The sequence below is a fragment of the Gorilla gorilla genome, chromosome 14, assembly GCF_029281585.2.
Source record: "Gorilla gorilla gorilla isolate KB3781 chromosome 14, NHGRI_mGorGor1-v2.1_pri, whole genome shotgun sequence".
Lineage (NCBI taxonomy): Eukaryota > Metazoa > Chordata > Mammalia > Primates > Hominidae > Gorilla > Gorilla gorilla.
Genome location: NC_073238.2, coordinates 22,517,891 through 22,589,979, shown reverse-complemented (window position 1 = coordinate 22,589,979; position 72,089 = coordinate 22,517,891). Strand labels below are relative to the sequence as shown.

General features: G+C 38.2%; 1 protein-coding gene across 9 annotated transcripts; it reads left to right on the top strand.

Annotated features, from left to right (window-relative positions):
- The first annotated feature begins 22,350 nt into the window (after positions 1-22,350).
- LOC129526409 (protein FRG1-like) lies at positions 22,351-68,155 on the top strand. 9 transcript variants are annotated; one of them, XM_063697080.1, is made up of 9 exons: positions 22,351-22,591; positions 23,444-23,597; positions 24,481-24,609; positions 24,739-24,808; positions 33,710-33,835; positions 34,620-34,677; positions 36,462-36,576; positions 38,825-38,929; positions 59,790-60,773. In XM_063697080.1, exons 5-9 carry the CDS (start codon positions 33,766-33,768, stop codon positions 59,934-59,936), a joined length of 495 nt encoding a protein of 164 aa, XP_063553150.1. In that variant the 5' UTR covers positions 22,351-22,591; positions 23,444-23,597; positions 24,481-24,609; positions 24,739-24,808; positions 33,710-33,765; the 3' UTR covers positions 59,937-60,773. The 9 variants fall into 9 exon arrangements, 8 of the variants coding, with proteins under 8 accessions (XP_063553150.1, XP_063553151.1, XP_063553148.1 ...); XR_010130439.1 differs by lacking the exons at positions 24,481-24,609; positions 59,790-60,773 and adding exons at positions 60,981-61,120; positions 65,593-68,155 and having other exon boundaries at positions 22,352-22,591; XM_063697081.1 differs by lacking the exon at positions 24,481-24,609 and having other exon boundaries at positions 23,444-23,543.
- Positions 68,156-72,089: the final 3,934 nt, after the last annotated feature.

Below are 72,089 nucleotides of genomic sequence, written 5' to 3'. Positions count from 1 at the left end.
AAGGTAAAGAAAAAAGAAATTATTCTGAACACACAAAACTATTTTATCAAGTATCATGGTAAATTATCATTACATACTAGGTCACTTAATAAATTTCCAGAGATGATTGGAAAGAGTTTCCACAATAGATTTTGTTTCACCCCAGGAAGAAGTTTCACAAAAAGTTAGTTACTTATCTCCATTGTTACCAGTACCAAACTAATCCTATCATTCTGAGTCAAATTACAAATAACGTCCACACTTTTCTCCAGTGAGATCACAGGAGATGCCTAAGTGGAGTGTGTTTTAATGTGAGGGGATAATTGGTTTATATTTTTCCCTGAAAGTAACAAATTCTAGACAACTTAAGCTAAATAGGAATTCGATGAAAGGATATTGAATAGTTCAAAAAATCATTGAAGATGCTGGAGAAGCAAGGTAAGAACTGAGGGAAACTCAGCACAGCCAAGTTCATTTGATGGAAGCAGATCTTGGGATGCCACCACTAGGATGTTGCCATTTGACACTTGTCACCATGTAGCTGGGCTCTGCTGAACCTAGGCACTTGCTACCCCATTCCTGGACCTGCATCTCATCTCTGCTCAGTTTCTCAGAATCATCTCTGATTATTTCAGGTCTTTTGCATCATTTCATCGGGTTCCAAGTTCTAATAAAGAGACATCAGTTGGCTGGGCCTAGATATGTGCCCACATGTGAGTGGCCAAGAAACTGGAAAAAGGATCATGCACTCCTTTCAGCTTTTGTAATGGAAGGTGGGGCCTGTCCTCATATTTCGCTTGGGGTTCAAAAAACTAGGAAGGGTGTTTTGTTGAAATGAAACCCAAAACTATAGCTATCCATTTATAGCACCTTATTTGTACAGGAAGAAACCATGAGACAAAATGTATAAAAGTGCATGGGAGGTCTAAACATATGAGGGGGTTTCTGAGGAGAGAAAGATCATACTTGATTGGTGCTGTGGTTTCACTGTGCCTCCTCCGAGATTCAGCGTTGACAATGTGATAGTGTTGAGGTGGAGCCTACAGGAAGTGATGAGGCCATCAGGACTCCTACCTCAGGAATGGGTTTAGGAGCCCTCATGAAAGGGCTCCATGGAGGGAGTTCATCCCTCTTGCCCTCCCGCCTTCCACCATGTGAGGACACAGTGTTCCCTGTCTCTGGAAGATGCAGCATCAAAACACCATTTTGAACGGAGAGAACAGCCCTTACCAGACATCAGACCTGCCAATGCCTTGATCTTTGACTTCCTAGTCTCCAGAACTGTGACAGATAAACGTCTGGTTTTCATAAATTGCCTAGTCTGTGTTATTTTGTTGTAAAAGCAGCATAAATTGACTAAGACAATTGGGGATTAGAAAAAGTTTTTTGAAGTGGCATTTGAGAAGGGCTTGATAGATAAGATCTCTACAAATAGAAATAGAGAGATGGTTTGAAATCACCCAGGTGAAAGGAGTAACACAGCCATGTTCAGTCTGAATGCAAAATGGAGATGGTAAAAAGTACATAGGATTCCACCACCAGTGGGAGGACAGAATTGCAATGTGGCAGCAATCTGTAAATATAATATTTATCACTCATTCACATTTATTTAGAGTCTAATGTGTTCTAGGCTCAGAAATTAAGCAAAGAAAATCTAGCTATGCATAAGTCCAAGACTTTGCCTTTGTGACAGTCAAAATAATGACCCCATAAAGATGTTCTAGTCCCTGGAATCTGTGACCATATTACTTTACATGGGGCAAAAGGGACTTTGGAGATGTAATTAACTCTTGAGTTAAGGGGATTATCCTTGATTATCTTGGGGGCCAATCTAATTGCATGTGTCTATAAAATCAGAGAATCTTTCCTAGCTACAGTCAGAAGGTGATATGGCTACAGAACAATGGCCACAGACATCCCACATTACTGGCTTTGAAGATGGAGGGATGGTCCCATGATCCAAGGAATAGGGACAGCATCTAAAAGTTGGAAAAGGAAATGGATTCTCTCCAGAGCCTCCAGAAAGCAATACAGCCCTGACAACACCTTGACTTAAGCCCAGTAAGACCACAGTCAGAGGTTTGCCCTACAGAACTATAGGGTCGTAAGTCTTTGATTTAAGCCACAAAGTTGTGGTAATTTGTTATGGCAGCAATACAAAATTAATATTAAGAACTTTATTATTTGGAACATAGGTAGACCAGAAATCCAAATTATAATATAATTCGATTAAAACCTATGGAGATTTGGGCTAGGTGTTTTAGAAAAGAATTGAGTATTAACAAGACTAACAGAAGAAATGTTCTAAAATTTACACACTAAGTACATCACATTTTTCTAATGATCACGTTGATAGAGCAACTTAGAATCCATGGTTTTAACAAACCAACAGGCTTATATACATATATATAAAATATTATATATATATATATATATATATATATATATATATATAATATATGGAATAGCCCTATGGGCACGGGCAGCCCTGGGTCAAAGGGCAGCACTGTACTAGCAGCCCACACCCCACCTCACCCGCCTACCCTGAGCTGACTTGTCTACTAAATGATAAATAAACCTGTCAACCTGTCTGGTTTAACTTAGAAGGGCCTGGGTGCAACAAGCCTGAGGGCTGTGACTGGGGGAAGAGAGATCACAGACGGAGCTCCTCCTCCTTCTGCCACTGCCCACCAACTGAAAACCACCAACTGAAGTTTGCTTAGATTCTCAGCCTACACCTTGTTCCCAACAAAACTCATGCAATACTTTGGCCCCCACTACAATCTCTGGAATAAAATATTCTATGGATCTGCTTTTTGAGCTGCAACTTATCTTACTAAATTCCAAGAAGCTTATGTAAGAGAAAACCACCAGATAATACAAAATTTTCAATGTGATCATCATTGCTACTTTTAACTAGAAATTATCCAGTAAATGTATTGTGAACTGCTTTGTGACTATGGTGATTTGTTTAGTCTTTCTGATCCTTGGTTTGATTATCTCAAATATATGAGTATCACCAATTTTATAAAGTTGCTCTAAAAATTAAATGAAAGAAAAATAATCCTCCTACTCCATATATTGAACACTTACAAAATTATAGGCATTGTGTCCAGATTTTTATATACTTACCTGATAGAAGTCTCCTAACAACCCTCTCTTTTAAATTACAAGCATTTTGCCATGGTTTTTACACATGTATGTTATGGAAGCCTCGTAACAATCACATCTTTTATAGATCAGCAAACTGGGGCTCAGACGAGTTAAAAACACATTCACCATCAAATCATAATGAGGGATGGAACTGGGATTCAAATCCGGTTCTCTCTGATGCCAAAAATGGTGCAATTTAATGAGGACCAAGTTACACCCAGAACATGGAGGGATTAAAATATGTGGATTCCCTTTTCTGCCCCCTCATGTGGGAATTTCAATAGCTTTCACTGCCTCAGAGCAATCCTAAACTCCCTCCCAGGTTACCTTGCAATGGCCCCCTTATTCGTGGGGATGATTAGAAATCTGCATTTTTGGACCACAAGCATCTATAAAGAGTTGTGTTGATCAAGAAATAAAATTTTCTAGGCCATAGGTTACTGTGAATTATCTAGCTTCTCTGCAAAAAATAAAGGGGCTATTCCATGTAAAAAAACACAGGACCCACTGAATCTGTGCAGAAAGACTTAGAACTATACTGCAGGAGCATCTTACTGACAGCTGCGCCTGAAGACCAGCCGAAACACACAAAGCAGGAGCACCTCCAATGACCAGGTGTGGTGGCTCTTGCCTGTCATCCCAGCAGTGTGGGAGGCTAAGGTGGGTGAATCACTTGAGGCCCGGGGTTTGAGACCAGCTTGGGCAACACAGTGAGCCTTGTCCCTACAAAAAAAAATCATTTTTTATTATTCGAATCAAGAAGAGTACCTCTAACCCCTTGCCGTTGCTTTAGGGTAGATAGCTCTGGTCTAGAACTCAAGATATGAAACTGAGTCCCAGTGTAGCTACTTAAGTTTAAATACAAGAGCTGTCAGACATTTCCTCTAAAGCAACGAAATCTGTAGCATCCATTTTGTACTTTGAAAACTTAGTTTTTGGCCAGCCTCTAGGAAGAAGAAGAGGGCCCATAACTGGGCATATGGGTAGGGAGGAGAAAAGAAACCACCTGGATGCAACAGAGAAAGACCAAGGGATGGAGACGCCAGGCAGAGCCAGTCCTCGTGCTTGGGGCCTGAGCCTAGGAAAGGAACTAGGTGAAGAAGGGAGGAGCCCCAGGCTGTGGATGTCTCTGGGGGAACCTTGGTTCAGCAACGGCCAGAGGAGCTCCTGAGGCCAAGCGGTATCTGTCGCCTCCCTACCTTTGGGGGTCTTCTGGTCGCCAATGTGCTGCAAGTCATGGCTCTGGAATCAAATTGGGCTCAAATTGTGCGAGATCCAACGCAGTGGAGCCTGGCGCTACTCCCACCTCCTCCTCATGGATCTCAGAGCTGCAGGATGGCTCTGCCCACCGCACCCTAAGCTGGCCCTGCTTGGGGCTGGCATTGGGGGACAGGATGTTCTGGGCGTCTCTGCTCCTTTCTGCTGGTGCCTGTGCCTTTGCTGGCCAGCGACTCATAGATATCAGAGCCACAGGACGGCCCCGCAGAATCACTGCGCTGGCCCTGCCGGGGGCTGGCTTTGGTGCACATGCGACCGGTCATCGTGGTCCCCATGGGGCACCTCTGCTCTTCTCGAGGCAGCTTGGGCCTTCGCTTGCCCCTACGTCTGCAGAGCTGAGCACCTGCTGCCTCTCCCCAGGAAAGGCAACCAAATGCCACCAACTTAAGGCACCCACTGAAGGCCACCAACTGAAGGCCGGTTGCCCAGCCAACCTGATCGTGTCCTGCTTAGGAAGAACCAATCAGGCCTTGAGTTCCCTCCACGCGCTGCCCTTCCATTTGTGACGTGTGAGTCCAGGCACTGGCTCACAAAGCGGCGCCCCCCAGCGACCCCGCCCCACCTTTCATTTATTGGTAGCTGGAAGCAAATTTCAGGTTTCCTAACTGTGAATTATGAATATGAATTATGATGCAATTACTATATCCTAATGTACATCATGCACTATCTGACAGCCAAAGTCCCCTCTTCCCCCACGGCCTCTGAGTTTTTTGGAAACTAGAAAGAAGATACATTTCTGCAGGTGCTTTCAGAAAAAAACATTGCCACGATCTAAGGTTACTCTGTGATGTCAAGTCATATTTCATATGCCATACATATTCATATTTATATTCATAATTCAAAATGCACATATTCAATCAAATTAACAGGACTAAAAAGGAAATTTTCTAAAATTTATACACTAAGTACATTATATTTTTCTAATGATCACTTTGATAGAGCAAACTTAGAATCTATGGTTTCAACAAACGAAGAGGCTTATGCAAGAGAAAACCACCACCTAGGGATAGCATTGGGAGATATATCTAATGCTAGATGACGAGTTAGTGGGTGCAGCGCACCAGAATGGCACATGTATACATGTGTAACTAACCTGCACAATGTGCACATGTACCCTAAAACTTAAAGTATAATAAAAAAAAAAAAAGATTTTCAATGTGAACATCATTGCTACTTTTCACTAGCAATTATCCAGTCAATATATTGTGAACTGCTTTGTGACTATGGTGATTTATTTAAACCTACTGATCCTTTGATTATCTCAAAAATATGAATAATACCAATTTTATAAACTTGTTGTAAAAATTAAATGAGAGAAAAATAATCCTCCTTCTCTATATATTGAAAACCTACAAAATTAGTAACATTGTGTCCAGATTTTACACACTTACCTTATTGAAGCCTTATCACAACCCCGTCTTTTAAATTACAGGGATTATTCCCAGATTTTTAAACACTTACCTTATGCAAGTCTCATAACAATCCCATCTTTTATAGATGAGCAAACTGAGTCTCAGACGAGTTAAAAACACATTCACCATCAAATCATAATGAGTGATGGAACTGGGATTCAAATCCAGTTCTCTCTGACACCAAAGGTGGTGCAATATAATGAAGATCAAGTTACATCCAGCACATGGAGGGATCAAAACATGTGGATTCCCTTTCTCTAGCCTCTTACATGTGAATCTCAATGGCTTTCACTGCCTCAGAACAATCCTAAACTCCCTCCCAGGTTGCCTTGCAGAGGATCCCTTCATTTTGGGGACGATAAGGAATCCGCATTTTTGGACCACAGGCATCTATAAAGAGTTGTGGTGATCAAGAAACAAAATTGTCTAGGCCATAAGTTACTGTGAATTGTCTAGCTTCTCTGCAAAAAATAAATGTGCTATTCTCTTTATTTTTTACTATTCCACTATTGACAATAGCCTAGAATCAACCTAAGTGTCCAAGAAGACTTGGTTTAACCCTGAGGATTACTAATGTTTTCACTGTGGTCATTGTGGTAGATTATATTATCATTCTCCCATTATCTGGTCTTCCTACTGCAGTGACCCTATCTCCTAGAAGATTATACATTTCTGTCCTATTGAAGAAAGGGTCAGATTTAGATATGTGACCTGTTTGGCCACTGAAATGCAGGTAGAAGTGGCATGTGTAACTTGTAAGCAGAAAATTTCCTTTTTCAAGGATCTGGGAGCCATCCCTTTCAAATGTAATCCTCCAGAAAGATAATACCTTATTTCCCAGTCTCCATGAGAGAGTAAGAGCCTAATCTTGCTCCAAGTTGTAAAAATTACCTTATATCATAAAGATAAAAGAAAGTTTAATTTTCCTTTGAGAAAAGACAGTTAGCAAAGACAGGTAGCCTATGATCGCCCCCTTACCCTCACTTTCAAAAACTCCACGGCCCTTTGTATCAGAGGAGCTGAGTTCAGACTAGGTCTGGCCTCTCTCCCGTATTGCAATAGCTTGAATAATATCTTCCTTACTTATTTAACTTTTTCCAGTGCAATTTTTTTCTTTGACTCTTTCCTCCCTCTCTAAAACTTACATTGAAATTTTAGTAGGATTCAAGGCAGCCAATCTCGACCCTTGAATATGTAAAAGAACCCTTTAAGATTAAAAAATCCATGTTATCTTCCATAAATTATTTCTCCAGACTATTGCCTTATTAAAAGTTTCTAGTTCTTATTTTTGCATTGAAAAGGAGAATGATGATTTTTAAATAAGTTCCTACTCACTTTTAATTTCTACTATCACAGTTTTATTGCTTTTCATGACAATAGATTCCTCTGGTTCAACAAGAAGGCCAGAACAAGGAAGTACAGAAACATCTCAATATATCTCAAGAAGTTATTTAACATGGACAGTGTCATTTAATATCTTTAACATCCCTATCAAATGGATGCTATTATTATCCCCATTTTACAAGATATTAAAACTTACATACTGTAAATAACCAGCTGAAAGTCATATAGCATGGAAAATACAATAAGCATACAAAGAAGCAATGGCATTAGAAGTGGAAGAGGGTGAAGGATTAAAAGTCTAAACTTAGTTTGGTTAAGAAAAAAGAAAACTAGGAGGTGGCAAACTCTTGTTGGAAAGGGGAAGGATTTGGGCAGAGCAAGGTAGTGGAGTAGATCTCTTCAGTAATCATACCACTACAGACACATCTATATGAACAACTATCCACATATGAAATTACCTTTACAAGAGCTAAGGAACCCTGAATACGTGAGTGAGTCTATGAAGCCCCTTTGGACTGCAAAGAGGAGTAAAACCATGCTTGGACAGTAAGGGAAACAGTACTCTTTGACTGTGATACTCCTCCCCCAGGCCATAATGGTATTATATGCAGAAAGTCCTCCTGAACTCACAGTTCTTACACTGAATAAAGTGAGCAGAAGTTGAATATTTTTTCCACCATACTGAGTGCCTTCACAGTAGACTCACTCCTGCATCAGCCCACAAGCAGCACCATGAGTGTCAACAGAGCTGAACCACCAGAAGCATGCTAGGGACATAAAGAAGAGATTGGGTTAGCAATACTTACTATATGAAACTTAGCAGTGGCTAGCCATTCCTACCAGAGGAAACATTATACCAGGCAGGTTTTTTATGGGCACCACACTGTGGGAAACATGATACACAGACTGTCCAGATTTGATGGCCTGACTTGTTCTCCCCCTACAGACAGCAGTCTTTCTGTGGATCACCCATGGGCCCATCCAGTTACATTGCATCAATGGTGAAGCCCCATTGCAAGACTTATATCTAACCTTTGCTTTGGGCACCTCCTAATGCTAAAATGGAATATAATGGAAATCCACACAGAATTTCTAAACAAGCCCACTGAGAAACAGTCAAAAACAAACCCAGACTGAGAAGATTGAAATAAATATTTAACTCATTAATGTGTAGACAGAGATGTACATCTACAAAAAATAAGAATAGCCTAGGAAATACTGCCTCATCAAATGGAGAAAACAAGGTGTCAGCAACTGAACCTGAAGACATGCAAATGAATGATGTGGCAGACAAAAAAATTCAAATAGCTGTTTTTTTTTTTAAATCTGTGCACTTCAACAAAGCACAGAGAAACAATATGGAAATTTATGAGAAATTCAACAAAGAATTTAAAATAATGGGAAAAAATCAAATGGAAATCCTGGAGGTGGAAAGTTCAGTAAACAAACTGAAAAATGCACTAGAGGGCATCAAGGGCAGAACTGATCAAGTAGAAGAAAAAAAGCAGTGAGCTCAAAGACAGGCTCTTTGAAAATACACTGTCAGAGTAGAAAAGAGAAAAAAATGAGAAGAAACAAAGAAAACTTACGAGATCCATGGGACACCATCAAGAAAAAAAATCTACAGTGTTAAAGTGGACCTAAGAATGAAAAAGAGTTAGAAGCTTATTCAGAGAAATAACAGACAACTTTTTAAACTTGGAGAAGGATTAAGATGTTTAGGATGGCCAAAGATCACTAATTTGATTTAATCTGAATAAGACAACCACAAGACATATTATAATTAAACTTTCAAACGTCAAAAACAAAGAGTAGGTCCTGAAAGCACTAAGAAAAAGGAAGCATATAACACATAAGAGAATTCCAATGTGCCTGGCAGCAGACTTCTCAGCAGAAACAATATGGACCAGGAGAGAGTAGGATAATAGAATCAAGTGCTGAAGAAAAAAACTGTCAACAATGAATACAGTATCCAGCACAGCTCTCATTTAGAAATGAAGGAGAGGTTAAAACATTCTAAGACAAACAAAAGATGAAGAAATTCATTGTAACCATACCTGCCTTAAAAGAAATGTTAAAGAACAATCTTCAAACTGAAGGAAAAGGGCACTAATATGTAATACAAAAAATTGGAAGGTATAAATCCACAGGTAAAAATAAATATTCAGACAAATTCAGGATGCTCTAGTATAGTAATAATTGAATATAAACTACTTACATGTTTTTAGTAAGAAGGTTAAAATACAAAACAAAAATAATAACAACTACAATAATTTGTTAAGGGATAAGTGATATAAAAGATGTAAATTAAGACATCAAAAATGCAAAATGTGGGGGAGTGATTGAGTTAAAGAGCAGAGTGATTGCTTTTCTCCATTTCTTATTATCAAAATTAAGTTGTTATCCATTCACAATTACCTATTGAAACTATAAAATATTCTTTGCATGCTTCATAGTAACCAAAAGGCAAACATTTTTATTAGATACACTAAAAATAAAAGAACAAGAAACAAAAACACACAGAGAAAATCACTTGACTACAAAGGAAGACAACAAAGGGACAAAAAGGTACAAAAATTCTAAAAGAAAACAAGAAAACAGTATATGGCAGTACAAGTCCTTATCTATCAATAATTACCTTGAATGTAAATAGATTAAATTATCCAGTAAGAAGACAGAGAATGGGTAAATGGATTAAAAACACGACCTAACTATGTTCTTTCTACAAGAGACTCCCATCACCTGTAAATACACACATATATCGAAAGTGATCAGATGGAAAAATATATTTTATGACAATGGAAATCAGAAGAATGCAGAAGTAGTTATATTTATATCAAATAAAATAGACTTCAAGTAGAAAAACTGTAAATACAGACAAACAAGGCCATTATATAATAATAAAGGGGTCAGTACAACAAGAGAATACAATAATTGTAAATATATAATGCACTCAACATTGGAGAACCTAAATATGTAAAGCAAACATTAATAGATCTAAAAGGAGAGACAAAAGCTGTACAATAATAGTATGAAACCTCAACATCCCATTTTCAGCAATGAACAGATCATTGAGAGAGAATCTCAACAAAGAAACATTTAAATTGCACTCTAGATCAAAAGAATTTAACAGTTATTTACATAACATTTCATCCAACAATTGGATAATTCATTATCTTTTCACCTGCATATGGAATATTGTCCATGATAGATATGTTAGACCACAAAACAAGTCTTAGCTAATCAAAAAATCAAATCATATCACGTGTTTTTTTGACCATATGGAATAAATCTAGAAATAAACAACAGGAGGAACTTCAGAAATTGTGCAAATACATACAAATAAAACAACATATCCTTAAACAACCAATGGGTCAATGAAAAAAAATTAATTTTAAAAATGTCTTAAGACGAATAAAAATGAAATCAGAACATATGAAAACTTATGAAATACAGCAAAACGGTCCTTAGAGGGAAGTTTACAGCAATACATTTCTACATCAATAAAGAAGAAAGATGATGAATAAACCATCTAACTATGTATTTCAAGGAACTATAAATTCAAGAACTAAGACCCAAATTAGCAAAAGAATATAAAGATCAGAGCACAAATATACAAAATGAAGACAAAAAATACAAACGACTAATTAAATGAAGGAATCTTTTTTGAAAAGGTAAAATTGACAAATGTTTTGTCAGACTAAGAAAAAAAGAGAAAATTCACATAAAATCAGAGATGAAAAAGGATATACTATGATAGACTCTAGAGAAATATAAGGAATCATGAGTAAGTACTACAAACAATTATATGCCAATAAATTGAAAAACTTAGAAGAAAAACGTATGCTCTGGACACATATAACCTATCAAAATCGAAGAAAGAAGAAATAGAAAATGTGAACACACCAATGACAAATAATGAGACTGAAGGAGAGATTTAGGCTCTCAGTCAAGGAAAATCCACTTCACACAGTAGCTCACAACTGTAATCTCACAGTTTAGGAGCCCAAGGCAGGAAAATCACTAGAGGCCAGGAGTTCAAGATTAGCCTGGGCAACACAATGACACTCCATCTCTAAAAATAAAAATAAAAATTCCCCAGGTATAGTGGTGTGTACTTGTACTCAGGAGACTGAGGCAGGAGGATCACTTAAGACCAGGAGTTTGAGGCTGCAGTCAGCTATGACTGCACGACTGTATGCCAGCCTCAGTGATAGAGTGAGACCCTGTCTCTAAAAAAATAGAGGAAGAAAGAAAAGTTCACGACTTGGTGGTTTTCGCTGACAAATTCTACAAAACATTTAAAAAACTTATACAAATTTTTTACAAACTATTTCAAAAAAATGAAAAGGAGGGAACTCTTCCAAACTCATTCTATGAAGGCAGCATTTCCTGTTTCCAAAATGAGACAAGAACAGCAAATAAAAGAAAACTCCAGGCCAATATCATTGATAAACATAGATGCAAACATTCAAAACCAGCAGTTCTAGCAATGATAATTCAAAAGCACATTTAAAAGATTATTCACCATAATCAAGTGGTATTTACCTGGAGAGGTAAGGATAGTCTAATACATGTAAATCAATAAAATGTGATACATCACATTAAACAATGAAGGATAAAAAACATATAATCATTTCAATAGATGCAGAAAAAGCATTTGACAAAATTAGACATCATTTTATGATCAAACCTTTTAAAAAATTAGTTATAAAAGAACATAATAAAATAAAGATCATATGTGATAACCCACAGGCAACATTACACTGAATGGCGAAACATGAAAGTTTTGTCTCTAGGATCTGGAACAAGACAAGGATGTTCACTTTAATCACTTTTTTCAACTTAGTACTAGAAGTCCTAGTCAGAACAATTAGGTAAGAGAAAGAAATAAAAGGCATCCAAATTGGAAAAAAAAAGTCAAATTGTCCCTCTTTGCAGATGACATGATCATATATGTAAAAAACCCTAAATACACCACTGAGAATCAGAAATAATAAATGAATACAATAAGGTTTCAGGATACAAAAGCAACATAAAAAATCAGTAACATCTCTATACACCAATAGCAGACTATCTGAAAAAGGGATCAAGAAAGTAATCCCATTTAAAATAGCTATTAAAGAAACAAAATACCTACAAGTAAGTTAAGCCATGGAAAGATGAAAATTATTAAACATTGATAAAAGCAATTTAAAAAATTAAAATAAAGATATCCCATGTTCATGGACTAGAAGAATTAATATTGTTGAAATGACCATACTACTCGAATCAATCTATAAATCCAATATAATCTCTATCAAATTTCCAATTTCATTCTTCACGGATATTAAAAAAAATCTTAAAATCCATGTGAAACTACAAAACACCCCAAATAGCCAAATAAATCTTAAGCAAAAAGAGCAATGCTAGAGGTATTACACTATCTAATTTCAAAATATATTACAAAGCTATCCTAACTAAAACAGCATGGTATTGGCATAAAAACAGGCATGTAGACCAGTGGAACAAAAATAGAGAGCCCAGGCATAAATCCACACATTTACATGCAACTTATTTTTGACAAAGGTGCAAACATTCAATGGGGAAAAGACAGTCTTTTCAACAAATGATGCTGGGAAAAGTTCATATCCACATACAAAAGAATGAAAGTAGACCCTTATCTCTCATAATATACAAAAATCAACTCAAAATAAATTAAATGTTTAAATGTAAGACCCCAAACTATGAAACTAGTAGAAGAAAACATAAATGAAATGTTATATGTCATTGGTCTGGGCAAGGACTTTTTAGAAACACATCAAAAGACATGCACAACAAAAGCAAAAATAAACAAATGGGATTACTCCAAATAAAAACTTCTGCACTGCATAGGAAACAGTCACAAGAGTGAAGAGACAACCTACAAAATGGGAGAAAATATCTGCAAACTATTCACTTGATAAGGGGTTGATATCCCAAATTTATAGAAAACTCAAACAACTCAATAGCAAAAACACAAATAATTGGATTAGAAAATAGTCAAGAGAGTTGAATAGACATTTCTCCAAATAAGACAAAAAAATCAACAACAGGTATATGAAAAAATACTCACCATCACTAATAATCAGAGAAACGCAAGTCAAATCCACAGTGAGATATCATCTCACCCTGCTTAGAATGCTTTTTATGAAAAAGTCAAAAAATAACAAATGCTGGCAAGGGTGTGAAGAAAGAAGAATGTTCATACACTGTTGGTGGAAATGTAAATTAGAACAATTTCTATGGAAAACAATATAACTTCCAAAAACATTAAAAATAGGCTTATCACATAATCCAGCAATCCCACTACTGGGTATATATTCAAAGAATATTAAATCAGTATGTCAAAGAGATTTCTGGACTCTCATGTTTATTACAGCACTATTCACAATAGCCAAGAATCAACTAAGTGTCCAACAATGAATGAATGGATAAAGAAAATGTGGCATATATGCTGTATTTGGCCATTCTTGCATTGCTATAAAGAAATACCTGAGACTGGATAATTTAAAAGAAAAGAGACATAATTGGCTCCTGGTTCCATGGGCTGTACAGGGAGCATAGTGCCAACATCTGCTTGACTAGTCAGGAAGCTTGAGAACTCATTCACTATCATGAGGATAGCACCAAGTCATGAGGGATCCACCTCCATGACCTAAACACCCCCTACCAGGCCCCATCTCTAACAGTCGGGATTACAATATAACATGAGATATGGGTCAGGACAAATATCCAAACTATATCATATGCACATTTGGCCATAAAAAAGGATAAAATCGTGTCACTTGTGACAACATGAATGATCATAGAGGACATTGTGGTAAGTGAAATAAGCTAACCACGGTAAGACAAATATCACATGATCTCATTCATATGTGAAATCTAAAAACACTGATCTAATAGAGAGTAGAAGAGTGGTTACCAGACTGGGAAAGATAGGGAGGAGAGGTTTTAACAATGTGTTATGTATCAAAATACCACATTGTACCCCATCAACATGTGAAATTATCATGTATCCACTTAATAAAAGAAAAAAGAAAATGGAAGAGTCAAGATACTGGGGCACTGGAAGAGACAGAAGAGAAGGTGAATTGGCAATAAGGAAGAGAGAGTCTGAAAGAGCATGTCACAGAGTGGAACATTAAAGTTTATACCATTAGAAATCAATTTTTAAGTTATTGAAAAGTTAAGTTGATAGCCATGAAAGTGAGTAGCTCAATTGAAGTGAAAGTAAAAGTCAATGAAAGATTAAATTAGAAAATATATTGCTTGGCATTCAGTAGTTACTTCAGAAATATTAATAAATCTTAAGAAAATTAAGAACACCAAAGCATTCATAGTGGACCATTATCATAATACAAATCTATGAGGTAATATTTTATTCTTTCCAGTGAAGGGAGTAATTCAACAGTCTTGATTATAGGTTAGAAAATGATTTCTCCAGGTGCGACCCACTGACCACATTCATTGTATTTGAATTGCTTGAGCAATTTGTTTCAGGAGAAAATGGAAAGATTTTAAGATGGACCAACGAAATTACCACTGAGTGTCTTTGATGGAAATCTCAGCCTTGTCTAGAATAACCTAGGTTATCTGTTTCTGTAGGGTCTCTGTGTCTTTTGTTTTCCTTGCTATTTGCAATTCCGTTAGTTGTAGATTACTGATAGTAATGCAAATATTCTTGACTATAGACAGGGAAATGATTGATTTTGGTGGAAGTATAATTAATTTTCCTTTTTCCACCTTCCATCAAGAAGTCAGTTTTGAACCTATCAAGCAGATTTATTTCAGTGTTCCTTAGTGCCTAGATATGTGTGGCTCTTTTAATTTTCCATAAAGCTCAGTATAACATCTTACTGGCTCCCTAATTAAATAAATGAGTTAAACAAAAATCTTAGACAAGTGTTCATTTTATATTTGTAAGTTATAATTTACCCTATTTTAAGCAATTTTCCTTTATCATTCCTAAAAATACAGATTCCTATCCCCCATGCTAGACCTATTGAATCAAAATCTCAGGCCTAAGGCACAACAATTTGCATTGTTAGTAGGCTTTACAAATGATTTTTAGGCATACTAAATTGTATTAACCATTACCATTCTAATTCTTTAAACTTGAATTATTGTATTTATAATTCCATCTTCATCAAAGTAAACTTTTGGTTAGCAAAAAGGGTAGAAACCCCCTTATTCAATCAGACTGGGAACAGTAATAAACAGATTAATCACAAATTTAAGTTAGATGGAGGAATCATAAGAAGTATTAGATGTAAGTCCTTAAAACTTAACTTTAATTTAAAAGACATGTGTAAATAAATTTGCCAGAATTTTGATGACAAGGTCAAAGCTTTGCACGGATTCAGAGTGGAGTTTCTTGTGGAAACTACGCCAATGATACGTTGTCATTGATTTCTTGTTCACTTTCTGTGAAGACAACTGGGGTAAAGCAATCTGAAATCCTAGATTACACAATTTTTCCCATTTGTTTCTAGTTGTCTTGCCAACAACAGTTAAGCTGAGAGCAGCTGTTTGAATTTCTCATTTTTCCAACACATTTAGTTTATTTCTCAAAGAAACAACAATACTACTGTTGTTATACTCATTTTCTCAGTTTACATAATATTTATTTATTTATTTATTTATTTATTTATTTATTTATTTATTTTGAGACGGAGTCTCGCTCTGTCACCCAGGCTGGAGTGCAGTGGTGCGATCTCTGCTCACTACAAGCTCCACCTCCCGGGTTCATGCCATTCTCCCGCTTCAGCCTCCCCAGTAGCTGGGAGTACAGGCACCCGCCACCACACACAGCTAATTTTTTGTATTTTCAGTAGAGACAGGGGTTTCACCGAGTTAGCCAGGATGGTCTCGATCTCCTGACCTAGTGATCCACCCGTCTCTGCGTCTCAACATAATATCTAATTAAATCACATAACTACAAGAACAAGAACAAATGGTGTAAACATATTTAGGAATGAACACAGCTTCCCCTTAGAAACTATACAGTTTCTGTGATGGAAGGAGAAATGTACAGGCATTAAAAGTAGCTCAAAGGCTTTCAGTTTGCAGTGGACACCAGTCAATAAGTTGTACAGGGGTACCAGAAAGTGCTGATGGCAAATCAGTTAAGTGGAAGTCAGTTAAGGCAGCATCCACTGTATCTTAATTTGTGAAGTGAATGTTCTAAAACTGGGTTCACTTTTGCTATAAAGGACCAGATGATAAATATTTTAGGCTTTGCAAACCATACAGTCTCTATAGCAACCATTCATCTCTACCATTGTAGCAGGAAAGCACCATAGATCCATGGATGTGCTCCAACAAAACTTTATTAAAACAGGCAGCTGGTCTGAGGGCAATGTATATATCTTGCTGTTTTCATACAATTTTCTAAGTTAGTAGTTCCCTGCCTTTTTAACAATCAAGGATTACTTTTAATCCTCTCCTCTGATTTTATGTTTCAAAAGCCTTAAGAAAAACCCACAAAATATATGTATTTTGTAATTTTGGGGGGGTTCTTATTTTACTAATAAGTAATCAATGATATATAAAGGATACCCACTAGGTGAGTATGAAATAATCAACATTATTAACTCTAATGACTTAGTTCTGGATGGAAATAAGAAGTATTCGACTATATATATATAACTTAAAACCTGTATAGCTTTTTCTGGTGTAAATATATAACTTTTTGAGATTTTTCAAGTATTAAGTACAACTTTTGGGAATCCTCACACCTGGCACCCTATGATGACATTCAAGAATTCCTTAGGATTCTGGGAATCTTAGAATGAAAGTCACTGCTCTGTAGGAATGAATGAATGAATGAATAAGAAAGGGAAGGAAGAAGAAAGAGCATGTTTACTAAATGTAAATTAATCATCAAGGAACGTTTATTTTATTAATAAATTTGGCAACTTTGGGTTGCCAAATCTAACAAGATACCAACATGGCATTCATGGTGATCACACCTCTAGTCAAATTTTATTTTAGTTCATTGACTATAGATTAATATCCTGAAATACTCAAAAATTCTGTCCTAATTCTGTGAATAATTCACTTATTAATCACCCTATACACTACTTAATGAACGGAATGGTGCTTGGAATAAAGATAATTACAGGGCTAAAAGCGTTTTCTCTAGAGGCAGGCTATAGGATTTTGTTGTCTGACTGGAATAAAACAAAATTAATCAATATTTTCTGCAACTGGTGGCTTTTGACTTAGTTGTCTATTAATATCTATCAATCACTATAACCTCAGTCCTATTTCCTCCATTCTTCTTTTTGCTATCATAAAAACTTGTCCACCTTTTTCCTGTTAGATCTATATGTTTCTCCTCTTTTCTTTTCATCCAAACAACTGGACATCAACTTAGTACAGATAGTGCAATTGATCTGAACCCTACAGAACTCAGTTCCCATTTACATAACTTACATAACTGTCAAGCTGAAATCACTCTCAAATTTTTTTAATTCAAAATTTTAATTTCATTTAATCATATTTATTTAGTCATTAGTTAATTTATTTTGAAGATAATTTTAACTTGTATTTTACATTCAGGGGTACATGTGCCAGTTTGTTACATGGGTATATCTCATAAGGCTGAGTGTTGGGGTATGAATGATTCCATCATCCAGATGCTGATTTGGTATGTTTTGACTCTGTGTCCCCACCCAAATCTCATGTTGAATTGTAATTCCCAATGCAGGGGGAATGACCTGGTAGGAGGTGATTAGCTCATGAGGGCAGATTTTCCCCTTGCTGTTCTTAGATGGTAAGTGAGTTCTCATGAGATCTGATGGTTTAAACATATGGCACATCCCCCCTGGCTCACTTGGTCTCCTGCCGCCATGGTAGAACGTGCCTTGCTTCCCCCTTCACCTTCTGCCATGATTATAAGTTTCCTGAAGCCTCCCAGCCATGCTTCCTGTACAGCCTGTGGAACTGTGAGTCAGTTAAACCTCTTTTCTTTATAAATCACCCAGTCTCGGGTAGTTCTATACAACAGTGTGAGAACAGATTAATACATGAGCATAGTACCCAATAGTTAGTTCATCAAACCATGCCTTCCTCCTTCTCCCCTCTAGTAGTCCCGATGTTTATTCTTTCCATTTTTATGTCCATAAGTGCCGAATGTTTAGCTCCCACTTATAAGTGAGATCATGTGGTATTTCGATTTGTATTCCTGCATTAATTTACTTAGGATAATGGCCTTCAGCTACATCCATGTTGCTTCAAAGGACATGATTTTGTTATTTTTACGGCTGCATAGTATTCCACGGTGTGTGAAATGGGTTTGGAAGGTGGCCCCTATAAATCTCACGGTGAAATGTAATCCTCAGTGTTGGAGGTGGGGCCTTGTAGGAGGTGTTTGCGTCATGGGGGTGGATCTCTCATGGCCTGATAACGTCCTTGTGATAGCGAATTCTTTCGAGATCTGGTTGTGTAAGGGTGTGTGGTACTTAACCCCACTCTCATTCTCTCTTGCTCCTGCTCTGGCCATGTGATGTGCCTACTCCCTCTTTGCCTTCCATCATGAGTAAAAGCTCCCTGGAGACTCCACAAGCGCCATGCAGATGCCGTCACCATGCTTCCTGTACAGCCTGCAGAGCTGTGAGCCAATTAAATCTCTTTTCCTTATAAATTACCCAGTCTCAGGTATTTCTTCATAGCAATGCAAGAATGGCCTAATAATATTGCGTGGATGTACCACATTTTATTGATCCAATCCACTGTTGATGGACACCTAGGCTGACTCCATGTCTTTGCTATTGTGAATAGTGCTGCGATGAACGTGCAAGTGCATATGTCTTTTTGGTAGAATAACTGACTTTCTTTGGGTCATATACCAGTAATGGAATTGTTGGCTTGAAAGGTAATTCTATTTTAAATTCTTTGAGAAATTTCCAAACTGCTTTCAACAGTGGCTGAACTAATTTACATTCACACCAATTATGTATTAATGTTCCCTTTTCTCCACAGCGTCCCAAGATCTGTTGTTTTTTGATTTTTTAATAGTAGCTATTCTGACTAGTGTAGGATAGTATCTCGTTTTGGTTTTGATTTGCATTTCTCTCATGATTAGTGATGTTAAGCCTAATCTTTGCCACCAGAAAACTGGGAAAATACAGTGTTGCTTGTCAAAATAAATTGTTTTACTTTGCTTTAAAAATAATCAACTGAGTAGTATATTTCTTCCAGCAAAATTAAGAAGTAAACATTTAGAAATGTACAGTACCTTGCTGTTAAGTCTTCACACAAGTATACCAATCGAACATAAAGGCCATCTTAAACTTTCATTTGAAATGAAAGACAATTTTTAAGAGGTTAAGGGCTAGTAATTTGTTAAAGTCCTGAAGTTAAATTAGCTCAAGTAAATACAAAGACTTTCCTTTAATTAAAGCCTTTTAAATGAACACTTTAAAGCATAGTTGGTTTCTCCCTCAAATCTTGTCCAAAGCCACTGTTAACAACTCAGTATATCAAAGAAGGTTTCGGACATGATTATGAAGCTCCCTCAACTTACAATGTGCTATTTGCAACCTTAGATGGCTATCATTCTGGCTTTTCTACCTTTTAGCAACAATAAGCACACCCTTCCCATTTCTCCCCAACCCTGACTTACCCCTCTTTGCATTTAATATATAATTTTTTGCAGAGTGTTCTTACACATCTTTAACTGTAACTACGACAAAAGCACACCATATAGTACACGTGCCACACGTATAAATGTTGTATCTAGTCATACAATTTTCCTTTTAAAGAAGGAATATTTTATTTTCAAAAAGCAAAGACTCTAGGAATCTTCTCTAGCTGCCAGTCATAAAAACATAAATTCTTGGTTAGATTCCAAAATTTGCCTGACCATAAGAACCACTTGTGGTACTTGTCAAACACATGTATTCTGAGTCCCATCCGTGATCTTCTGAATCAGAATCAGCAGGTGAGAGGCCTGGGAATACACATTTTAAACAAACGTCCACAGTGATTACGATTAGTCAAGCTTGAAAAAAATTTCACTAGGATCTTTATGACTGAATAACCTCACAAACATAGGAAAGTTACTGGAGAAAAATACGAGCAGAATTTCAGAATTCTGCCTTTGCTGAAAGTGTTTGTTCCCTCCTCCTCTACTCATCAAGACCTGACTGTTTATGTAACTCCCCCAAACCATCAACACCTGGGAGGAGTTGAAAATGATTTTAATGAAGAAGAAGAGCTGATGTTTAATTTCAAAACTGACTGTGACAATAGAAGGGAGAGACATGAATTTATCTTGATTCTAACACAAAGCATTGTATTTGAGTCTACATACGAAATTGGTTTCATTTTTATTTTTGGTAAGTTTTTGCCAAACTCTATGCATATATAGAGGCTGGGCAAGAAAGAAAGAAATCCAGAAATATGGCATATGCCATCCCTTATTTATTTCCCCATGCGACCAGCCAACATCTTCTTCACCTAGTCCCTGCTTCAAGCTGACTTTCTGTCTACTTCTCTATCGGAAATAGAGCTTCCCTAAAGACTGCCTCAATGTCAGTTACCCACCGGCCTTTTTTCCATCTTGTGCTCCTAAACTTCTATGATATTAAATGATATTACCCTTTCTAGAAATTCTCCTTAGCTTTGATTTTATAATTTTACTCTAACTCTGTTTCACACCTTCTTTTATAGCCTTTCTTTTCTCTATCCCTTTACTGCAGACATGTTGTACGGCTTTGTTCTTGACCTTCTGATCTCTCCATATTCATTCCCTCAGAGCATGTATCCATTTTCTTGGTGTCGGCCTTCCTAACTATCTTATTACCATCATATAACGATGTTGGTGATGAGCATAGCTAACATATCCTAGGCATTTTCCATGTAGGTTATCATAAGCACCCTATATAATTCGTACCATTTAATTCTTCAACCCTAAATGATACTATTACCAACCACATTGTATGAGATGAGGAAACAGATTTTCATCAAAACCGCGGAAAGCAAACATGAGGAGCCCCTGTGTGTCTCCTTTGTTAATGCCTCTGGACATCATGGCATGTGGATTGCCCTGGAATGGGGATTAGGAAGTGCAGCACTGTGAAAACACCAGAAAATACGTTATGATAGCGGGTAAGGCCACTCATCTCTGCACATTGAGATGGTTTTGTTTCTGAGTCAGGTTTGAGATGAGCCAATCCTGACTCCATGGTACCACCAGGGATCACGAATTTAATAAAATCTTCGTGGATGCTTGGAACTCAACTGGTCTCTGTTTTCTACTTTAGGGAAAGAGTCACAGCTTGAGTGGAGTGGGGTAGTTTTGGTGTCACATACGCGATCAATAATACCCACCGTTTTGGTGTCACATACGCGATGAATAATACCCACCGCTGCAGAGGAATCACCGTGGACTACTCCTCGTTTCATCCCATGCTCTTGCGATGGATCCCTCTCACCTGTTTACTGATTTCATTCAAATTCTTCAGCGAAAACAGGACCCCGACTTGCCTTCTCTATCCTGGTTCCCATCACTCTGCTTTACAGGCCTGGCCTGCTCACGGCTCCTCACACCAGCGCTGCACGGCTCCCTCCACACCTCCGCCCTGTTTCCTCCATCAGACAGGACTAGCTTCCTCCATCTCTATCGGGCAAAAGCCTGCCCAGCGTTCAAGACCCTCCACAGATGCCGCCTCCACGATTAGCCTTCTTTCTGACCCCTGAGCCTGTAACACGCGCCACCATAATTCTCCACGTCAGCCCACATTCCCACAGCACTCACGACGTCCGCGGCCCTCAACATGGTGCTTCATTCTATTTTACGGTATTTCCTGCTTGTTTCCTACACACAGAGTCGCACGAGGCACAGCCCCGAGTGACCGGCGCAAGAGTGGCCCGCGCTTCCAGCCGCGCCGCCGCAGGCCAACGAGGGCAGCCTAAGCCGCTTCCCGCCCCCGCGGGGACCGTCGCCATCCCGCAGCTCTAGAGGGAGGCCGTTTCACAGCGCGCCCGGCAGCCCCGCCACCGCCAGCACCGGCGCCTCGGGCGGGCTTTACTCCCCTCGGGGAGGTGCGAATCCTCAGGGGCTCCTCGAGAGGGAGCCAGGGAGCAGCTGCGTGCGGCACCTTTCGGCCCTCTGCGGCCGCCGTAGCTCCCCAGCAGAAACTCGGAAGTGGAAATCTCAGCCATTCAGCGTTTGGGTCAAGACGAAGGCGGGTTCTGGACAGACGTACGCTGTCAGGGATTGTTTACTTTGCCTCCACTTCTGTTCCTCCCCGCCCTGGTGCTGCTCCGGGTCACATACTCGTCCTGAGCCAGCTTCAGCCTCTCCGCGCAGAAGTCTCCCGGAGCCGACTTCTGCGAGTCGAGTACTCTTATGTGAAGTCTACCAAGCTCGTGTTCAAGGGAACCAAGGCGAAGAGGTGGGTCCTGCAGCTGTGGCGGGAGCCTCCTCAGTTCTTTTCGGACGCACTCCACCCCCGCGAAGCCGGTGGAAGTCGTGGCGCGGAGAGCTGGCATTGTGGCATCCCAGGCTTCGCCCTGGCCCCTGTCCGGGCTGGATGGAGGCTGGACCGCGGTTCCTGGCGCCTGTGCAGAGAGGGGCAGCCTCCCGCGCGGACGACCCTGGAAACAGGATAGACGGGCGGGTGACCCGTGGCCCCGTATCCACGAGTTTGGGTCCCCTGAGGCATCTCTCCAGGCCTCTGCCTGGTGGGTCTGCGTTAGCCTGATCTTGTAGTTCATGATGATAACTTCCTTTATTAGGGATTATTCTTTTCTCCATCGTCTCTTCCTGGAAAAGTTATTGATTAATTTTTTCTAAGCTAATATGTAGAGTGAAACCAGGATGAATCACACAGTGGTTGAGGTGTATATGGGCTTTGATAGTGATATGGGCTGGAACCTGCACTCTGTCATTTACTAATTTTGTAATTTGTGGTAAATTGGTTAATATGTCTGAACTTCCATTTGCTCATTAAGAGATCAAATATCTTTGAACCTCCGTTTACACATTTATACTTTCAGATCATTTCTTATACCTTTAGAAGACTGTGAGGATTAAATGAGAGAACATATATGCAGTAAATAAATTGAACCAAATGTGAGGAGGAGGTCATAGTGGTAATTTATTAGCTCTTTAGGAGAAAAATACCTGTGCACTCATATCCCCGCTTCTTTTTTAACTGGCAGATTTGCCCGAGGTTGACTGTACATACAAATATTGAGCATTTCCTCCTGGTCTCCGTGATAAACAGAGGTTTTGATATTTTTAGGCGAGATGGAAAGAAAGTATCAAGGAGTGAGCTGAAGCCACTGCCCTTGAGAACCCTCTCGAGGAGTCTGGACTCATGAAGATGCCAGAATAAGTGGCAGGTATATCCTGAATGAATGTGAGATTTTTACTCTGTGAATTTCCTATGAGAAGTGGTGAGTTATCTTCTGAAAACTTTATGATGATAATGCAGACAAGAGTGTCTTAAGATTATCGTAATAATCATAATTAATGCTTGTATAGCACTTTCAGTGTGCCAAGAAATAGTTGTAGGCACTTTGCACATTAACTTTTTTCAAATCGCTCATGGTTTTTTATTTTTTTATTACGATGTAATTCATAATTATAAAATTCACCCTTTTGTACAGTGGTTTTTAGTATATGTTCAAGAGGTTCACCACTGTCTAGTTTCTCAGTGTTTTCGTCATCTCAGAAGGAAATCTCTTCCTACCCATTAAAGCAGTCACATCCCATCCTCCCCCTCTCCTAGTCCTTGGCAACCACTAGTCTGCTATCTATGTGAAATTGCCTATTCTGAATATTTCCTAAGAAATCATGCAACATGTGGCCTTTTGTGTCTGGCTTCTTTCACTTATAACATTCTTGAGGTCCATCATTGTTGTAGCACTTTTTCCTTTTTATGGCTGCGTAGTAGTCCATTGTATGGATGTAACATTTTGTTCATCCATTCATCAGTTGATGAACATTTAGGTTGTTTCCCCTTTTTGACTATTGTGACTAATGCTAGTGTGAATATTCTTATGTAAGTATTTTTGTGGGTGTATGTTTTCATTTCCCTTGGGTATACATACTTAGGAGTAAAATTGCTGGGTCATATGGTAACTCTTTAACTTTTTGAGGAACGCCAAACTGTTTCCTGTAGATGCTGCACCATTTTACATTTCCACCAGCAATGTGTGAAGATACATATTACCTCTTAATCCTCACAATAGCCTTAAGAGTTAAGTTATTATCCTAACTTTTTAAGTGGGGAAACTGACTCACAGAGAGATTCAGTACCTTTTCCAAAAATTGCAGAGCTAAGAAGTGACAGAATCAGGATTTAAAATCTGGAAGTGTGGCTCTACAATCTGCTTTGAACTTTAACATAATATGTACAAAGCCTGAAGCAAATTCTCAGCACTGTATTTAAGAGAGCATAGCAATGTAAGTCTTCCTAAATCAATAATTTATAAATGAAACAGCTTAAAAGACTTCCAAGTTTCAATCTTATGATATTTATTTATCACACAAATCAATATACCTAAACTCATCTATATAAATTATGTCCTGTAGTAAGAAGAAAAAGAGCAAAGATAAGAAGAGAAAAAGAGAAGAAGATGAAGAAACCCAGCTTGATATGTTGGTGAGTCAGTTTTCAGTGCTTTATTCTGAAAAAAGTTAACATTTCTTGAGATCTCATTGAAAATATTTTCCTAGTTAGAAATTTATGATGTATTCATATTTGTCTTAAAGTGCTTAAATATTACCTACAGTTGTAAATTCCATTTATTCTTTAGCACAGTAGATGCTACTGATGCCTTTACTTCATTATCAGAACACAGCACAGGAGAGAAGAATTAGAACTCTCTGACTTAGTAGGCATCATTAGACTGCTTAATAGCCGGAGATTCTGATACATAATTTTAAAGGCTTAATGTAAATGTTATTCAATCAAATATATTTTACAAGTTATTTTCTTTGAACATGTATACATTTTAGTTGTAGAAGTCAGTTGTCTCTTAAACGAAGTATCTTCACAGGAAAAATCATTATTTTGTGAACTCTGAAACGAATGAAAATTTTAAGTACAATATCAGGGTAGCCTGTAAATGATACTGGAAATAAATTGACCCAAACACACTTAACCAGCCTGTTTTCTGTTTGGCTGTTTCCATACTTTTTTTTTCTCTTTTAAAACTTGGTAAGTTGCATTTTGAAACTTCATAAATTATGGTAGCTTAAAAAATATGTAAAATATGGAATGGTATAAAGCTAATATTCTGGAAGAATCATTGTTTTTGAAATGGCAAATCAACAATTCTAAAATTAGGATAAATATCTAGGGTAGATATGTAGATGTGGAATTGCTGTGTCAAAGGATAGGTGAATGTTTAACTATATAAGAAACTGCCAAAAATTTTCTAAAGTGGTTGTGATATTTTACCCTCCCACCAAGAATGAATTAGTTCTCCAGTTACATCCTTGCCAAGAGTTGATGGTGTTATCAGTCTTTTCTCCCAGTCTGAGTTTTTCCCAGTCTGAGTTTCTTAATGGTGGTTTTCGGATGGACACCTTTTTTTTTTTTTTTTTTTTTGAGATGGAGTCTCGCTCTGTCGCCCAGGCTGGAGGGCAGTGGTGCGATCTCGGTTCACTGCAAGCTCCACCTCCCAGGTTCATGCCATTCTCCTGCCTCAGCCTCCCAAGTGGCTGGGACTACAGGCACCTGCCACAACGCCCAGCTAATTTTTTGTGTTTTTAGTAGTGACAGGGTTTCACCATGTTAGCCAGGATGGTCAGAAGCTTTTAATGTTTATAAATCTTAGTTTATTTTTTTCTTTTACGGTTACTGCCTTATCTCTTTGATCTAAGAGATCTTTGCTTACCCCAAAGTCAGGAAAATATTCTACATTGTCTTTTAGAGGCATCATAGTTTTAGTTTTCACATTAAATCTGTCATTAATCTCAAATTAATTTTTGGCATGGTGTGAGTTTGGTTTCAAGATTTACTTTTTTTTTTTTAATATCTTGATAGCCATTTGTGCCAGCACCACTGGTGTTTCCTTTTTCCATTAATCCAGTTTCGTATATTCATAAAAAATCAATTAACTTTTTATGTATTGGTCTATTTCTGGACTCTGTTCTATCGATTGTCTGTTTTTCTTTTGGTATATTTCTCTTGATTGCTATAATTTCATGAAGTCTTGAGATAAGGTAGTGTGTGTCCACCAACTTTGTACTTACTAACTATTAGTTTATTAATTTCTACAGTGAAGCCTGTTGGATTTTCTCGGAGAATAGTATTGAGTCCGGATAATTTAGGGGAGAATCAACATCTTAATATTGGGCCTCAATATTTCATAATTTTCAATGTAGCAGTCTTGCATGCCTGTTTAAAAATTTATTCTTAAGTATTTTATAATTTTACACTACTGTCAGTAGAACTTTTGAATTTGATTTTCCAGTTGTTTGCTGTCAGTATATAGATATACAATTGATTTTTGTATAGTGACTTTGTAGTCTGATAAGTCTGTTTCACTTCTTACTTCTAATGATTTGTTTATACAGAAAACTAAGAAATTTGCAATTATATTTCCTGTGACTATCGTTTTACTTCTTTCTTCCTAATCCTTATGTCTTGTCTTGCTTTTTATTGGTTTATTATACTGTTCAGGACTTCCATAGTGTTGAACAGAAGTCACGAGAATGGGCATAATTGCATTGTTTCCAAGCTTAGGCAGAAAACTTTTAGTAGTCTACCATATGGTATGATGTATGTAGGATCTGCAGAGAAAACCTTTATCAAAATGAGAACATTCCTTTTAAACTTTGTTTCTTGGGAGTTTTTATCATAACGATGTTTAATGCTGTCCAGTGCCTCTTTCTGTATCTGTTGAGATGATTATACAACTTTCTTCATTCTGCCATTGAATAACATTGGTTTCATTTTCAACTTTTAAACTAACTTTACATCCCTGAGATAAACCCCACCTGGTTGTGGTGCGTTGTCTTTTGGGATATTGCTAGATTTGACTTCTAGGTATTCGTTTTTCTTCTTTATAAGATTTCTATATTGATGTTGATGGGAGATACTGGACTTTTGTATCCTTTTCTTGTAATGGCTTTATTTGATTTTGGTGTCAAGGTGATACTGGGTGTCATAAAATTAGATGGGAAGTGCTGTCTCCTTCCCTGTTTTTGGAAATAGCTGTGTAAGATCGGTATGTTTTTTTCTTTACATGTTTGATAGGATTTACCAGTGAAGTCATCTGAACCTAGAGGGTTTTGTTTGGTTTGGTTTTAGTTTTTTGTGGGAAAATTAAGATTTTTTAAGAGATATTTTCAGATTTTTCTGTTGTCAGTTTTGGTAATTTGTGTCTTTTAGGAAAATTTCATTTCATCCAAGTTGTTGGATTTATTGGCATAAAATTGTTCAGAATATTCCTTTAATATCCTTTTAATGTCTGTAGAATCTAATCTGTATTGCAGTCTCTTCATATTGGTAATTTTTGTTTTTTCCATTTTTTCCTGGATCAGTCAGTCTAGCTGGAGGTTTATCAATTCTTTATCAGATCATTTATTTTAGATCATTAATGATCTTTTAGTACGGGGGTATTCAATCTTTTAGCTTCCTTGGGCCACAATGGAAGGAGAATTGTCTTGGGCCACAAATAGAATACACTAATGATAAGCTGATGAGCCAAAAAAAAAAAAAAAAAAGCAAAAAATCTCATAATGTGTCAAGAAAGTTTACGAATTTGTGTTGGGCTGCATTCAAAGCTGGCTTGGGCCACATGCAGCCCTCAGGTTGGACAAGCTTGTTTCAACATTACTTATTTTCTCTTTTTTTCATGTTTTATTTGATTTATTTTCAGTCTTTTTTTTCCCTCCCTTTAACTTATTTTCAGTTTACTTTGCTCTTGTTTTATTGCTTCTTAAGAAGGGAGTTAGATCTCCTCATTCCATGTTAGTTTTAGTTATAGTCAACACATTTTGTTTTCATTTTCATTCCATTCAAAATATCATCTAGTTTTCCTTGTGATTTTTCTTTTCATGGACACTTGAGTTATTTAAAAGTGTACTGTTTTTAATTTCTACTACATAGAGATATTATAGGTATGATATTGTTGCTGATTTCTAATTCACTTATAGTATAGTTGGAGAACATACTTTCTTAGTGAATTTCCATGTACACTAGAAAAGGATGTGTATTCTGCAGATGTTGGTTCAGGGTTTTTTTGTTTGTTTGTTTGTTTTTGAGATGAAGTCTCGCTCTGTTGCCCAGCAGGCTGGAGTGCAGTGGCGTGATCTTGGCTCACTGCAGCCTCCGCCTCCCAGGTTCAAGTGATTCTCCTGGCTCAGCCTCTGGAGGAACTGGAATTACAGGCACCTGCCACCATGCCTGGCTAATTTTTTTTTATATTTTTAATAGAGGCAGGATTTCACCATGTTGGCCAAGCTGGTCTCAAACTCCTGACCTCAGGGGATTCGCCCGCCTCGGCCTCCCAAAGTGCTGGGATTACAGGCATGAGCTGTGGCGCCCGGTAGTTCAGTGTTTTTTAGATGTCAGTTATATCAACTGGTGGAGCTTGTGACTGTGCACTCTTCTGGGTCCTTACTGATTTTTCACTTATCCTACAATGTATTGAGAGTTATGTTAAAATCTCCAGCTGTAATTCTAGATCTGTCTACTTGAGCAGTTTTTGCTTAAAGTATTTTGAAGCTGTCATGTGTACACATTTAGGATTGTTAAGTCTTCCTTATAAATTCAGTCTTTCATTTTCATAACATTTTAACCTTTATTTCTGTTAAATGTCTTGATGCCTAGTTAAATTATTTGACCACCCTTTTGCTCCTGTCAAGCCTGGGCCTTTGTTACTTTGTGCTTATTTATTAGGTTTTTGCCTGTAGACTTAGACAGTGACTCTTACTCTAGGAAAGTTTCATCCTCATGGGCCTCAGCCACATGTTCTAGGTATATTTGGTGAGTTCTCTCCACTCTGCTATGTCCCAAATTTGTGTGATCTCTGGCATCTCCAGTCAGCCCTCAGAAGTGCCAGCCACTCTGCATGGGCCTTGTGGAGCCTGCCTACTGTATGCACTCCCCCCAGCCCTTGGCCCCAGACCTGAAGAGAACTTTTGCATACTCTTTTGAGGCCTCACCTGTATGTTGTTCCCTCTTCTCCAGTACCTTATTCTATAAACTCCAAACATGTTAGCACTGCAAGACTCTCAGCTTAGTGACAGTGACATTGCCTCATTTTTGGAGGTCTCTACCTCTCTCTGTGTGGTCAAGAAACTGCCATTGGGCAGAAAACAGAAGTGTGTGTTAGATTTGCCTCCTGTGTTTTCCTGTTCTCAAATATCACAGTCCTGTTCTGCCTGTGTTCCAATCCCCAAAAACAGTTCTCTCAAATATTCTATCCAGTTTCAGTTTTCTCACTAGTCATGATGGGAGGGCAAGTCCATCTTGGCTGGAAGAGGAAGTCCTTCTGCGTCTTTTTCTCTTTGTCCTTCCACCTTCTTTTGCATTGTGGATTTTCTAAACTCGCCGTAAAAATAAGCATGTGCCTATTTGTGAAGGGAAAGAAAAAAACCTTTTAATTTTTTAGAGCTGTTCTGTTGGTTCCTCACAAGGATCTGAAGGGATTGGTAAATAGGATGAAAGAAATTCTGTCTTTCACATGGAGAATACCATGTGTGACATTAATAAAAATGAGCATGTCTGTAAGCAAATAGTTTCACTGAGCTCTGCTAGATTCAGAAGCAACTGACTTACAACATCGTAGTTTGCAAAACACAGATTTGATTTATCCAGGAACTAAAGCTAAGTAAGCTATGGGTTAATAGAAGGTCTGTGAAGGGTACTTAGACTACAGTAAGATTTGGGAATAAAATTCCATTTCCAAATCTAAGATATATCATTCCTTTGTGCCAAGCACATAATGAAGGTAGAGATTTAAGGGGGCCCTTAGCACAGAAGCACTGGGTTAGTCAGAAGGTGAGGTGAGCTGTCTCACAGCCTTGATGCTAGAATGAGGGTGCCCTGGGAGTATCTTATCAGCCATGACACTGGTGCATCGGGCCATTTTTTTTTTTTTTTTTGAGACAGGCTCTTGCTTTGTTGCTCAGGCTGGAGTGCAGTGACGTGATCATGGCTCAGTGCACCCTAGACCTTGTAGGCTCAAGCAATCCTCTCACCTCAGACTCCCGAGTAGCTGGGACCACAGGCTTGTACCACCATACCCAGCTAATTTCTTAATTTTTTTGTAGAGATGGGGGTCTCCTTTTGTTGCCTAGGCTGATTTTGAACTCCTGGGCTTAAGTGATTCTTCTGCTTCCACCTCTCAAAGTGCTGGATTACAGGCATGCCAGACATATGGAAACATTCTCAACTATGTGAAAATATGTGAAAAGCTTTGTTATGCATTGTGAGACAACACAGCGGGAATATTTCACCATCTGCCTAAGGTTTAAAAGGAAACAACTTTAAGCATGTGTCTAAATAGCAAGTAATGTTTTAGAGCGGATTCTCTTAAATTCAGCTTGGGCGTCTGCAGCATATACACAGCTTGAGCTGTAACCTGACGTAGAGACAGGCAACTTCAGTGCCCACTGTTCTTAGGATCCACTGCTTTTTCACAGCTAAAACCCCCGAGTGGCACCGTTAAGTATTATGTTATGTTACTTTAGTCGTTAAACATATAAGCATACCTCCAAAGGTTGAATGTAGGCCACTTGCAGAAAGTAGGCAGAATGCTCACATTTAATTCTTGATGATACTGTGTTTAGCTTTCTTATTCTTTGAAATCTCATTGAGAAGAAATACTGGCATCTGCTCAAAGTAATTTCTTTTTCAGTTGACAATATTATAAGTAATGTTATTGTATCATTTTCCTACTTGGATAGAGGGTGAAAATTTTGAGGAGCTTCTCTGCCAGAAATTTCTCCTTCATTTGCAAAACATTAATGAGATATTATATTTAAATGATTTTATTTAATATTAAGTGTACTTGGTGAACGTGGCATAGAACATACAAAATAAAACTAATTTAAAATTATTAACTATTACGTTTATAAGAAAGACTTGCTAATCATACCACTGTTCATAATGATTCTGAATAAAGCATTATTTCCTTTACTGAAAACAATTGTAGCTATAACTCAATCACCTAAATTGTCATTAGTTTTATTGCTTTCTAATCGTCTTTAGCTGAAATTTTAATTTTGATTAATTTTCTTTTTCTCCATTGGTTTTGTGTGTGAGTGGAGGTAAAATATACAGAATACAGAATTTGCCAATTTTTCTATTTTTACGTGTACACTTCAGTGGCATTTAAATACATGCACCATTTTACCTTCCCACCAGCATTGCAGAGGGTTTCAGTTTCTCCACATCCTGCCCAACATTTGTTTTTCTGGTTTTCTTGGTTTCTGTTTTTTGTTTGTTTTGATAATAGCATTCTAATGGGTGTGAAGTGACATTGCATTATGGTTTTGATTTATATTTGCCTAGTGACTAGTGATGTTGAGCGTCTTTGCGAGTGCTTATTGACCATTTGTATATCATCTTTGGAGGAATGTCCGTGTATATCCTTTGCCCAGTTTTGAATTGTGGTATTTGTCTTTTTGGAATTTTCTATATAGTCTGGATATTAATTCCTTATAATGTATGTAGTTTACAAATATTGTCTCCATTCTCTGGGTTACCTTTTACTCTGTTGACAGTGGTTCTTGATGCACAAAAGTTTTTAATTCTGATGAAGTCCAGTTTGTCTGTGTTTTCTTTTGTTGCCTGTGCCTTTGATGTTCTATATAAGAAATCATTGCCAAATTCATTGTCGTGAAGCTTTTCCCATTTTCTTCTAAAAGTTTTCTAACTTTAGCTCTTACATTTAGGTCTTTGGTCTATGTTAAGTTACTTTTTGTATTTGGTGTTAGATAAGGGTCCAACTTCATTTTAGCTAAAATTTTATATATTTTAAAATTGATTATGAAAAGCATGAAATGTTTAGTTGAATAGAAAATTTTGTGCAGTGGAATTAACTGAATCTTTAAAACCTTTTTATTATGGAAATATGCAAACTAATCCATACACAGAAGAATATAATGAGTCCCCCATGTGCCCAGGCCCCAGCATTAATTATCAATATTTTGCCAATCTCGTTTCATTTCATAAACACTCCCACACACAATTTTTCCTAGAAAATTTTAAGTAAAATCACAGATATTACATCATTTTACCCATAAGCACATAAATGTACATTTCTTAACGTGTTATGTCTTTTTCTCATCACCTGTTTTGTTCTTTAGTTTTATATGTTATACTATGTCATTATCAGACCTTGTAAAATTAACAAGAATTCCTTAATGTGTCATATCCAGTTAATGACTGACTCATTTCTACTCTAGTTAAAGTACAATTTAGGAGAAGGTTTGAGGATATTTTTTAACGTTAAGGTATAAACTTTTATGACAACTGCTAAAATAATTGTTGCTAGAGTCTAACATTTCTATTGGCAAATTGGAAATTAGTATACATAGACATAGATTCTGATCATTTTACTTTCAATCTAAAATCGTAGTTAAGATTACTGGCCAGGCACAGTGGCTCACACCTGTAATCCTAGCACTTTGGGAGGCAGAGGCGGGTGGATCACGAGGTCAGGAGTTCAAGACCAGCCTGGCCAATGTGGTGAAACCCCGTCTCTACTAAAAATACAAAAAACAATTATTCGGGCATGGTGGCAGGCTCTTGTAACCCCAGCTACTCGGGAAGCTCAGGCAGAGAATTGTTTGAACCCAGGAGGCGGAGGTCGCAGTGAGCCAAGATCGTGTCACTGCACTCCAGCCTGGGCGACAGAGCAAGACTCCGTTTCAAAAAAAAAAAAAAAAGATTACTATGCTAGAAAGTCTTCCTGTAGAGGCATTTTTAAGAAGCATTATGATAGGCATTGCCTCTGGAAAGCAGGCATGAATAGATGGCTGGGGTCTATCATGAGAGAGACCGTTCTCCATATATCACTTTGTACCTTCACATGTTGCCTTTTGTTTTGTTTTGGTCTTTTTTTGAGACAGGACCTTGCTCTGTCACTCAGGCTAGAGTGCAGTGGCGTGATCATAGCTCACTATAACCTTGAACTCCTGGGCTCAAGTGATCCTCTTTCCCAGCTCCCCGAGTAGCTGGGTTTACAGGCATGCACCCCCATGCCTGGCTGTATGTTGCTATTTTGTATGTTAAAAACCTAATCCTGACTGTGCTGGTAGTCGCATGAATCTGTGCACATACATGCAAACAAGTACATGTAAAACTGGTGAAATCTGAATAAGCTTCATGGATTATATCAGTGTCAGTTTCCTGATTCTAACAATGTATGATACTTATGCAAGATGTCATCATTGAGACAAAGAGAGTAAAGGATATGTGAGATCTTCATATTATTTCTTACGACTGCAAAATAAAAAGCTTTTAAAACTAAGTTATAATAAAAAAGAACTCTGTGTCAAAACTAAAATATAAAGTAGAAATGTCAATTTTATTTTTTAGGAATCTGGTGGACAGTAACAAACTTTGGTGAAATTTCAGGAACCATAGCCATTGAAATGGATGAGGGAACCTATATACATGCACTCGACAATGGACTTTTTACCCTGGGAGCTCCACACAAAGAAGGTTTGTGTCTGGAAGGGAAGATCCTGCCACAAGTGTAGATTTTAGGACATTCATTCACTTAGGCCAAACTCTAACTAGTCTCAAACATTTTCCAAAGGAATGGAACCATTGCATTTGACTCTTCCATTTTTTTTTTTTAATTCCTTAGTATTTACCAGCCATTGGCAAGTCCCTCTTTCTAATATAAGCATTTGAAAACATTCCGTGTAGTTCCAGAAGAGTATCTTTGGAAATCAAAAGAATATGAATAATTAAAATAGTAAGTGGAAGGAAAAAAGGAAACCTATATGAGTCAAACATGTTTGAATTACTTTTTTATTCAGACCTATTACCAAAACTAACCTGGGTGCATTTAACAATTTGAAGTTTCCTCATTTTCTTTAGCCCATTAGAGGAAGCACTAATGAGATAAGAAGTAATTAGAAGATAAAAAGCAGTATCATTTGGTCAGCAAGGCCATCCATTGAATAAATGAAAGCATTTAGCTTTTTTAAATAAGTGCTTATTTATGACTGTATTTTAAAACATAAAGAGAAGCTGTCTCGAAAGTTATTAAATAAACATTATATCACCCTGTCTTACTCAGTGTATAAAATTAGCATTGTAGTTAAAAGAAGGTAAAATAGATCTTGATTCCAAAGATACAGTATTACAGTGACATCAGTATATCTGAATATTCTTACATTTAATTGCAGAAGAAAATAGCCACATTTTTAAAGCAAAATAATGTCTTTATATTTATAGCAAACGTCAAATTTATTTTCAAATGTTTTTTCTCCAATAGTTGATGAGGGCCCTAGTCCTCCAGAGCAGTTTACGGCTGTCAAATTATCTGATTCCAGGTGAGCTTATGTTGTAATATAATTAGTAACCAGTGATTTTAAAAATTTAATGTATTCATTAAAAATTTTAGTATCTGTCTTAAGCCCACGGTAATTTTGATATAAAAAATGAAATAGCTTTTTTGAGAAGTAGATTTTGTGATCTACTTTTAGTGGATTTCCTATCAATATATAATGCTAGGCTGGAAAAAAGATATGTAAGTTAAAAAATGAAGATTAATAATTTCACACACCAAATAAGATAGATTAAAAAATATATCAAATAGTACAAAACCTGGTTCACTGTTGGTATGATATTTAAACTCACTGTTTGGAAGTCTAAAGACAAACAGGAAGACTAAAAAAAGGAATATTGTTGAAACCAGCAGAGAATGTTACAGTATCATAATGACCAAAAGAATATTTTTACTCACTATTGTTACAGTCATTTTATAAATTAACCTTTTTTATTCTCACCTTGTGCAGAAGTATAGAATGATTCTTTGGGTAAAAGATACTGAAAGTGAATTTACATATTTTAGTAATTGGTTACATCAACATGATAATGATTTCTGTTATACAATCATTAATGTATAAAGGAGTAAAAGTCAATTCTGGCATCCGAGGAGATTCTTGGTAAGGTAAAAGAAATCATAATTTTAAAAAATCACGTTAAGATGATTATTTCTATTCTTTCTTTGAAAGACTGATAAGTAGGGTGAAAGACAAAGAATAAAAGCAAAGGAAGAAAAAATTCAATAGTTTTAAACTGCTTTACAATTATAAACAGAAAAGGATTATAAAGAAAATCAACTGACAAATGAGGAAAATATTTGCAACAATCTTAATAGGCAGTGAGTTCTTACTGTTCAAATGTATCTTGTATAGAATTCATAGCACTGAAGACCCCAGTAGAAAAACTGTGAACAATCAGATCTGAATAGAAAAATGGACAAGGGACATTACCAGATAATCTAAACAGTAAAAAAGAAAGGAAAAGAAAAACAATTGTTATTCTAGTTAACTACTAAAATGCAAATTAATAGGATACTGTTTTTTTCATATCAGGTTTTCGAGTATTTTTTTAGAGTCATAATGTTTTAAAAAAAATCCATGATACAAAACATACTCTGTTAATTTGAGGTAAGAATGTAAATGGAAGCAGCATTTTCTGGAAAACAGTTTGATGACATAATTTTAGTAATTTATTATTGAAGTTTATAACTAAAGAGGTATAATTGAATAATGATGAATTTTGAAAATATTTGTTATGTAATATGTAAGGTACAATGTTTATATTAAAAAAGCAAAATATAAAACTAAATTTAAATCTGCATTGTCCAATATGGCAACAACCAGTCACATGTAGCTTTTTTTTTTTTTTTGAAGGCACATAGTCTCACTGTGTCACCCAGGCTGGAGGGCAGTGGTGTGATCATAGCTCACTATAACCTCAAATTTCTGAGCTCAAGCACTCCTCCTGCATCAGCCTCCCAAGTAGCTGGTATTACATGTGCACACCACCATGCCCAGCTAACTTTTTAAATTTTTTGTAGAGATGGGGTCTCACTATGTTGTGATCTTGAACTTCTTGCCTCAAGCAATTCTCCCATTGCCTTCCCAAAGCACAGAGATTACAGGAATGAGTCACCACTCAGCCACATGCATCTTTTGAACACTTGGAATATGTCCAGTCTGAAATTTTAGATATGTACACACCCACACACATACACATGTCCTGTTTTGATGCCCTATAATTAATTTTCTCTCAGTTTTTAACTTTTATCTATCTTATTAATGTACAGAATCACCCTGAAATCTGGCTATGGAAAATATCTTGGTATAAATTCAGATGAACTTGTTGTTGGGCATTCAGATGCAATTGGACCAAGAGAACAATGGGAACCAGTCTTTAAAAATGTAAGTGCTGTTATTGTTTATAAAAACTCCCTGTCAATTTAACAGAAAGTCTGTAACAGTCAATCATAACATATTTAAAAAGAAAAAGTAGGATGCAATAGTATAATACATTAAATAGGAATAAATCGGTAAGAACATAGAGCCTTAAAGAGGTCTCAAAATATAGTGCAACAAAAATAGCATTAGTACTTTTGCCCACAATTATTTCTGTATGCCCTTAGTGCCTAGATATGGATCTCATTTCCATTGAAAAACCAGTCAATTTTAGGTCACAGAGTAGGAAAACAGAATAGTTCCTAAGTATCTTCTTTGTAGCAGAAATCATGGATGCTTTCAGAAACATTACAGACTGTAAGCGAACAGTGGAGCTAGCTAAGACCAAGTTGTGACAATTTGCATATAAAATATAAATAATAATAGTTCATTGAAGTAAATTATCTCTAAAAGACTTTCAGTTCATAAGCTTAAAATAGTGTATGAAAAGATGTAATATAAGAAAAAAGATAGTACACTAATTCTTAATTTTAGTAAGTAGTTGTAGTATATGGATGTTTTGTTAAATCTTTGTTGATACAGAATACATAATTTCCTTTTTCTGTGTGAGAAGTAAAGAATGAACAAAAATATGTGAGTGCTAAACTGTCTTTAAAAAGTAGATAACTATATCAAAAACAGTAAGGACCAGTGGGCACCACGCAGAACAAGCAAATAGAAGATAAGCTCAGCCTTTGAGTAGCAGCTTTGGTAGTATGCAATAATGAACTGAAAATAGGAACTCAGCAGTGTTTTCTAAGATGACAGATTAAACAAACATCCCACCAGAAAGAGGTAATCACTTAGACTAATTTCCTCATCCCCTAGGATAAAATCTTAAGTCAGTGACTTGAAAAGTATTTTGACCCAATCCATTGAGAAATGCATTTTTACATTGCAGCCCAGCACACACATATGTATAACTGAAGCAAGAGTTGTACTTAACAATACTTACTTATCCATGTGTTATGCACTTTGACATTTCTTATTCTCTTTTACCCTTCCTCTGTGTGTCTGTGTGTTTTCCTTTCCCCCCCACCCACCCAATACCATTCAGGAAACATTACATTGATTTCATTATCTGCTAATGTGTTGCAACCCCTTTGAGATGATCCTACTAGTTACGATGAGATGCTTCTAATAAAAGTTACACCAGTAGAAAATGCCAATATTTCATAAGGCCAGGATGATGACTTAGATAGTACTAATAATACAACACTTCAGGAAAGTTCATTTCATTTTATTTTTAGGAAGGACACTAAGTTTCAAAAATTTAAATTTAAATGAAAGAGGGTCTTAAAATTCTCTTGCAAAAAGGACTCAGCTGAATAATCTGTGACACAGGTTTAAATCGCTTTGGACCCCACCACCATGTTCCAGGGCTCACCCGGAGCCATCCAGATGAGAGACCACCCAGCCCTTGTGACTTGACTAAGAAATTAAATCGATGTTATCAGCACGTTTTTAACTGGATGTGATATAAGGTTAACATATTTTGTAATCATTGTATTTATAAATATTTTGTCTAAATGTTATGGTATTCCAAGTTTTCCAAAAGAATCAACCAAATACAAGTTATAAATAAACGTTATATTTGTTACGGGAGTTAAGCTAACCAAATTTATAACCCAGATTTAGATACACAAGAAAATCAGTTTTTAAAGTTTTGTTTAATAGAAAGCAGTGTAATACATCAAACATTAAACAACTAAAAATGTATATGAATATTTATTTTCACACACGAAAGTCCCTCAGACATTGATTCTTAAATTAAAAACACCAAAGGCATTGTATATACCTTTTCATGTTTTCTAATTGTGAAGAAAATAAATTTTACTTAAAATGCTAATATTTGAATAAAGTATGCATTCATAATTATGTTCTCCTCTTTAAAGTTAATTTTTCAAACAGAACTAAATCAGTTTTATCTTCAGTAGGTCTTTTAGAAAGGAAGCAATCCTACCTCATCTAATTAGAATAGTCCTACTAGGAAGATACGCTACAAATGTTTATTGTGGTAATCTCTGAATAGTAAAATGAAAGGTTATTTTGGTTTCCTTTTCTATATGTTCTTGTATTATATTTTTCAGGTTTTTCTCTAAGTTCTTTTCTGTGATTTTTAAATCAGGGAGGAAAAATTAATTCAGTGTAAACACTTAATGTTTCTTCTACAAGAAGAATCCTCATGGCTATTTTGTTATTTTGTTTCACTTAGGGGAAAATGGCTTTGTCGGCCTCAAATAGCTGCTTTATTAGATGCAGTGAAGCAGGGGACATAGAAGCAAAAAGTAAAACAGCAGGAGAAGAAGAAATGATCAAGGTAATGATGACATTTTATACAGATGACTGCATTCACACATGCGATGTGACTGTATCTCTTTAAAATGTTAAGTCATCATTTACAGTCACTTTAAAGATTTGTTAATGGCTTTTTATAATGTGGTGTTTCAAATAGAGTCATTTTTAATTATAAATCCCATAGTTGATGGCTTGTTTATACAATGTGGTAGAGAAATCAGTGCATCTAGGAGCTACCTTGCCATTATCTCCATGGATTAGTATCTTTTTCTGGTAGTTCCACATGCTCTTTTTAAGCTTTCATTTTCTTGTTTTCTTGCTTGTACTTTAAAATCTAATTTTTAAAATAGATAATGTGTACACGTAGTCCAACATTTTTAAATAAAAGCATATGAAGATGAAGACATATGCCTGCCATGCATCTTACTCACCTGTTTCCCACCTCCTTTTCCTCTTTCCCTTTGTTTTTTTTATAGCCTCCTAAAATTTCTTTATAGACATATGAATATATTTATAATTTTCAACTGTTTTACACTAAAGGCAGCCTCCTCTATAGTCTTCTCGACTTTGATTTTTTTTCCTTAAAATTGTATCTTGGAGAGTTTTCTACTATTAGTTTGAATGTAGAAAGTTTTCTCTTTTTCTTGCTTTTCTTCTCTTTCTCTCTCTTTTTTAACAGCCACATAATATTCCATTTTAGGGATGTACCTTTATTTAGTCTGTTGTAGATGGAAATTTAGGCTGTTTCCAGTCTTTTGCTCTTATAAACAGTGCTGCAGTACATAATATTGAATATGCATCAATTTGTAGATGTGCGGGTGGACTTGAAGATAAATTTCCAGAAGCAGAATTACCAGGTCGGGGTATACACGTTTGTATTTATGTAATGCTTGAGCTTCTGTGATGATAATCACTCTATGAAACATAAAAAATCATAGCAGAACTTCTGGGGCCTTAGCCCTTACATTTTAAAAATATTTTTATTAATAGTACCCATCTTCTTTGCATTAGGAGAAACATGAATCACATAAAACATGATTTTATTTTATTTTTAAAATTTGTGTGCATCACTAAGCTGGAAATAAAAGTTCCTTATTCCAGGCTAAATTCCCTCATCCATAGTCAGACGCATTAGCTATTGCACCAGTAGACTGTGGCCTCCCTAATCCTACTCTTTGTTTTACATCATTGTAAAAGTTATACAGACATCTTCATTTCAAGGTGAAATTCTAAATAATACTGTTAATATAACCTAGATTAATCAGGTAGTTAACTGGAATGTGATGAAAACATTTAAGGCTTAATTTTTTAGACTTACGAAAGCCACTGATCTTTAATGATAAACATATACCAGGATGTGTCTAAAGAATAACTCTCCCCTTCTTGACACATGGCTTTTCTGTGTCTTGGCATTCCATCGCAGTACTGAGCATCCTGAACCTTGCTTTGTTTGTCTCTGTTGGGAATCACAGGTTGCATCCAGTCTGACCCAGGTTTGCTCTGTAAGGCATTGTGGGGGCCAGAGTGGAAGGCTCTAAGAGAGGGGGCAAATGCCTTTTCTAAAATGCCCTTCGTTCTTATAATTAGAGCATAAAAATTAATGTTAACATTTTTCTCTACTACCAGTGTAATTTAAAAGCATCTATCAATTCTCTGTACATGCTTCATGTTAGATTTCCGGTCATATGTTTGATTTTCTTTTTAGAATAGTCTTGATTTCAGATAATTTCAAATCTAAAGCTCAAACAATTTCAATCTAAAATGTAGCTTTTTCTTACAGTTAGAGAAGTGAAATGTTATATTTTTTCGTTGCATGCATCCGGCACATGCGCTGTAGTCTTGAATTTCCATAATGCTCCTGTGAGGTGGATGTGAGCTCAGCCTTACAGACAGGAAGACAGCCTCTGACCCTCCTTACATCCTCGTGGTTTTTGTCAGTCAGTTCATGGAAATCACAGTGATTTCAAGGTGTGGTAAGACAGGACGTGTGCCCAGGCCCAGCTGACTCCAGAGGCCACTCTCAGTATTTCATAGCACATTGCTTCTCAGGAAACAGGTCATTGAGGAAATGCAGATGGGTTTGTGATTACATTTAATTTTATTTATTTATATTTTATTGTATCATGTGTAAATTGTTTTTCATCTGGATATCATCACAAAAGTGTTATTGAAGGCAACAATTACAAGTATATGTGCAGTGCTTTGCACTTATACAAAGATACAAAGATACTTACACAAAGATTGCGTTTTTCACAATTTAAAGCAATTTTCAGATGAAATACAAAGTTTTCTGGGTCTCTTTGGTTAGTCAAGTACTTGGAAGCTCTGAACAGTGATTATTTAGGACTCTTTTCATACCATTTAATTGCAGGCTCTCCTAATCTCTGTCAACCCTTCACCTTTATGACCTTGCCTTATCTACCAGAACACAGATCCCTCTTACTAAAGGTAGCATTGTGTTACAGGCCCTAGCAGGGAATGTTTTCAGGTCTGGGACCCCTCTAATCAAAACTGTCACAAAGATGTCATTGGTACAAACACGTTATTTGTCATCACTTTCTAAGCAGCCCTGGAACTGGACTCTGGCCACAGAGATCATTTAGGAGACATGAGTCCTTACCATTGCCAATTGCCTGTTCTGTGGGCGATCCTAATTGTTGAATGCAGATCAATTAACTTATGACATGTGATAGTAAACATCTGTCCAAACTTAGGAGAATATAAGAAGCCAGTAAAAGAGGTGGGTTCCAATTAATTAAAAACAAGTTGTGTAATGTTAAAAGTTTTAATACTTTGATAATAGTCTGTGCAATGTAAAATAGCTATTAAGCTTTCAGTCTGATCAAATGAACACTTGTCTACTAGGGATAATTTGATCCTAGTGTATTCACTTGGAGGACAAAATTAAATGAATGATTTCTTTATTGCCTAGCAGGATCTGATGTGTAAAATGTTTCTGAAATAATTTTGTCTGTAGTGTTTCTGACACAGGGGCTGCGGAGGAAGCATGTGATAGCACTTACTCATATAAATTATATATATGAATTAAAAACGCATAGCCAGAACCTGTCTTTTTCTGAATATAGTTGCTCAGTTAATTTTTTCTTCTGCATAAGAAATCATCTCGAATATTCTTATGTGATACGTAAAGTGGGGAAGGTGGAAGATAAACATATAACCCATTGGATTCTCTTTTCCAATATCTAGATTAGATCCTGTGCTGAAAGAGAAACCAAGAAAAAAGATGACATTCCAGAAGAAGACAAAGGACATATAAAACAATGTGAAATCAATTATGTGTGTGTATGCTTTTCCTTTTAGACCTACAGATTTGACAGTGAAGTGCTTCTCAAAGTGCTTTCAAAATAAATTACCTAATTAGCTGGGGATGGTGGTGCATGCCTGTAGGCCCAGCTACTTGGGAGGCTGAGACAGGAGGATTGTTTGAGCCCAGGAGTTCAAGGCTGCAGTGAGCTCTGATCGCCACTGCATTCCAGCCTGGGTGACAGAGCAAGATCCCGTCTGAAAAAATAAAAACTGATGGACAAGAAGAGGCAACACGATGTAGCCTCTAGGACAGAGCACTGAGCTAAATTCTTTTCTTTTCTTGAGGGTTCAGTTTTCCTAATCATCCTACCAGCTCCCAAAGCTACTCAGTCGGGTTAGTCAACCTCTCTATTCATTCATAGAATGGGCGTGATGCCAGTCAAAGGCTGTTCTCTGGCCAGGACACAGGGGACTCCAGCCAGCATGCCCTAATAGAAGTGGGGTCTTGTGCTACCCAGTCAATGAGTGGCCCTCCTCTTGAGAGGTCACAAAGTTCATCTTGTTCAAAAGCTCCAGCTTATTAAAAAAATACAATTAGACTTTTTTTTCTCCCCCAAGACGGAGTCTCGCTCTGTCCCCCAGACTGGAGTGCAGTGCCATGATCTTGGCTCATCGCAACCTCCGCCTCCCAGGTTCATGTGATTCTCCTGCCTCAGCCTCCCGAGTAGCTGGGACTACAGGCGCAAGCCACTGCCCTCGGCCAATTTTTGTATTTTTAGTAGAGACGGGGTTTCACCATGTTGGCCAGGCTGTTCTCGAACTCCTGACCTCGAATGATCTGCCTGCCTTGGCCTCACAAAGTGCTGGGATTGCAGGTGTGAGCCACTGCGCCTGGCCTGCAATTAGACTTTTTTAATAAGTGAAAAAGAAATTAACAGTATTTATAAATTTAATAGTAAATATGTATAATCAGAGTTTGAGGTATTTTTCAATGAAGACATTTTCTTTGCAGAAAGAAATTTCAGAGCTTCCAAGACCACAAACTTAAAATAAGTAAAGAATACAGTAAAATTCTTAAAAAGGCTCAGAAAGATGGATTTTTGCATGAAACGCTTCTGGAGAGGTAGCTATTTACTTATTTTCACTATTTTCAGTAGCCAATACAAATGGCATGTAGAAAACCTATATTCTCTTAAATTACTGTAGTTTTCACATTTTTGTCTTTATTTATAATTTATGAGTGTGGCAATATTACCTAGAGAGGACATCATGAGTTTGGGAAAAGACTGTCAAGAAAGAATATCTAAAAATTATAACCGATTCTAAGTATATACTTTAAGAAATTCAGGTTTGACTGTATCTACTTCATAAATTTATCATTATCTTTTTATAACTATTAGAACCAGAGTTAGAAGCAGTTTGACTAATACAAAAATAATGTGGGTTCTGTTACAGTAGTTCAGGTTCCTTAAAATAAGCATAGATCAACTAAAAAACTAAGTATAAAAGCTAAATAAGTGAAATTGAAGCAGTTTTATTGTAAGATTTGGAAGAGTGCAGGATGTTTATCATAGCACATTATTAATATTTATTACTCTTCCTATGTAGATAAGTGATGTCCTAGATTTACAACATAGAAAAACAGGTAAAGACGTTTAGCTGTGAGTGTACAAGTATACATCAATTAAGTGCCAGATTTTAATAATCACCAGCCGCTCATTCAAGTCCTATGTTGCAAAGTTACTCTTACCCTTTTTTTACATTACTTGATAAAGGCAATGTTTAATTACATATTTCCTGTTAACTAGCTGGTAGAGTTCATACCTAAAGTCAGTAAATAATGTTAAGAATTTTTTCCAGCTGAGCAAATGAATATGTATCTAGTTGTAAGAAATCAAGAAGAGGATATAAAATATAATCAGGATATGGACTCTAAAACGGAATAAGCTCTATGTCCTGTAACTTTTTTCACTTGTAATAATACAGCATTCTCACCCTGTTAAATGGAAATTTAGAGCACCCTTAAATTCCAGAATAATTAAAATTGCTATTTGGATTGAAAAGCCCTTAGGCAACATTTATTGAATATTAGGAAATAACTTTTATAAGATTAGAATCCATTTTTTATAGAAACCAAATTTAAAAGTATACATGTTTTAATATAAGTGTTGTGGTAATACAATAACCAAAACTGAACACACAGTTTTAAAGCTTTTTATATTTAGTAGCAGTTGAATATATATGGCATGTTTTACATAGATTAATTTTACTATTTTTCTTTATTTAAACGAGAACCAAATTGAAAGCCGACAGATACTGCAGATGACTGGGATTTTTGTTTCTGTCTTATCTTTTTGTGTTTTTTTTCTGAATAAAATATTCAGAGGAAATGCTTTTACAGAGTTCTTGAGTAGTTGTGAAATTATTGTTTAGCTAGTAGCTAGTATAACAAGGATTAAACAAGTTTAATCAGGATTCTTCATGGATGTACTTTTTAGCTAACTACAGTTTTTCACATGGAAATGAAACTTACAGTACATATTTAACGTACCACAGAATTTTTTTCTGGATTTCGTGTCCTGAAGCATGAAGTGTACTAGAAACCAATTCTTCCTGCGCTACTTGTGGAATCTTTCTTAATGGATCATAATCTTACTTTACTTTAAACAATAGATGCTTAATCAGTGCCTTTCATAGGAAGTTAGAAACTCCCAATCCAATCAACAAGGCTTTGATTCTACCTCCTAAGTACTACCCAGATCACAGACAATCCAAATATCAGAACTAGGGGGCTGGACAGAGAGGACAAATCATCTATTAGGGAGTGGGACAGAAAGTGGAAACATTACAAAGGAGCAAGTAGGCTCAGAACAGAGGGGAGAGTAGTAGTGGGGAAACTCCCTACTGAGGACAGGTTTGCCACAGTGGGTATGTATGTGATGCTTTTGTCTTCGTGGGCTGGAATGGAAGCTGATAAAGAAGTTCAGACGCTACGTGTTGCTTAGGTCTGCTTTGTTGAAGCCTGTCTCTTTCAGAGTTCCTAAACACAATATTCCCGTGGCATCTAATCCCAGTGAGTGCTCCAAATCCAGGCTGTGTATCAGATGCTACGGGAAATTCTGCCTCAGGACTGAGGTTGGTTCAAGCATCTGGATGATGTCAAAAGTCCACGTTGTGTGCTGGCCTAACTTGAAAGACCCTATCTAGTTCTAGCCTTAAATTCCTTCTGTCACCAAATCTAGAGTTACATGGCATCTGTACAAGCTAGGTAGCTGAGGCATGGGATCAGCCCTATAAAGGAGCTTTTGGAGCTTTTGTTGTAGGTCTAGCTTCAACTTGGCACTTCAGTTCCAATAGCTGGACTTTCTCTCATCGTGTGTTCTGATCCTTGGATTGGGAACAAAGTAACCACTCTGATCCCACAAAGCAGTGGTTCCGGTTCCCAACTGGTGACAATTTTGCCTCCGAGGGGACATTTTTGGTTTTCACAACTGGAATACGGTGTTAGAGAGTAGAGGCTAGGGATGCTGCAAAGCATGCGGCAGAATCCTGTTCCGCCCAGAATGCTAACAGTGTCAAGGTTGTGGAGCCTTCCCACCCAAGGGCTTGGTCTATTCCTTGCTTTTGCCAGCTCGCTAACCCTTAAACACAACAGTTCAAATCTATATGCATAAGCATCTCCTAGGAACCTGCACATTTCCAATATCGACTACTGAGACCCATCCGTAGAGATGCAGGCTTAGGAGGTCTAGGATTGGGCTCAAAATTTGCATTTTAACAAGTACTCCAGGTCATTCTGAGCAAGTGATACAAACCACAGAATGAGGAACACGCCTTCAAGAGACTGAATATTGCTTCACAACACTAGCTTGGTATCTGAGACAATCTGCCTGCTGACTGGCTTTCCTGGCACAAACATTCTGCATGTAGGCACAGTGTGTTCCTGGACTCCATGTCAACCCATTCACCCTCATGTTCCCTTGGTTCCTGTCCCCAGTCCAGGGAGCAGAACTGATTACAGATCTTGACAACAGAAGATACAGATTTAAAATAACTTGCCTGTTTCCGTGGACTTTATCCACTAGTGAAGCAGGACAAGTGGACAAGGGGAGAGGGTAGGTGTGGGCTCCTTCCCTATTCCTCCCATTCCACTTTATACAAACCCCAGCTAGACCACTGGGAGAGCAACGGAGGTTAAGAATGACTGCATCTAAATATTGTCATCTGGTCCACTCTTCTTCCATCTTGTACACAAGGATATGAGTTTGTTTAAAGCACTACTGAAACCAAGATAAACTCTGGCTTAGCATGCCCCTGACGGATCAGTCTAGTAATCTTATCAAAACCAAGATTACCTAAAAGCATTAATCAAAGGAAAAGCTCCCTCACCCCAACCTATGATTGCCCACATTTTTCAGATTGAATCATTTCAATTGTATTTTAAGGTTCATTGACTCTTTTCCACCTCCAAGCTGCTCCTGAACACAACTGATTACTATTTTTTAATTTTGAAAACTTTCTCACTTCTAGAATTTCCACTTGAGCCTGTTATTATTGTAGTTTCTTCTTCTCTGCTGTGATTTCCTATCCATTTATTTTAAGGGTTTTTGGGGTTTTGATTTTAGTAAGAATTACAATAACTAACTACTTTAAAAATCCACACTAATTCCAACATCTGGGTCATCTCGAGGTTAGTCTCTATTGATTGCCTTTTTCTTTGAATATGTTTCTTTATATGTTTGATATAATGGGATTGAATTCTGAAGATTGTAAAACTAGATTTTGTTTTGTTCCTCTGAATATTTTGATAATTTTTGTTGTATTTGTTGTATTTTGTTTGATTTTTTTTCTATTGTATACTTTACAATATATTTTCCTCCAATGGTTTTAACATTTCTATTTCTCAAAATATTTATGTTTATGTTAAAAATTATACAAAGTAACTTGGTGCAGTGGCTTCCATCTGTAATCTCAGAAATTTTAGAGGCCAAGGCAGGAGGGTCACTTGAGCCCAGGAGCTGGAAACCAGCCTAGACAACAGGGCAAGACCCTGTCTCCACAAAAAATTATTAGGGTGGTGCAAAAAGTAATTGCTGGTTTTGCCATTACTTTCAATGGCAAAACCCGCAATTACTCTTGCACCAACCTGATAAAAAATAAGCTGGGCATGGTGGTGGCGTGTGCCTGTGGTCTCAGCTATTTGGGAAGTAAAGGCAGAGGTGGGAGGATTGCTTGAACCCAGGAGTTCCAGACCAGCCAGAGACCCTGTCTCTATGAGAAAAAAAAAAAAATTAGCTGGGCCCACGTACCTGTGGTACTAGCTACTTGGGAGGCAAAGGCAGAGGTGCCAGAATCACTTGAGCCCAGAAGTTCAAGGCTGCAGGGCACTGTGATTCTGCCACTGCACTCCAGCCTGGGTGATGGAGCACGACCCTGACTCCAAATAATAATAATAATTACAAAAAGGAAAGACCTAGAACACCAGGTTAGGGTTAAGTATTCTAAAATTCAGCTGACTTACTCCGTTCTCTATAAAACAGGTTGCCACAGAAAATATAGCATGCCCAGTTAATTTGAAATTTCAGATAAACAAATACTTTTTTCAGTGTAAGTATATCCCATACAATATTTGGGACATGCTTATACTAAAATATTATTCCTTATTTATCTGAAATTGAAATTTAACTGGGTATTACATAATTAGAGCAGCCTGACCATAAAAGATATGTAGGCTGAGCAAAATTCTACTTTAAACTTGAAGCTTTATAATAAATGCATTATTAATCAAGAACTATTATTTACTGAGACCTGTGTAGATCCCCATATTTATCTTTTTAAATGTGGAACTAGGAAAGCTACATAAAGAACATTTATAGAAATAAATGACTGTTCTATAGCTGAAAGGAAAACTCTGGCTTTTATTTTTCTCCCCATACTTAAGCTTTATTCTACGTTCGTATAAACAATAAAATTACAGCTCAACTTTGGAAGCACATATCATAATATAAAAATAAAGCAAAGATCCCAGAAACATTTAACAGGCAACAAATCTTTCAGGTCATCTTCCTATAGCTACTAAACATATAATAACTTAGAATGATCCATTAATTATAAGTAAAGAATAAATTCTTTTACAAAACATAAATATTAATATTATTGACCATCATAAGAGCAAATATTTTAAGTAAAACACCAGGAATACTTTACAGAAAGGAGCGAGTTGCAGATACAGTCATTCTTGGATTTCTTTCAACACCAGTCTTTCTTCCCTTTTGACCTGAACTGGGAGTTGAATATTTCCTCTCTGCCCTCTGACCCTCTAGTCTCTGAAGCATCTTTTGTACTAGAGGTATGTGCAGAGACTTCCTGGAAATTTGGATTTGTAAATTGTGCTGTTGTATCTTCTAGGCACTGCAGTGATGCAGATATAGAGCTGTTGCTCTTGCTTGTATAAGTGTAACATTTTGATTCAAAAAAGGAAGTAAAAGGAAGACAGTTGATTACATTTGGCTACTGACATTAATAATAATAAATAATAATTGTACTTGTAATATAAACATCTGAAAGTTTTAGTTCTAAGAATGGCTGTCCACATAAGAAAATTATGTAAAAATAACTAATGTCTATTATAATTTCTTTAACCAAAGAAAAAGTATAATTTAAAGATGGCTCTTTAAGGATCAAATTGCAGCAATTGGTAAAAGTAGATACTGGTCATATTTATTAAGTGACACACAGTGATAATGAAGGCACTTATTTCTCAAGAAACATCATTTTTTCCAAAAAGAACATACTACATCCTAAACATGAAATGAAAATAAGCTTTAATTTTCACCACAGGAGGGCGACGATCAGAGAACTGAGGTGGTACAGATCCATTAGAGGACCATATCCATGAGTCTATCAGTCTCTACTGTAGGACAGAGCAAGAATTTTTAAAGAATCTCGGTGAAGGCTCCTTTTCAAAAAAATACAAAGATTAAAGCCTTTGAAACGTAAATTATTTTTTCCACTTATTACATTGAGGACAAAGTTATATTGCAAAGTTAAGATTTTTATAACTATCCCTAAAATTGATTCTCAGTGACTCCCTTGATCTACATATGTTAAGGAAAAAGGCAAGATGAAGATGTGTTAAATATTTTCCAGTTTTTAATAATCAGTTTTAATATAAGGTATACCCAAATAATGGTTAATTAAATGACAATGAAAGTATGTTACAGCAGAGGCTCACTCATCAACATGCCTTGAAATTAAAGGTTTATAAGGTGCATAAGGGCAAAGTTTTTGATGTTGCCATTACATTCACAAAAGTATCTGAGGCACGTACACCATGAAGTTCACTAAGAGCTTGCAACATAACCAGCACTAAATTTTGTTGAATAAATACATGAATACTTTTGTATAGCATCTGTTCAAAATCTCTGATGTAAAAATGAAAATAATCTGAAAATATGCAAAACTGAAATTTCCCACATACGGCTGCCAATTTGTACAAACAATAAGATGAATTTCAAAATGAGAACATGACAATAAAATCAAGTTTCAAAATGCCTGGCCTTTTTTTTTTTTAGCAAAACCCATGTTCAAAAAAAGGAATAAGACATCAAATGTTTTGAGAACCAAAATTTTACTGCTGCTTTTCTAACATCCTGTTGTTAACCTGAGCCCCCATCCTCTTACTGTCAATAACAGACTTTCATCATCAAATACAAGAAACAGGCAGGGCACGGTGGCTCACACCTGTAATCCCAGCACTTTGGGAGGCTGAGGCGGGTGGATCACATGAGGTCAGGAGTTTGAGACAAGCCTGGCCCACATGGTGAAACCTCATCTCTACTAAAAATACAAAAATTATCTGGGTGTGGTGGCAGGCGCCTGTAATCCCAGCTAATCAGGAGGCTGAGGCAGGAGAATCGCTTGAACCTGGGAGGTGGAGGGTGCAGTGAACTGAGATCGAGCAACTGTACTCCAGCCTGGGCGACAGAGCAAGACTCTGCCTTAAAAAAAATAAATACACAACATAACAATCTCTGGGACACATTCAAAACAGTGTGTAGAGGGAAATTTATAGCACTAAATGCCCACAAGAGAAAGCAAGAAAGATCCAAAATTGACAACCTAACATCACAATTAAAAGAACTAGAAAAGCAAGAGCAAACCTATTCAAAAGCTAGCAGAAGGCAAGAAATAACTAATATCAGAGAAGAACTGAAGGAAATAGAGATACAAAAAACCCTTCAAAAAATTAATGAATCCAGGAGCTGGTTTTTTGAAAAGATCAACAAAATTGATAGACCGCTAGCAAGACTAATAAAGAAGAAAAGAGAGAAGAATCAAATAGGTGCAATAAAAAATGATAAAGGGGATATCACCACCGATCCCACAGAAATACAAACTACCATCAGAGAATACTACAAACACCTCTAGGCAAATAAACTAGATAATCTAGAAGAAATGGATAAATTCCTCGACACATACACTCTCCCAAGACTAAACCAGGAAGAAGTTGAATCTCTGAATAGACCAATAACAGGAGCTGAAATTGTGGCAATAATCAATAGCTTACCATCCAAAAAAAGTCCAGGACCAGATGGATTCACAGCCGAATTCTACCAGAGGTACAAGGAGGAGATGGTACCATTCCTTCTGAAACTATTCCATTCAATAGAAAAAGAGGGAATCCTCCCTAACTCATTTTATGAGGCCAGCATTATCCTGATAACAAAGCCTGGCAGAGACACAACTAAAAAAGAGGATTTTAGACCAATATCCTTGATGAACATTGATGCAAAAATCCTCAATAAAATACTGGCAAACCAAATCCAGCAGCACATCAAAAAGTTTATCCACCATGATCAAGTGGGCTTCATCCCTGAGATGCAAGGCTGGTTCAACGTACACAAATCAATAAATGTAATCCAGCATATAAACAGAACCAAAGACAAAAACCACATGATTATCTCAACAGATGCAGAAAAGGCCTTTGACAAAATTCAACAACACTTCATGCTAAAAACTCTCAATAAATTAGGTATTGATAGGACATATCTCATAATAATAAGAGCTATCTATGACAAACCCACAGCCAGTATCATACTGAATAGACAAAAACTGGAAGCATTCCCTTTGAAAACTGGTACAAGACAGGGATTCCCTCTCTCACCACTCCTATTCAACATAGTGTTGGAAGTTCTGGCCAGGGCAATCAGGAAGGAGAAGGGAATAAAAGGTATTCAATTGGGAAAAGAGGAAGTCAAATTGTCCCTGTTTGCAGATGACATGATTGTATATCTAGAAAGCCCCATTGTCTCAGCCCAAAATCTCCTTAAGCTGATAAGCAACTTCAGCAAAGTCTCAGGATACAAAATCAGTGTACAAAAATCACAAGCATTCTTATACACCAATAACAGAGAAACAGAGAGCCAAATTATGAGGGAACTCCCATTCACAATTGCTTCAAAGAGAATAAAATACCTAGGAATCCAACTCACAAGGGATGTGAAGGACCTCTTCAAGGAGAACTACAAACCATTGCTCAATGAAATAAAAGAGGATACAAACAAATGGAAGAACATTCCTTGCTCATGGGTAGGAAGAATCAATATCATGAAAATGGCCATACTGCCCAAGGTAATTTATAGATTCAATGCCATCCCCATCAAGATACCAATGACTTTCTTCACAGAATTGGAAAAAACTAGTTTAAAGGTCATGCGGAACCAAAAAAGATCCTGCATCAACAAGTCAATCCTAAGCCAAAAGAACAAAGCCGGAGGCATCACACTGCCTGACTTCAAACTATAGTACAAGGCCACAGTAATCAAAACAGCATGGTACTGGTACCAAAACAGAGACATAGATCAGTGGAACAGAACAGAGCCCTCAGAAATAATGCCACTTACCTACAACCATCTGATCTTTGACAAACATGACAAAAACAAGCAATGGGGAAAGGATTCCCTATTTAATAAATGGTCCTGGGAAAACTGGCTAGCCATATGTAGAAAGCTGAACCTGGATCCCTTCCTTCCACCTTATACAAAAATTAATTCAAGATGGATTAAAGACTTACATGTTAGACCTAAAACCATAAAAACCCTAGAAAAAAACCTAGGCAATACCATTCAAGACATAGGCATGGGCAAGGACTTCATGTCTAAAACACCAAAAGCAATGGCAACAAAAGCCAAAATTGACAAATGGGATCTAATTAAACTAAAGAGCTTCTGCACAGCAAAAGAAACTACCATCAGAGTGAGCAGGCAACCTGCAGAATGGGAGAAAATTTTTGCAACCTACTCATCTGACAAAGGGCTAATATCCAGAATCTACAATGAACTCAAACAAATTGACAAAAAAAATGCAAAACAAAAAAAATCAAAAAGTGGGCAAAGGATATGAACAGACACTTCTCAAAAGAAGACATTTATGCAGCCAAAAAACACATGAAAAAATGCTCATCATCACTGGCCATCAGAGAAATGCAAATCAAAACCACAATGAGATATCATCTCACACCGGTTAAAATGGCGGTCATTAAAAAGTCAGGAAACAACAGGTGCTGGAGAGGATGTGGAGAAATACGAACACTTTTACACTGTTGGTGGGACTGTAAACTAGTTCAACCATTGTGGAAGTCAGTGTGGTGATTCGTCAGGGATCTAGAACTAGAAATACCGTTTGACCCAGCCATCCCATTACTGGGTATATACCCAAAGGACTATAAATCATGCTGCTATAAAGACACATGCACACGTATGTTTATTGTGCACTATTCACAATAGCAGAGACTTGGAACCAACACAAATGTCCAACAATGATAGACTGGATTAAGAAAATGTGGCACATATACACCATGGAATACTATGCAGCCATAAAAAATGATGAGTTCCTGTCCTTTGTAGGGACATGGATGAAGCTGGAAACCATCATTCTCAGCAAACCATCACAAGGACAAAAAACCAAACACCGCATTTTGTCACTCATAGGTGGGAATTGAACAATGACAACACATAGACAAAGGAAGGGGAACATCACTCTCTGGGGACTGTTGTGGGGTGGGGTGAGGGGGGAGGGATAGCATTAGGAGATATACCTAATGCTAAATGACGAGTTAATGGGTGCAGGACACCAGCATGGCACATGTATACATATGTAATAAAGCTGCACGTTTTGCACATGTACCCTAAAACTTAAACTATAATAAAAAAAATAAAAAGTCAAGAAACAATAGATGCTGGCAAGGCTGTGGAGAAATAAACACTTTTACACTGTTGGTAGGAATGTTAATTAGTTCAATCATTGTGGAAGACAGTTTGGCAATTCTGCAAGGATCTAGAACCAGAAATACCATTTGACCCAGAAATCCCATTACTGGGTATATAGCCAAAGGACTATAAATCATTCTATTATAAAGATGCATGCACGCGTATGTTTATAGCGGCACTATTCCCATTAGGAAAAACACGGAATCAATCCAAATACCCATCAGTGATAGACTGGATAAAGAAAATGTGGTACATACACGCCATGCAATACTGTGCAGCCATAAAAAGGAATGAGATCATGCCTTTTGCAGGGTCATGAATGAATCTGGAAGCCATCATCTTCAGCAAACTAATACAGGAACAGAAGACCAAACACATGTTCTCACTCATAAGTGGGAGCTGAATAATGAGAACACCTGGACACAGGGAGGGGAAGAACACACACTGGGGCCTGTCAGTGGGGAAGGGGAGGGAGAGCATCAGGATAAATAGCTAACGCATGTGGGGCTTAATACCTAGGCACCTAGGCGGTGGGTTGATAGGTACAGCAAATCATCATAGTGTACGTTTACCTACGTAACAAACCTGCATCTCCTGCACATGTATCCTGGAACTTAAAATTTAAAAAAATAAAAACAGAAGAGTACTGAAAATTGGCTCACAGTTCCACAGCCTGTACAGCAAGCATGATGCTGACATCTGCTCAGCTTCTGGGGAGGCCTCAGGAAACTTAACAATCATGGTGGAAGGGAAAGCAAGAGCAGGAGGAAGAGAGAGAGGGGGAAGGTCCTACACACTTTAAACAACAAGATCTCATGGGAACACTATCACAAGAGCAGCGCTAGGGGGATTATGCTTATCCATTAGAAACTGCTCCCATGGACCAGCCACCTCCCAGCAGGCCCCATCTCCAACACTGGAGATTACATTTCTATAGAAGTTTCCAATAATTTTGGAACACATACTAATAACATATTTATAAAAATACAGTCCAAAGTAGACCAAACACCATTCACTCTTCCATTTGAAAATTTTCCCTCTATTCTAATATCACAATCTCCAGCGTCATTAATCAGAATCCTGCATTTAAGGGCATCTGTTAAATTTTATAGCTGATTATAAAACCATCATTTAAAGAGGACCAAAATGAGACAACAATTGTCTGTGGATGATAAAAACATTAAGGGCAGCCACAGTTAAACACACGAACAACAGCCTTTAAAGTAGAATTTGCTGTAGAGCCTATTATGAGGGAGATATTTTTAGTTATTACCTCTTTTATTCTAAACCATGGAAAAAGGAACTATCAAATTAAGTCCTTCTAGAAGAGTGAAGGGCTCCTGGCAATGTTTTCTTTAATCCATGATGTGGGATAAAGGGAGTTTTGACTGATTATGAGGCAATGTATATACCACTAAAGTTTCAACACCCTAAAAGGGAAAAAAGGAGGGGAGAGAAGTCCTGGAAGAACCAGATGGAGCCGTAGCAGATGATTTCAATCCACTGACCCCTGAATTGTGGGCTGGTTGTGCTGCATCGCTCTGTGACTTATGGTTCTGCCGCAACAAAGATCTAATTCCCAGGGTTATAGGAAAAGACACCTGCGGTACCCCTGAGGCACAGAGAAGGGATAAATCCAAACCTGACTTAAGTCTAGGGTTCTTAAACCACACAATCTGCTCACAAGGAGGACCTTAACTCTGAAGACACTGATTTGGGGCTGTTTCAAAGAAAGAAATTATAAATATGAGTGGGAAAGAGAACAACCTTCCCTATATCCAGCGGCAAAAAAATGAGGGAAAGGGAAGGAAGGAAGGAGGGAAGGAAGGAGAGAGGGAAGGAAGGAAGTAGGGAGGGAGGTAGGGATGGAAGGAAGTAAGGAAGGAGAGAGGGAAGGAAGGAATGAAGGAAGGAAGGAGAGAGGAAAGGAGGGCAGGAAGGAAGGAAAGAAGGAAGAGAGGGAAGGAAGGAGGGAGGGAGGGAAGGAAGGAAGGAGAGGGAAGGAAGGAGGGAGGGAAGGAAGGAGAGAGGGAAGGAAGGAGGGAGGGAAGGAAGGAGAGAGGGAAGGAAGGAGAGGGAAGGAAGGAGGGAAGGAAGAAAGGAAGGAAGGAAAGGGAAGGAGAAGGAAGGCAGGAAGGAAGGAAGGAAAGAGGGAAGGAAGGAAGGAAAGATGCAAAGAAGGAAGGAAGGAAGGAAGGGAAGGAACTTGGATATGCAGAAAAACAAAATTTAAATTAAAACGGAAGTTTATCATCTGACCTAATTGGAAATGTACTATTTTCTAAAACAATTTATACAGTCCAAAGATAAAAGTGTGCTGATTGGTATTTGTAACTCTCCAGCATATATTCTGAATCAATTTTAACATCTGCTGAAATCTACCAATTGGCATACCTTCACAAACTTAATCAATACTGGAGCTCAAACTTTGTTATACCTGAGATTTCACTAAATTTAAACATTGCATCCCCTAATCCTAGCAGAGTAACTGCATATAGAATAGAGGACACATAGTTATGCCTCACATTTTTTACCTTGACTAAATTTCCCGTAGTCGTAGAAGCCTTTGTCCATAGGGGACCCAGATGCTCTGACCTAATGAGTAACAAATTGATATTAAATCATTTGCACTTACACATTGACTTCACCAAATGTAACCTTACAGAACTCCCTCTCCTGTTTTTTTTTAAATTTGATTTATTTTTAATTTTTCGTTTTTTTAGAGATGAGGTTTTTCTCCATTACCCCGGCTGAATGAAGTGTGGTGGCACAATCATAGCTCACTGCTGCCTTGAACTCCTGGGCTCAAGCAATCCTCCCATTTTAGCCTTCCAAGTAGCTGGGATTACAGGCATGCACCAACACAGCCAATTAAAAAACATTATAGAAGTGGAGTCTTGCTATGTTGCTTAGGCTGGTCTCTAACTTCTGACCTCAAGCAATCCTCCTGCCTCGGCCTACCAAAGTGCTGGGATTACAGGTGTGGACCATCGTGTCCAGCCTCCCCATCTTGATAAATTAGCAAATATGGTCCAACATAAATTACAACATGACTTCAGATAAATAAAACTTATTATATAAGACCTAATTAATTAGTGAAGGGGTGATAATTCTCATTGATTCAACGTTTAGCAGTAGAATTTGGCCTGTTCTTAAACCTGCAAATAATAAATGGTGTTTCACAGTGGATTGCTGTAATGTGACTGCAGTGCTCCCATCCATTAAGGCCCTCGTACCCAATGCCTAATATTGTGGTTAATTTTTTTTTATTTCAATAGGTTTTTGGGGAATATGATGGGGTTTTTTTTATTTCAATAGGTTTTTGGGAAACAGGTGGTGTTTGGTTACAGGAGTAAGTTCTTTAGTGGCGATTTCTGAGATTTGTGGTGCACGCATCACCCAAGCAGTGTACACTGTACCCGTTGTGTAGTGTTTTATCCCTCACCGCACCCACCCCACCACTCCCAGCCTTTCCCTGAGTCCCCGAAGACCATTGTATCATTCTTATGCCTTTACGTCCTCATGGCTTAGCTCTCACTTAAGAATGAGAACACACAATGTTTGGTTTTCCATTCCTAAGTTGCTTCACTTAGAATAATGGTGTCCAGTTTCATCCAGGTTGTTATGAATGCATTATTTCATTCCATCTTATGGCTGAGTAGTATTCCATGTGGTAAATATTTATACCACATTTTCTTTCTCCACTTACTGATTGATGGGCATTTAGGCTGGTTTCAAATTCTTCCAATTGCATATTGTGCTGCTATAAACATGCGTGTGCAAGTATCTTTTTCATATAATGACTTATTTTCCTCTGAGTAGATACCCAGGAGTGGAATTACTGGATCAAATGATAGATCTGCTTTTAGTTCTTTGGAAATCTCCTCACTGTTTTCCATAGCTGTTGTACTAGCTTACATTCCCTCCAAAAAGTGTAAAAGTGTTCCCTTTTTACCACATCCATGCCAACATCTATTAGTTTTTGATATTTTGATTATGACCATTCTTGCAGGAGTGACGGGGTATCATATTGTATTGTGGTTTTGATTTGCATTTCCCAGATAATTAGTTATGTTGAGCATTTTTTCATGTGTTTGTTGGCCAGTTGCTTATCTTCTTTTGAGAATTGTCTGTTCATGTCCTTAGCCCACTTTTTGATGGGATGTTTTTCTTGCTGGTTTGTTTGAGTTCCTTGCAGATTCTGGGTATTAGTCCTTTAATCAGAAGTACGGATTGCGAAGATTTTCTCCCACTCTGTAGGTTATCTGTTTACTCTGCTGATTATTTCTCTTACTGTGCAGAAGCCTTTGAGTTTAATTAAGTCTCATCTATTTATCTTTGTTTTAGTTGCTTTTGCTTTTTGGGTTATTGGTCATGAAGTCTTTGCCTAAGCCAATGTCTAGAAGGCTTTTTCCTATGTTGTCTTCTAGAATTTTTATGGTTTCAGATATTAGATTTAAGTCCTTGATCCATCTTGAGTTGATTTTTGAATAGGTTGAGAAATGAGCATCCACTTTCATTCTTCTATGTGTGGCTTGCCATTTATCTCAGCACTATTTGTTGAATAGGGTATTCTTTCTCTGCTTTATGTTTTTGTTTGTTTTGTTGAAGATTAGATGACTGTAAGTATTTGGCTTTATTTCTGGGTTCTCTATTATGTTCCATTGATCTATATGGCTATTTTTATACCAGTAACATGCTGTTTTGGTGACTATGGCCTTCTAGTATAGTTTGAAGTCGGCTTCTAGATTTGTTCTTTTTGCTTAGTCTTGTTTTGGCTATACAGACTCTTTTTTGGTTCTAGGCTTTTATTACCTTAAGGTATGTCCCTTCTATATCTTTTTTAGTTCCATGTGAATTTTTGTAGTTCTGTGAAGACTGATGTTGGTACTTTAATGGGGATTGCATTGAGTTTGTAGATTGCTTTTGGCAGTATGGTATTTTCACAATATTGATTTTACCCATCCGTGAGCATGGGATATGTTTCCATTTGTTTGTATCTATGATTTCTATCAACAGTGTTTTATAGTTTTCCTTGTAGAGGTCTTTTGTCTCTTTGGTTAAGTATTCCGGATATAATTAAGATTTTGTCTGCAAAGATTGCATGCAATTGACAATTATAGGAATATACTATTATAATTATAGGAATTATAATATTCCTAAGGTTTTTATTGCAGCTATTGTAAAAGGGGGCGAGTTTTTTATATAATTCTCAGCTCGTTCACTATTACTGTATAGCAGAGCCACTGACTTGTGTACATTAATTTTGTATCCTGAAACTTTGCTGAATTCATTTACCAGTCCTAGTAGCTTTTGGGATGAGTCTTTAGGGCTTTTTAGGTATACGATCATGTCATCAGCAAAGAGTGACAGTTCGATTTTCTCTTTACCGATTTGGATGCCCTTTATTTCTCTTATCTGATTGTTCTGGCGAGGACTTCTAGTACTGTGTTGAATAGAAGTGGTGAAAGTTGGCATCATTGTCTTGTTCCAGTTCTCAGGGGGAATGCCTTCAACTTTTCCCCATTCCATATAATGTTGGCTGTGTTTGTCATATATGGCTTTTGTTACCTTAAGGTATGTCCCTTCGATGTTGCTTTTGCTGAGGGTTTTAATCACAAAGGGATTCTGGATTTTGTCAAATGTTTTTTCTATGTCAATTTTGCTGAGGGTTTTAGGCATAAAGGGATGCTGGATTTTGTCAAATCCTTTTTCTGCATGTATTGAGATGATCATGTGATTTTTGTTTTTAATTCTGTTTATATGGTGTATCACATTTATTGACTTGCAGATATTTAACCATCCTGCATCCCTGATTTGTCTTCAGATCGTATATATCTTTCGCCCTATGATGGTTAATTTTATGTGCCAAGTTGGGTTGCCTAGATATTTGGTTAAACACTCTGGATGTGTCTGTGAGGGTGTTCCTTGATGAGACGAACATTTGAATATGTAGACTTAGTAAAGTGCTTGCCCTCCCCAGTGTGAGTGGGCCTCATCCAATCCATTAAAACCCAAATAAAACACAAGGGTAGAGGAAGAGAGAATTCACTCTCTGATGATTTCAGAGCTGAGACGTAGATCTTCTCTCGCCTTTGAAGTCAGACGTGGACTGTAACTTACGCCATCAGCTTTCCTGGTTCTCAGGACTTTAGGCTTGGACTGGAACTCCAACATTGGCAGTCCTGGGTCTCCAGCTTGCTGACTGGAGGTCCTGGGACTTCTTAGCCTTCATAACCACATGAGCCAATTCCTTACAATAAACCTATATATATTCATGCAACTGATAAATATTTTGTTGTTACAGATTTGGCTGCCATGTTCTTTTCGTGCCTGTTTTAACAGAGTCTCAGTCATAGCCTGCCTTCATCTCTGAAGGGACCAGGCGACCCACCGAGTGCCTCGGCAGCCTTGTTATTGCATGCAATCTTCACAGACAAGATCTCACTGCAACCAGCTTTCTACAGGAGCACAAGTGTGACATTATACTGATGACATCATTCTCAGAGAAAATTCATTTTACGCACTAAGGACACACAGATACAAGGAGGCTTACACAAAGGGAATGGATCTTTCCCCAACACAGCAGTGCAAGCCCCTGCCACTTTGCTTCAATTCCTGAAAATTCCTTGGTAAACATGAGGCTGCTCTATTCCTGACACTTTCAAGAAATAGTTATTGATCCTCTCAGCATCCACAATGTTAATACAAGCCCAACATTCTTTAATTTGTGTTTTGTTTTTTGGAGGCACAGTCTTGCTCTGTCACCCAGGCTGGTATGAAGTGGCACGATTTCAGCTCACTGCAGCCTCGACCTCCTGAGCTCTAGCAATTCTCCCATCTCGGCCTTCCAAGTAGCTAGGACTGCAGGTGTGTGCCACCACACTCAGCTAATTTTGTTTATTTTTTTGTAGAGAAAAGGTCTCGCTATGTTACCCAGACTGGTCTCAAACTCCTGGGCTGAAGCGATCCTCTTACCTCGGCCTCCCAAAGTTCTGGGATTACAGGTGTCAGCCACTGTTCCCAGCCCTTTAATTCTTTACTTGGGGTTCAGGTGACAACATATTTCTTATTTACAAATCTTACTTAATCTCACTGATGCTGTCTGTCATTGGCTAACTGACCCACCTTGAATGAAGCCTCCTCCAACAAGTCTGGAATCTGTCCGAATCTAAATTAACAGGTGCTCCTATGAATTCCCTCAGAGAACACACTGTGGATGCTTTAGCAACCTCTTCCCATGCCTCCTGAAGTATCTGGATTGCATATGGTGGCCATAAGTAGTCCATGGGCTTCTGATGTAAAAAACAAACCTTCCCCTTTTCACTGTGTTCTGTACAGCATCAGGGCAGTGATTGCTGACCACATACTGGACCCTCTGGAAACAGAGGGCTCTGCATCCATGTCCACGAGCCTTCATGCCCATCTGGCCATCAGGCCTTGGGAAGCAGCACCCCACAGCCTTGGCACAGCTGCAGAGACCTCCTTGCCTCAGGATGGAGTCAAACCTGGACCCCCTGTCATTCTCATCTGCAGGAAACACTGGCCTCCTTCATCCTCAGGCTGTGTTGCTGGAAGTCACCCATCTCCGAGGCCCCTTGGGATTGACTGAGTGACCAGCAGTGAAGTTCATCCACCTTCTGAATGGATGCCATCATCTGACGTGATGGAGCTCAGTGGGTTGTTGCTGCGGTCTTCCCTCCCTTAGCCAGGATGTCCCTGATAAAGGATGACACCCAAGCCTCAGCACAACTGGCCAAACTTGAGGTGGTCATCTCAGCACTGATGCTGGGCCAACAATTAGCCCCATTTGTACATTTTTACAAATTTTTGGCAATTGCCAAGAATTATCCACCTTCCCTCCCCATTGAATTAAAGAAACTTCTTGCCTCATGGATACTCAGAATACAATCAAGGTAACAGATGCCTTTTTTATAACGAAGGACACAGGATGGATCTCATAGGGACACTCCTTATCCCCTGCAGAGTTCCTGACACTACTGATGGTGACCAAGGCAACATTTCCTCAGAAAACACAGTGCTAGGCTTGTGAAAGTGTCTAGTAGGGCTTCCACTGCCGCTATAGGCTGCAGGCAGCTGCTTTAGTTGAGAGATAGACTGAGCTCCTCAAAGAATTCCTATTTAAGTTACAAAGCAGCGAGTGGATGCCCTGCTGGGTTCCACTGTTGCCACAGGCTTTGATTACTCTAAGTTCATGCTTCTTAGGAAAGTGCACTTTTTACACCAATGCTACACAGTTCCCTCAGTTGCCTTTACTGGACATCAAAGAGTTCACATTTTTGACAACCGTTCAGTCCTGGACTGTCCAAGGGGTGGAGCTAGCTCAGTACAGGAAGCTGCCTGCTGCGTGTGGATCAGTAATATCAGACTTGCGCAACAACTCACTGGAGACATGAAAACCAATGCATGGGGGATGCATGACGTCACCCAAATAATTATGAACACTCTTGTGCTGCCAGAGACCCCAGATCTCTAAACCAATGCATGGGGAATGCATGATATCACCCAAATATTTACAAACACGCTTATTCTGCCAGAGACCCCAGATCACTTTTCCTGCCTCCTGCTAAATAAATGGGGGCAGTAGCTTTGCATCGGCTTCCACATTACATTACTCATAACTGTGGCCTTCCTAATCTCTTATGTCCCTAAACACTTATTACAATGTCTCAGCAGCTTTCGCTCAGGCTCTCAAAATATTAGTCATCACGAAAATAAATGTCTGATGTTAAAGCATCAGGGGTCAATTGTATTGTGACACCTAAAATTTCATGCAGCACCCCACCATGTCCTCAGCCTAATGGCTTTCATGCCCCCACCAGACTGCAAAACTCTGAATTAGTCAAGCACATCCCTGAAGGGACAAGGGGTTACCCCACCCTCTGATTTCTACCAAGCCTGCCTCCCACACCATCTGTTCCAGAGAGCAACCCTGGGTAGACCTGCATAAATGCAGTGTCATCCCCCACTGGGCTGAGTATGTGTGACGAGTAAATTACTGGGAATTTCGTCTGCTCAGTGTTTGTTTTGTCTGCAGCCATTCCCAGAATTCTAGGGCAAGACTAGCTTCTTCACCAATGGGGTGAACAGGAAGGAACCCGAGTGGGAATTGCGTTTTTAAAAAAATCCCTTCCCACCCTCTTAATTACGTAATGCATGCATTTTTATAGCTTTTTTGCTCATTCCATTACCTGAGGTCAGCCACTGATATTTAACCCCTCCTTAGCCTCGGAGGAGGGCAGAGGAACACTGGTCATATTGATTTCGCTAGCGGTGACATGATTTCCTCCTGTGCCACTCAAATTCTCTCCTTCTTTAACTTGATGCTCAGTAGGTTGTGTTTCTCTCATCTTTGCAGATTGTTAGGAAGATGAGAATCAGCTTTCATTTTTGGTGTTGCCATAGAGAAGACTCCATGGTAATCTTTCTTTGCACAATCAACTTTTTCTTTTCCCCCAGAAATTGCAAATTCTTATGTGAGAGATAGCTTTCTGGAGTCTGCAAACATAGATTATCATCTCTCTTTTGATGGTAAATTTCTTATATCCCCACCAACAATGAAATACTTACATATCATTTTGGCATGTCATATTGATTGCCAACTACACGTAAGAACATTCCTTGATTTTAAATCTAGACTAATTATGAAAATTAAGGTAGTCCCAAAAAATTATTGTGTACAAATTTATAGACCTTAGGATTAAATGAGTTACTATTAACTAATATTTATTGTGCAGTCAGTGTATGGCAGAAGCTTACTATGTACTATTTCATTTTATACTTAAAACAATATTCTATGCAAAATGCTATAATTTCCCCATGCCTCCAATTTGGACATGATAAAACTGGGTCTCGTAAAGTTTTCAACCCAGAGTTCTCTGCATAGTAAGAAGTAGAAGTAAGTCTAAACCTAAGTCATCTGATTTCAGAGCCCATATAGTTAAATGCTCTAAATGCAGCTTCCCATGGTGATGGTGACTATGAGAGCCTGTCACATGATGTAGGACAGTGCTTCCCTGTAACGTGTGCAAGATTCCTGTGATGATGGTGACTGTGAGAGCCTGTCACATATGATGTAGGACAGTGCTTCCCTGTAACGTGTGCAAGATTCCCGTGATGATGGTGACTATGAGAGCCTGTCAGATACAATGCAGGACAGTTCTTTCCTGTAACATGCACAAGATTCCCGTGATGATAGTGATTATGAGAGCCTGTCACATATGATGTAGGACAGTGCTTCCCTGTAACATGCTCAAGATTCCCCTGATGATGGTGACTATGAGAGCCTGTCAGATACGATGTAGGACAATGCTTCCCTGTAACATGCACAAGATTCCCATGATGATGGTGACGATGAGAGCCTGTCACATATGATGTTGGACAGTGCTTCCCTGTAACATGAGCAAGATTCCCATGACTGTGGTCATGGGAATGGTGACTATGAGAGCCTGTCACATATGATGTAGGACAGTGCTTCTCTGTAACATGCGCGAGATTTCCGTGATGATGGTGACTATGAGAGCCTGTCACATATGATGTTCGGCAGTGCTTCCCTGTAACATGCCCAAGATTCCTGTGATGATGGTGACTGTGAAAGCCTGTCACATATGATGTTGGACAGTGCTTTCCTGTAACATACACAAGATTCCCATGATGATGGTGACTATGAGAGCCTGTCAGATACTATGTAGGACAGTGCTTCCCTGTAACATGCACAAGATTTCCATGATGATGATGACTATTTGAGCCTTTCACATATGATGTAGGACAGTGTTTCCCTGTAACATGCACAAGATTGCCCTGATGATGGTGACTATGAGAGTCTATCACATATGATGTGTGCCAGTGCTTCCCTGTAACATGTACAAGATTCCCGTGATGATGGTGACTATGAGAGCCTGTCTGATACGACGTAGGACAGTGCTTCCCTGTAACATGCACAAGATTCCCGTGATGATGGTGACTATGACAGCCTGTCACATATGATGTAGGACAGTGCTTCCCTGTAACATGCACAAGATTCACCCTGGAATCTTATTAAAATGCAAACTCATAGACCACACTTTGACTAGCTAAGACAAGAGCATTTAAATGGATGTCCAGGTGACAGTGCTAAGATCCTACTGTTCATGTGGGCACTGGCTCACCATATGAACAAAACTTAGGACCTCCAGTTCCTGCTGGAAAAGAAATACAGATATATAGGATGTGACTGTGCATATGGAATATCTGTTGTGTTCTCGACATTGTACTAGACACTAGAGATAAAAATTCAAATATCCCTTGCCTCTTTCTGAAAGGAGCTTCCTACACAGTGGCTTCTGACTGCAGTGTATATTTTCTCTTCTGTCCTGGGTGGGTGAGCTCTATCTCAATGTTGGTAACTGAATACTGACCAGTGGGTTTGACGGGGGAGATCATAGCTGGCTGCGCTCCCACATAGCTATGACCATAGCATATCTCGTGATGCCATTTCCCCCTTGTCACAAGGCTCCCTCCAGTATCATACACACTCTTCATGATTATAAATTCTTCCTCCTTCCACTAAATGTTCCCAAATTTTGCAAAGATAAAAACATAAACCACATTCTTGTCATATTAGTTATATATTAATGATGAAAGTTCCTTACTTTTCTTTCTTTTTTTTTTTGTGACGGAGTATCGCTCTGTCCCCAGGCTGGAGTGCAGTGGCGTGATCTCGGTTCCCTGCAAGCTCCGCCTCCCGGGTTCATGCCATTCTCCTGCCTCAGCCTTCCGAGTAGCTGGGACTACAGGCACCCACCACCACCCCTGGATAATTTTTTTGTATTTTTAGTGGAGACGGGGTTTCACCATGTTAGCCAGGATGGTCTTGATCTCCTGACCTTGTGATCCGCAAGCCTCGGCCTCCCAAAGTGCTGGGATTACAGGCATGAGCCACCACACCCAGCCCAAGTTCCTTACTTTTCATGTGTTTAATATTTTTTCCCAATTTATAGAATATATTAAGAATAAATTTTAGCCATGCACATCTATTACAAACTTCACGATATACTTTGCTATTTTTATATTTCTTATACTCTTATAAAATGTGTGTTCTGGACTCACGTTGGCTTCCATTTCTTCCCTCTGGCTTCTATTACTTTAGGCTATGAGCAGAGATGGACGAGGTGGCTACAATAATGGATCAAGGCTATGAGCAGAGATGGATGAGTCATTGGCTGTAATGGATTAAGGCTATGAGCATCTTGTGAAGTAGGATGTTAAATCTGTAAATGTCAGAATGAATCCAAACTTACCAATTCAAAATTGGATTGTAAAACAGCTCAAAAAAGACTGAAAACACAGCTCTACACTTTAGGAGGCTGAGTCAGGCAGATTGCTTAAGTTCAAGAGTTGGAGACAAGTCCAGGAAACATGGAAAAACCGTCTCAACAAAAAAAAATATATATTTCTAATGAGCTGAGTATGGTGGTATGAGCCTGTGGTCCCAGCTTTTCAGGAGGCTGAGGTGAGAGGATTGCTTGAGTCCAGAAGGTAGAGGCTGCAGTGAGCTCTGATCACGCCACTGCATTCCAGCCTAGGTGACAGAGTGAGACCCGTCTCAAAAACAAACAAACAAAAATAACAAACAAAAACAGCTCTAAACGAAAGTGGCTAGAAAAGTAGCTCAAGTTGTTCCTGTCTGGTTAAATAGAAACATAAATGAATTACTTATGTGCCCCAGTGGCTTCATAATGCTGAGAGCAAAGTCAATTATTCTAGCAGATTCTAGAAAACTTATATCATGGGGTTCAATGAATATATCAAATCATAAATATAATAATCAAATCTGAAAGTGAATCTAGTTTCAAAGACCTCAAAAGCCAGTGTTTAGGAAGCTCTTTTCCGATAGAGACAAGGGATTATTTGACTTCTTATCTCTGTTGTCTAGCACAATGTCCAGAACACAACAGATATTCCATATGCACAGTCACATCCTATGTATGTGTATTTCTTTTCCAGCAAGGACTAGAGGTCCTAAGCTTTGTTTATATGGTGAGCCAGTGCCCCAATGAGCAGCAGAATCTTAGCACAGTCACCTACACACTCATTTCAATGCTCTGGCCCCTTATCCAAGCTAGTCAAAGTGTGGTCTATGGTTTTTCATTGCAAGGGATCCCCGGGTGAATCTTGTGTCTGTCAAAGGAGGAGAAGCACTGCCCTCAAAATATAGAAAAGGTGAACTAATTTATCCAGGCAGCCTGGCTATTTATTCAAGTATTTATTTATCTTGTTGATGGGAAGATTCAAATTGACATACACAATCACCCTCATAAGGATTTCAGGTAAAAAACAAACAAAGGTTTAGATATCAGATGTGTTTTAGAATTACCGCACCAGTCTTTTTATTACAGAATCTAGTAGCATATTTCCAATAGATCTAGGTGAAAATTTCTATCTCATGAGCCTTCTGTCGGTATTTTTAAAATTGGATACTCTATTAGTGGCCAAATTGAATCTCTTACAGACATCTCACTCAAACTGTAGTCATACTTTCCAATAGGCCCCATAAAAATCCTTCTTCTGGAGCAATCTAATATATTTATCCACCTCTTTAGACACTTAGATAAGTATAATAATACAAGTTTTGTGTGTGTGTGTGTGTGTGTAGTGTGTACCTTGTGGCCTTTTGTCCAGTTTCTGCAACACCTGATGCTGAGGCAAGTTTAATGTAAATAACATCCAGCAATGTTAGAAATGTTGACTTTTATTTGCCCATCAGGGAAAAAAAGGTGAATGTCATTGTAGAGGAAATTTTCATTCTGGAAAAAATGCCTACTGTTTGAATATTACTTTCATGCTTTCCACAGATATTATATTGCAAGGATTATGTTTCAAAGTCATCAAAAATAGAAAATACATTTTATATTTCTAGCTGAAAATAATAACAGTAATTAGCCTACCTTTGGGGAAATGTGATAAAAATACTAATGACCATCACAACTCATTAAAAGCATAAAATGTGCAATGATTTAAACTACATGTTATTTCTATGAATCTGCGTAGAAATGTAGACACATTTGATAAATGCCATTTAAAGTCTGAGTGCTTTGGTAAATGATTCATCTATAGGTTGAAGGGATTACTTTTATCTGCCTTCATAGTGAGAATTAGATTTCTGTTCTTTATAAAGCAGGGAATACAGATTGTGCAAGGAGTAAAAGCATTCAATCCTTATTAATAATGATGGTAGCTGAGCTGCAGAAAAGAAAGCCTGTCAGAGTAACGTGTTCAGTTTTACATCATAATCAGAGTGTGTCCATCTCTGTTGAAGGCAGAATTAAAAACGCCTTCAACATTTTTAAAATAATAGATGAAAAACATCTCAAAGTCACTTTTAAAATTTGAATTGATGATTCCACATAACAGGAAAAGGACCAGGAACATCTTAAATACTTCACGATGGAAGTGATGTTTTAAGTGTAATTTCATCAAGGAGAAGTTTTTCCAGAAAGTCTTTTGACCTCAGTAAGAAGCTTATTTACTCTGGTAAATAGTTTCTAGTAAGATGAGAAAGACTTGATTTTTTAAAAACAATTAAAAATTTACATTGTTTAATCTAATGTTGTGATTTCGAAAGTACTACTTTTGCCCTTATAGTTACGCATGTGTATTTATATGCATTTTCTTGGTTCATTCAAACGCCAATAAAATACTTTACTATCCAGGCCCCTTAAAAGCCAAATTAATTTCTAAAAGTGAGGATTGTATGTATGCTGTGAGGTGTGCGCAGGTGTATGCGTATGATGTGTATGTATGGTGTGTGTATGTGGTCTGTGTGTGTAGTAGGTTCATGGGGTATGTATGTGTGTGGTGTGTATTGTGGGTGTTATGTGTGTATACTGTGTGTAGTTTGTGGGTGGTGCATGGTGTGTATATGTGCCGTGTTTGTGGTGTATGTGTGTGTGGTGTGTGTATACTATGTGTGGTGTGTTGTGCGTGTGATATGTGTGTGTGCAGTGTGTGGTGTATGTGATGTGTGTGTATGTATGGTGCTGGGTGTGTGTGCACTGTAGTGTTTGATGTGTGATGAGTGTAGAATGTGTGGTGTGTGTGTGCACAGTGTGTGTGTTGTGTGTATGTGATGTGTGTGCTCTGTGTGTGTGGTGCTATATATACGTGTGCAGTGTGTGGGGAGTATGTGTGGGGTGTGTGTTTGATGTGTGTGGGGAGTATGGGGTGTGTGTGGTGCTGTATGTGTATGTTGTGTGTGTAGTAGATTCGTGTGTGTGGTGTAGTGTGTGCAGTGTGTGGGGGGTATGCGTGTGTGCACATTGTGCAGTGTGTGGTGTGGGGATGTGCGTGCATGTGCACATGGTGTGTGTGCAGTGTGTGTGGTGTCTGGGGTGTGTGTGTGCACATGGTGTGGTGTATCTGGGGTGTGTGTATGTGCACCTGGTCTGTGTGCAGTGTGTGTGGTGTGTGTGTGTGGGTGTGTGCGTGTGCACATGGTGTGTGTGCAATGTGTGGTGTCTGTGGTGTGTGTGCGTGTGCACATGGTGTGTGTGTGCAATGTGTGGTGTCTGTGGTGTGTGTGCATGTGCATGTGGTGTGTGTGCAGTGTGTGTGGTGTGGGTGTGTGTGCATGTATACATGGTGTGTGTGCAGTGTGTGTGATGTCTGTGTGTGGTGTGTGTGCGTGTGTACATGGTGTGTGTGCAGTGTGTGTGGTGTGTGGGCGTGTGTGTGCGTGCATGCATGGTGTGCTGTGTGCAGTGTGTGTGGTGCCTTGTAGTGTATGTGTGGCGCATGTGTGCTTGTGTACACGGTGTGTGTGGCGTGTATGTGGTGTGCACATGTACACATGGTGTGGCATTTGCAGTGTGGTGGGGTGTGTGCAGTGTGTGGTGTCTGTGTGTGGGGTGTGTGTACACATGGCGTGGTGTGTGCGGTGTGTGGTCTGTGGGGTGTGTGCGTGTGCACATGATGTGTGCGTGCAGTGTGGTGTCTGTGTGGGGTGTGTATGCGTGCACATGGTGTGTGTACAGTGTGTGTGTGGTGTGTGTGCCCATGGTGTGTGTGCAGTTTGTGGTGTCTGTGGTGTGTGCATGTGCACATGTGTGTGCAATATGTGGTGTGTTTGTGCACATGGTGTGTGTGCAGTGTGTGGTGTCTGTGTGATATGTGTTCATGTGCTCATGGTGTATGTGCAGTGTGTATGGTGTCTGAGTTGTGTGTGTGTGCACATGGTGTGGTGTGTGCAGTGGGTGTGGTGTGTGCAGTGGGTGTGGTGTCTGTGTGGTGTATGTGCATTGTGTGTGGTGTCTGTATGGGGTGTGTGCCTGTGCACATGGTGTGGTGTGTGCAGTGTGTGTGGTGTCTGGGGTGTGTGCATGTGCAGATGCTTATGTGCAGTGTGTGTGGTGTCTGTGTGTGGTGTGTGTGTGCGCACATGGTGTGTGTGCAGTGTGTGTGGTGTCTGGGGTGTGTGTGCCTGTGTGTGGGATGTGTATGCGTGTGTGTGGGGAAAAGAAAGAAATCAGACTGTTACTGTGTCTATGTAGAAAGAAGTAGACATAAGAGACTCCATTTTGTTCTGTACTAAGAAAAATTCTTCTGCCTTGAGAGGCTGTTAATCTGTAACCCTACCCCTAACCCTGTGCTCACAGAAACATGTGCTGTGTCGAGTCAAGGTTAAATGGATTAAGGGCTGTGCAGGATGAGCTTTGTTAAATGAATGCTTGAAGGCAGCATGCTTGTTAAGAGTCATCACCACTCCCTACTCTGAAGTACCCAGAGACACAAAACACTGCGGAAGGCCACAGGGACCTCTGCCTAGGAAAGCCAGGTATTGTCCAAGGTTTCTCCCTATGTGATAGTCTGAAATATGGCCTCGTGGGAAGGGAAAGACCTGACTGTCCCCCAGCCTGACACCGATAAATGGTCTGTTCTGGGGAGGATTAATAAAAGAGGAATGCCTCTTTACAGTTGAGATAAGAGGAAGGCATCTGTCTCCTGCTCCTCCCTGGGCAATGGAATGTCTGGGTGTAAAGCCCAATTGTATATTCCATCTACTGAGATAGGGGAAAACCTCCTTTGGGCTGGAGGTGGGACATGCTGGCAACAATACTGCTCTTTAAGGCATTGAGATGTTTATATGAACATCAAAAACACAGTACTTTTTTCTTTACCTTGTTTATGATGCAGAGACATTTGTTCATATGTTTTCCTGCTGACCCTCTCTCCACTATTACCCTATTGTCCTGCCACATCCCCCTCTCAGAGAAATGCCCGATAATGATCAATAAATATTAAGGAAACTCAGAGACTGGTGCCGGCGCGGGTCCTCCTTATGCTGAGCGCCGTTCCCCTGGGCCCACTTTTCTTTCTCTACACTTTGTCTCTGTGTCTCTTTCTTTTCTCAAGTGTCTTGTTCCACCCGATGAGAAACGCCCACAAGTGTGGAGGGGCAGGCCACCCCTTCACGTGTGCACATGGTGTGTGTGCTGTTTGTGTGGTGTCTGTGTGTGGGGGGTGTGTGCGTGTGCACATGGTGTGGTGTGTGCAGTGTGTATGTTATGAGTGATTGCTTCTCTTAGCATGTGGACATCAGTCTTCCAGACCAGCTTTCTCCATGTGTCTGGGAACATAAGAAACAAGTTTCTGCAATAATTTTTACACAGCTTTTCCAGAGAGGGACCAAATCTCTGTCGTGAGTGGGTATCTGAGCCTTTGCAGGAGGGAATGTGATGTCCTGGCTTGGCTCACACCCTCTGAGGGCTTAGGCAGTTTTCCTGCTGGATCCCTCACTGTGGCCAGAGAGGGAGGGCTCTGTTTCACCACAGGGAACCAGAAGAGGACTGGTGCGTGGGAAGACCAGGTAATCATAATGGTATTAATAATAGTGGTAATAATACTGTTTTATACATTGTATATGTCATAAGGATTTTAACTTTCATGTAACATAATTGTTGTAAAAATGTCCCCAGTGTGTTTTGTGCTATTTGCGTGGTGTTGAAATATGTAAGAATTTACATTTTAGGTACATTAGGTTTATTCCTTTTTATATGGTTTCTGTTTGAAATTTTGATTTTAGAAGACATTCATTCTCAAGGTCATAAAACACACACACATCTAATTTTCTTTTCTCTCTCTCTCTTTTTTTACATTTAATACTGGAATTAACTTTTATGTAAGGTGTGGGACAATGATTCAATTCTTTCATTTTATATTCTCAAATCATTACCCAATATTTTAATACCATAATTGGAACAATCGCTCTGTTTTGTGGGTTAAAATGTTACCCTGTTACTAGATAAAATTACACTCAATTTCTGTGTTTTTAATTCCCTTTCATTAATGTGTTTATTTTTGTGCCATTTCAAATTTAATTTTGAATAGTGACAATAATCTAAAATATCTTATAGTAAATTTTATAATATTGGCTCTCATTGTGTGTATGTTCAATATATGGATTTAAAATCACATGTTCTTGTTCAAAAATATTTTTCTTGGAATTTTTATTGGAATTTGAGCATATTTTTAAATGCTTTACAGAAAACTAAAGAGCTAATATTATTGAGTCCTCTCATCCAGAATGTGACATGCAAATTCCTCAAACCTCCCTTAATGCCATTTAGTCAGAATTAATATGTTAAATCA

Coding starts and splice junctions, on each gene's coding strand:
- LOC129526409 (XM_063697082.1), top strand. CDS start 33,766: ATGGATGAGGGAACCTATATACATGCACTCGACAATGGACTTTTTACC. Junction 36,577..38,824: donor GGGAACCAGTCTTTAAAAAT/GTAAGTGCTGTT, acceptor TGTTTCACTTAG/GGGAAAATGGCTTTGTCGGC. Junction 38,930..59,789: donor GAGAAGAAGAAATGATCAAG/GTAATGATGACA, acceptor CTGTTTTAACAG/AGTCTCAGTCATAGCCTGCC.